This window comes from Uloborus diversus, chromosome 3, assembly GCF_026930045.1.
Source record: "Uloborus diversus isolate 005 chromosome 3, Udiv.v.3.1, whole genome shotgun sequence".
Taxonomy (NCBI): domain Eukaryota; kingdom Metazoa; phylum Arthropoda; class Arachnida; order Araneae; family Uloboridae; genus Uloborus; species Uloborus diversus.
This window is the reverse complement of record NC_072733.1, coordinates 194,105,004-194,177,092: the sequence shown is the minus strand read 5'-3', so window position 1 is coordinate 194,177,092 and position 72,089 is coordinate 194,105,004. Positions and strand designations below refer to the sequence as shown.

General features: G+C 33.7%; 1 protein-coding gene across 1 annotated transcript; it reads left to right on the top strand.

Moving 5' to 3' along the window:
* The first annotated feature begins 42,516 nt into the window (after positions 1–42,516).
* On the top strand, positions 42,517–52,858 carry LOC129218619 (sorting nexin-10B-like). The gene is made up of 6 exons (XM_054852936.1): positions 42,517–42,645; positions 46,587–46,670; positions 46,764–46,864; positions 47,939–48,034; positions 50,688–50,855; positions 52,147–52,858. The coding sequence occupies exons 1-6, from the start codon at positions 42,613–42,615 to the stop codon at positions 52,526–52,528; spliced, it is 864 nt and encodes a 287-aa protein (XP_054708911.1). The 5' UTR covers positions 42,517–42,612; the 3' UTR covers positions 52,529–52,858.
* The last annotated feature ends 19,231 nt before the right edge of the window (positions 52,859–72,089 follow it).

Genomic DNA, 72,089 nt, shown 5'->3' with positions numbered 1-72,089 from the left:
TTAACGCCCCCGCATTCAATCCTCTAATGAGGAGGGAAAATGTGTTCTTACTTGGAGTCGGAATTATAGAGGTTTGTGAGGGAAAGCATTCCTAGAAGCGTAACAATAACAGGGCATTACTTGCGGTTCGAATCATTTGACTTGATTTTTTTTTTAAATCTTATTTTCTAATGGGGATGTTATATACTTGACCTGACCTGAAAATAATTACTTGTTACTCGCTAGTTAGCGACTAAACGTCTTACTTTGGTGGCTAAATAGAATACTCAACCGGCCGCTTTTTAAAACCATCCGGTAGCAGATTATTGCAAAAAAATCTCTTTTTTTCTCAAAGTAAGTTATTTCTAGTTTACTCTTGTTGTAAAATCGATCGCAAGTTCTCAGGATAAGAAAAAAAAAACTTTTTTTTGAGCAACCACGATTGCTAACTGTTTTTATTTGACCGTTCTTGATGTTTGGTTCCATTTTCAACCCCATCGTCCTCTGCGTGCGCATGCGCGGCTCCTCTGGTCCTGAGCACTGTCCCCCGGAATCCGCTTCTGCTGGTTGGTGGCGTCCAAGTACTGCACACACGTACGCTCATACAGGTACACACTTACACACGCACCTTTGCACACATACACTCACGCCAACGTGCATAAACAAAGGTCTACGCACACACACACACACACAAGCCTACACATACACAACTACATACGTAACCGCACAAGAAGAGAGGCAGGTTTGGGGGGACAGGAACCGTTTCTAGAAACAATAACTCCAATGAGTAGGGTCCTGTCGCAACTCGTGATTACGAAAAACATAATTTGTATTCAAAATTCCAGAATTCAAATTATTATTTTTTATTTTGGTTGCATTTTTATGCATAAAATGGAAACGAAACTTTCGTAAAAACTTCGACTTAAAAAAGTACATTCGAGATAAAGTGACGACTTAGTATTAAAAATACTAAATTCTTTTGGGATCGAATGAAAACTTCGAGATAAAGTAACATTCGAGTCATAAGACTTCGAATTATCGAGAGTCGACTGTACTTAGCTTCCACTCGAACAGAATCATTCTTGTTTTACACTAATGTAAATTAAATTTGGAAATAATATCAGTTAAGTTTATCGTTAAACAAAAATACTAATTTTATAACTGCATCAGTCCCAAAAGCAATGGCGCAAACATCACAAAAGCTACGAAGTACCCCTTAGAATGAGAGGACCCCCCTCCCCCCGAAACAAATTCCCTTCAAGCAGCCCGCCTAAAAATTTCAATTGCACAGTCTGCACTATTGACCCCCCCCCCTTGTGAACACCCCTGACTAAGTGCTAAGATATTGTAAGTACACAAAATTATAATTACTTTGTACCTCTCCTCGATGAGCCATCCGACACAACAACAGAGGCTGCGTGCATTTGCGCCTAGCCTCTAAAAATTATTCGAAGTGTATACGATATTTCTAGAGTAAATATAAAACAAATTTAATTCATTCTAGTTTTTATTAGAGGAAAGCAATAATATCGATGTTTCACTAAAACCAAAGAATTGCTTCACACAAATTAAAAGTTCATCAAATACATTTCTAAGCATCTGAACAACTCAACATACGAATCCAAGGCTTGCCTACATTTTCAGCCTCCATGGCTCTGTGCTGGAAGCTTCGACTTCTAAGCCGGAGGTCGCGGGTTCGATTCCCGCTGGTTCCCTGGGTGTTATTTCTTTCTCGTGTGTGTTGGGAGGCAAGGCGCTTTGTACGCAGCCCTCTATGCATGTGAAGCTGTTTTGCTTCTATATAAATAAATAAATAACATTTTCAGGCAACCCACGTTGTACTATTTCAGACGTTGCTGGCAGTGGTTTCTGTGCGAATCTCTTTGACGATTGCTTGTTATTTGGCGTGTAATTAAAGCTTAAGATTGAAAATGGGTGAGTACATTTTACATTAAAGTGCAATGTTTTAAAATTACAACATTGCACTTTACATATGAGGTAGTAAGAAGCAAAGGGATGCAAGTGGCAAAATTAAAAATTTGGAGATAACCAGTATAAATGGGAGGTGAACCTCTCCTCTGTCTTGGAGCAAGAGATTGTACTAGTAGCCCTGGTAGGTACTGCTGTACAGCATGATTTAGAAAAAGATTTCATTGAAAGCCTACCTAGGATCTGATCATTAAACGTGTTTTACTCGAAACTTAAAATAGTCCGCTTGCATCCCTTTGCTTCTCACTGCCTCATATTTATCTTTCCTCTTTAGTTCCGGTTTTCATATATTTCTCAAAAAAAAAAAAGTTTGTTTTTCAGCTCTTACACGTTTTGGTTCATTTTCATTGTGAAAAGTTTAGTAACAATAGATTATTAAATATATGGGTAAAAGAGGAGATAGGCGTAAATGTTTTCATGAAACGTTACCAGTAAAAAAATACAGAGCTAGTTAAAGAATTAGATTTGTTTAACTGCTGGTTAATATATTTAAGGAACATGCTACCTAAATGTCGAAACATAAAAAAAGTTCGAATACAGTTATCTAGGAACTCGTGCTAGTCAGCAATCTATATTCGCACGTCTCGAGAGCTTTATACCTCGGGACAACCTTAAAGGGTGACTGAGTCATGCCGGTTAAATTTGCTCTACTTCAATTGTTTCAGACTTGAAAAATTAGGACACAGTGCTGTATTCCTTTTGACAAATTTACGAAATAATTTTCAATTTTCTATTCCCCAAAAGAAATTGGCGATATTGAACACGGCTTATTGCATCCTTCAATTATTATGCAGTTGTTGCTGGATTGATTGGGAGCTATTTTTAGTTGTTAAAAGTGTTCTTCTTTCGTTGTAAAATTTCATGTAAGATTATAAAAGATACAAATTTTGTGATGTTGTAAAGTCAAAAGGGGGAATTCATAAGCATTTAGAAATTTTGCTGTACTCAAATAGCAGGATAGCTTTGAGCCAGACTAATATTCATTTCAAATAGATTTAATTCTTAGTTTACCATTTTAGATAACTAAATAATAGTTTAGAGGCTTTATGAGCTTTATACCAAAAAAAAAAGCTATAAAACTATTTTTTAAAAGAAGGGACAGTTTAAAATAGGTTAATTGTGACTTCAAGCTGCATTGAATGACTAATTAAACCAGATAAATTGAAGAACTGTAGCAGCAGATCCAAGAAAATGTGAAAAAATTAATTGTACTATAAGCCTTGTTATTCTTTGTTTCCCTGTTATACTTTTGACATTTTTCATTAAATGCTTGTGCTTAGCTTTTGTCTTTTTGCTGCAGTCGATAGAAATCGAATCTTACTACAATGAATGTTCAATGAGGGTAATAAATGTCTCACACTTAAAAAGTGCTACTGACTTGGGGAAGGGGGAGGGGTCGAACAGTGAAAGCAGATTGAAGCAGTGCGAAACAATGGTATGAGTAGAAATTTTCATGTTTCGAGTAAAACGCATTTTATGTTCAGATCCTAGTTAGGCTGTTATTGATTTTAAGGATGTGTTTTTAAAAAAATGTACTGTATTGTACTGCCGTGGGCAGGTACACGGCAGTATCTGCAGAAATTAGTTTTCGAGATATTTGAAAAAAAAAGAGTTTTGGATTCTATACTATAAAAATAGGGAAATGTTCTAATTAGACGTCCCCCCCCCCTTTTTTTTTCATCTTAAACCAAATAAGCAAGCTTGTGATATAATAATAGCTAAAATACAATAGATGACAAAAATGCAAAAAATAAATAAATAAATAAATAAATAAAAAGGAAAAATATACAATTGCCCTTTACCTACCTGCCTTCGGCAGTATAACTCTTGTTCTCTGTTTTCATGTTTAATTTCCGACAAATGCTTGTGCTTAGTTTGTCTTATCGCGGTAGTAGATATAAATCGGGATATTTCGAAAATGAAAGTACAATAACAGTAATAAGAGCCATGAACTTAAAAAAGGCGCTACTATAACGTGGGCGAGTGGGGTTTCGAAAAGAAAAGCAGATTGAGGCAGTGAGAAAAGTAATTAAAGTGGACGTTTTAAAGTTTTGAATAAAATGTTTTAAGTACAGAATCTGGAAAGACTCTTATTGAATTTGAAAAAGAGTGAAAATGTACAGTGTGTTTAGGGTTTCCATTTCTCTCGCCAATCTCAATACCGCGGGACTTCGGGATTGTAAGGAGCCAATCCTGCGGGCATCCCGCTTCGTTTCTCTTAAAGACATTTGTAAAAGCCTTTTTACCCGACTGCGCGTGCGCGACGCAAAGGAGGGTAATGTGTTTATCAGTCTATGTATATATATCCGTTTCTATGTGGCGTTCTACAGGATAAACGCCTTGGCCAATTTTGGTAATTCTTACGTAATCGATTTGTCTTAACCTTGGGAGTGTCACTAAACACATGACAGTAATCAAAAGTACCATTTGAAAAACCAGTTTCCATTTTGTCAGTTTGGGATCGGCGCACGCTGGGTGTCGCACACTGTGTCGCACGCTTTCACTGCCTGAATTTTTTGTTTACTAAGTCTATTAATTGGGGTCTCCGTGGCCGAGTGGTCTAAGCGATTGCTTCTCCCACTTGATGCGGTGGGTCAAGGCACCCTCGCTCCGAATGTACTTCCCCTCTATGTGATGTAAATTCTTTCATGTGTTCTTTATATGTATTCTGTACTGTAATAAAAATATATCATGCGTAACGAAGGCAAGACACTCAGATTGTAGTCCTCATCAAAATAAACCCATGCAACAAGCACCAAAAAACAGAAACTCTACTAATTTCGAATTTCATCGCTAACAAATGTTGCCTTTGTTTTTGCCTCGATTCAAAGGATTGAGTGTCGCGACGTGTACTTTCTTGAGAGGCTTTTTTAGTTTTGCGAGAAAGATTTGACTGTCGGGACGTTTCCAATTTCGCGTCATCATGAGTTATACAGACTGTTTATATAGCTGTGCTGTGGTTGACTTAAGTTCGCGCATTTTTACCGAAGGTCAAGCACATGCAGCTTTAAGCCTAGTTAGGTCCCTAGAGGAACTAATTATCAGTAGTTTAGACCACCGCAAGTTACTTAATAAACCTCACGATACAAACTCTCAACGAAATGACAAGGTTGCGAAATGTACCGTCTTATAATCATAATAACTAAGTCAATGAAAATTAACTAAATAGTGTAAAATAAAAAATTATTAAATAAGAACAAAATACCCGACTGCGTAAAAACCAAAAAAATTAAAAAGAAAAATGTATAAGCCCAGTAGTTTAGAATGTAATAAGTACTACTGAATAACTACACCGTTGAAACAGTTTTACAACCGTACACAGATAAGACAAATCATAAATTCAAAAGCAGAATAGAAGGATCGACAGTTGGGGCCCATTCAAATTTTACGGGGTTCCTTGAATCAGAAAGGAATGGGACCCGATTGTTGATCCTTCTATTCTGCTTTTCAATTTATGGAATGGGACCCGATTGTTGATCCTTCTATTCTGCTTTTCAATTTATGATTTGTCCTATCTCTGTACGGTTATAAAACTCTTTCAACGTTGTAGTTATTCAGTAGTACTTATTACATTCTATCTACTGGGCTTATACATTTTTCTTTTTAGTTTTTTTGGTTTTTACGCAGTCGGATTTTTTGTTTTTATTTAATAATTTTTTTATTTGCCTTTTCTTTAACTTTTCCATCGTGTATCAAAACAAAATCTTTTATTCCAGGTAACCTTCTACTGATATCATCACGCTCAAAAAATGATGTAACATATGCAACTGTGCTTCCTGGAATTGCGTTAGCCCTTTTTTTTTTTTTTTTTTTTGTGAAGTGCATTCGATTTCCTTCTTGTACACTGCGCTATAAGCTCTAATTGTCGTTGTAGAAATAAACTTTTTACAATTTTTTCAAGTACTGATACCTTTTTTTGGATATTCTTTAGGTAAACTTTTATTTACTTTGCAAATTGCTCGCCCTAAAGCGGAAGGACTACTATAATTTGGGGATGTTTCTACAGTAATATTCTTCCCTTTTACTAGCTCTCCAACTGGCCTTCCTTTTCCTTTCTCCTTTTTTTTTTTTTTTTGAGCAATCACTACTGCTTATTGTTCTCATGTTGTTTTTGATGTTGTGGTTCCTTCTTGAGCTTGGACCAGGGGCCTCTGCAGCACCACCGCCCGCCGTCCTCCAGGCGCGGCTGTCCCCCGGTCCTGAGCTATCCGCTTCTCCTGGTCTTAGGCGTCCATGTCCTACAGACACGCACGCTCACACACATACACTACGCACAAGTGCATACACACAGGTATACGCACACACACACACACAACTATGCACACGTAACCGCCCAGAAGGAGGGGTAGGCTTGGGGGGACAGGACCCGTTTCTAGAAAGAATAACTCCAATGAGTAGAGTCCTGTCGTGATTGCGAAAAACATAATTAGAATTCAAAAGTTCAAAATTCAAATTATTATTTTTTTTTAGCAATCACATTGCTTATTGTTCTCATTTGACGGTTTTGAATTCTTATGATTTTATTTATCCCCGCCTCCCTCTGCAGCACCACCATCGACCGGCCCCTCCCGATGCTGCTCCTCTAGCGAAAACCGTCTCCAGGTTGCGTCCATACCCTACACACACACACGCATGCCTACACACACATACACACCAACACACCTACACACACATACATGAACACACCTACACACACACGCACACATACACACACCTATAGACACACACGTATGCATACACGCACCTACAACCACGCGCATACATACACACAACTACACACACTATCATACATACACACACCTACACACACACACATCCCATTCCTACACACACATACCCACAACACTCATGCCTGCACACAGACAGACACACACGCCTACATGCACATACTTGTGATTGCGAAAAACATAATTTGAATTCAAGTTGTCAAAATTCAAATTAATTTTTATTTTATTTATTTATTTATTTATTTATTTATTTTGAGCAATCATGATTGCTTATTGCTTTCATTTGACTGTTTTGATGTCCTATGATTTTATTTTCTCCCCGCCACCCTCTGCAGCATCACCGTCGACCGGCTCCTCACGATCAGGGCTGCGGAGTCGGAAGGAAAATAGCCGACTCCGACCCCGACTACGACTCCGGGGTTTCGAAACACCCGACTCCGACTCCAACTCCGACTCCGACTCCGGCTTTTTTATTTATTTATTTTTCAATTCAACCCCATCCCCCTTTATGAGAAGGGAGGAAAACCTCTATACAGAGATTGAAATATTAATTTGTTTCTTATGAAATTTAAGCGCTGTATTTTTTTTGTAAAATTAAGAAGCATACAACGTCAGAAATTGAATTTGAAAATCAAATTGTTCCAATAAATACGATTTTAAAATTGAAATCACATAATCATCCTATTGTTAAAAAAAATTGAAAAGGTTTAACTTGCTCCCCATTAATGTTTAACGAATAGATGTTGATCAAATCGTGTGATTTTCAAAAACGCTTTTTTTGCTAAGTCGAAAAACCTTTCTTGAGCGAGGGCGGTCCGCTCTGGCCGAGATCCATCTGGTGGGTGACACCTCAAGTATATTTCAGAGTTTATAAAAACAATACACATACTTTAATTCTGAAAAAAAAAATCCCCAATAAATTTGAAATTATATTTCATCTATAAAATTTCGACGAAAATAGGGCACTATACTTGTATTGAGGGAATATATGGGGTACATGTACGCTTGGAGAAAATTTTACAGAAAATGCGGCAATATACAGCTTTGTACAAATAGCTTTTCTTTTTCCTATAATTATTCCCTCAATTTTTAATTTTAATTTTACTGGCTGCTTTAGAATTAATCTTGAAATGAAGATTTTAAGATTAACTGCAATTATTTGAGTATTGTAACCAAGATATTTGTTCTATTTCATACTTTTGTTGAGAATCAAGCTTGTAGATGTTGTTCTTAGATTGAAAAGACAGATATATTTTATCATGTCTTTTAGATTTGCGCCTTTGCACGCCAACACTAAGTTGAATTACAGAACACCGTAAGATACCTCTCGAACTACGGGCTCCAACTTGCTCAAGGGGTACATTCCTTTTACAATTTTATAACTGAGGTCGAAGTAAAAAAAATGTTATTATTGTTGTTTTAAAGTGATTTTAAAAATTTTTATTATTGTTGTTTTAAAGTGATTAAAAAAATATAAAATGTTAGGTAAGAAAACCGTGCTCACAGTTGCTATTATTTCAAGAATGTTGAAAAACAAGCAAACTAGGGAACAGCGTAGGTGGCTATTACAGAAAATTCGATAAACAATCAAGCCAGCTGGTTATTAATGACAGTTGTTTTCTTATTAGTAGGCTTTTATACATGTAATCGAATCAACTGGTAGTCAGTTTTTCAAAAAATGCCAGGAGAGTCAGCGAAAATTAAAGAAAAAAAAGTAGACCGGAGTCGGAGTCGGCATATTTTCTACCGACTCCGACTCCAACTCCTTTACGCCAAAATCAGTCCGACTCCGACTCTTCGACTCCGACTCCGACTCCACAGCCCTGCTCACGATGCTTCTCCTTTAGCGAAAGCCGTCTCCAGGTTGCATCCATATCCTACTACACACACGCGCATACAAACACAACTACACACACACACACACACACACACAAACACACACGCACACACACATACACACCTACACACACAAACACATACATACAGACAGACACCTACACATACATACACACACACAAACACACACACATTCATACACACAACTACCCACACACTTATGTCTGGACACAGACACACATGCCTACATACACATATCTCTACACACACACATACCCCCCCACACACACAAACACACACGCCTACATACACACTCGTGATTGCGAAAAACATAATTTGAATTCAAGATGTCAAAATTGAATTTTTTTTTTCTTTTGAGCAATCACGATTGCTTATTGTTCTGACTTGACAGTTTTGAATTCCTATGATTTTAATTTCCCCCCGCCACCCTCTGCACACCACCATCGGCCAGCCGCCTCACGATGCTGCTACTCTAGCGAAAACAATCTCCAGGTTGCGTCCATATCCTACACACACACGCGCATATATACACACAACTATACACACACTTACACACATACGCAAACACACACATACACACACGCGCACATACACACATCTACACCTACACACACACATACACACTTACACAAATATATACACACACTCATAGGCACACACTCATGTCTGCACGCAGACACAAACACACACGTGATTGCGAAAAACAAAATTCAACTCCAGATGTCAAAGTTCAAATTTTTTTTGTTGCTGATCTCATTTTCCATCTTCTCTTTCCTTTCCCTTCTGTGCTGCATATAAAGTTGAATCTGAAAAGAGCAAATATACATAGTAGTGCTGCCCTCTAGTGCAAAAATTAACAGTCATTAATTCCTGTTGTGGATTATTGTTTTTGTTATACTTTAAATAATGAGTAAACTTAAATGAAAATCAAAAAGTTTCCCCTCCGCAACAAAATTGTCCTCTCCACAACATTTTTTATCATGCTATATTTACAGAGATACTGTATATTTTTATGTAAATTTGAAATTAATTTATCACTTTAAGTTAGTATTTGATAATTCTAAAGTCAAAACTTTTCTGCAATTCATTAAGAGGGTAAAAAAACTGAAAACTTCATCTGAAAATTTTTAGACATTACAAGTAAAATTTTCTACCTGCCAAAAATCATTAAATATTTTCATTAACTGAAGGCTTAAACACATTTATCATGTTGTAAGAAATTAAGGATTGAGATATTATTTAGGAAAGAAAATTATATGGCAAGTGCTTTCCATGTGAATAGGATTAGTTGCTGTGTCCCCTCCGCAACACATTTTTCTCAAAAATGCGAAATCCCCTCTAAATAACTTCAAAAATATATGTCGACCGTCGCCAGTTCAAAAAACTGGGGGGTGCGGGACGCATTTGGCGACCCCTTAACTGTCTCAAACTCATGTTCCAACATGCAGACAGAGAAAGAGATTTAACTTCTGGTTTAGCAGGGATAGTCATATTACTACACCTTAGAACAAGCAATATAAATTTAATTGTAAAAATATTATTCAATCAGAAATAGGGGGTGTCGGAGGGATAGCTCCTGGCATTTTTTTGAAATCAAAGATATAAAAACGCAGTTTTAGACAATATTTTAACTTGGGCAGGAAAGGTAGAGGCGATGCAGGGTAGCCTCTTCCGATAATTTTTACCCAAATTTAGGTTCCCAAAACACAAACCGGTAATACAGCTGAAATAAAGCAATAATCTGCATTTTGAGCCCCCTCTCTGCCCCCCCCCCATAACTCCCAAACCTGACACTCAAACTCTTGGGACTTTTTGGTACGGTATCTCCTTATGATACTGAACAACTTGGTATAGGTGCACTTTTTTTTTTTTTTTTTAAAGTCCGGGTTCGGCCCTTTTTCGACCTAAATATACACAGTAGTGCTGCCCTCTAGTGCAAAAATAAACAATCATTAATTTTTGTTGTGCATTATTGATTTTTCAATACTTTAAATAATGAGTAAACTTCAATGAAAATCAAAAAATTTCCCCTCCACAACAAAATAATTGTCCCCTCGACAAAAATTTGTATCATACTATATTTACAGAGATACTGTATATTTTTATGTAAATTTGAAATTATTTTATCATTTTAAGTTACCATTTGATACTTTTAAAGTCAAAACTTTTTTGCAGTTCAATAAAAGGGTAAAAAAAACTGAAAACTTCATCTAAAAATTTTTGAACAGGACAATTAAAATTATCTATTTGCAAAAAATCATTAAATATTGTTATTAACTGAAGGTTTAAAAACATTTATCATGTTGTAAAACATTGAGGACTGAGATATTATTTAGGAAAGAAAATTATATGGCAAGTGCTTTCCATGTGAATAGGATTAGTTGCTGTGTCCCCTCGGCAAAACATTTTTCTCAAAAATGCGAAATCCCCTCTAAATAACTTCAAAAATATGTGTCGACCGTCGCTAGTTCAAAAAACTGGAGCGGGAAACATTCTTAATTGTTTCAAACGCATGTTCCAACATGTAAAGACCTCGATCCGTCTCTTAAGTAGCGAAACGCTCCAGCATCCGCCATTTTGTGTCGTTCCGCAACTTTCTCCCTATCTCAACAGTGAAAAATACAAAGTTTCGCTCATTGTAAAATATATTTTTTATCAACGAATGTTTACAGATTTTTTTATCGTAACTTATGTAACTGACAATATACATACAAAAATATTGAATTTTACCTTAGTAAAATATTTTTTTATTATTAAACCGAATATGTATTAGTAAAACGGTGTTTTGGAGAAATTTTTGACCATTAGAAAGTTGGTGTAGTAGAACCAGGGGCGGATACAGAAAAATCTCTCGGAGGAGGCCCGGGAAATTGAATAGCACCTCCTCCTCCCCCCTGCCACATACGATGTTTCATAACAAAGTTTTCATTACTTTATTTTAAAATGTCTTTTTTTTTTTTTTTAGAATTCCTTAAAATAATGATCCACTTCTAAGTACATACATATTATGTACCAATATACTTTGAATGTGGACGTAAAACATCTTTAACGTTTCAAGCCAATTAAATACTAAACCAAATATAATGTTATCGAAATACTATAAAATAAGCGGTTTTAATTTTAGGAACAATGTCGTCATGATTATAACACGAGAGCAAGGTTATTCAATAAAAAAAATATACCCATACCTCATTTGAGTTTTTAAAATTATTTTATAGTATTTTAACTATAAAATATTATTTAATTAAGAAAATCATAGCTATTAAACATATAAGTTTTATTGAAAAATTCAGGATCATTTCTGTGTGGATTTCAAAGCAGTTGCTGCCTGTTCTAGAAGCCACGATACAGTTGAGATAACATATTCATATTACATGTCGCCTTCATTAATATCATGGTTTTCTCAAGAAACTACGATATGATTTCTTTCATTTTGCATTTTTTATTAGCTGAAAAAGCTATTATTTCGCAAATAGCTTCTTGGATCAAAATAATTCTTTTAGGCACGCCTACACATTTTTTTTTTTTGAGAATGTTAGTTATTAATTCCATCAAAGAAAAATTAATGGACGAATCGCGATATTACGTTCCCTTGAATTCAAAACCAGCGAGTTAAATATATAAATGCATTCTGCCACTCTAGGACTCCAGTATGACTTCTTTAGCAAACAAAAAGGCTATTATTCAAAATATGCTCTATGTGTGTTTTGTGTTCTGTTTAGTTGACTATATAAAAAAAATGTTATGGAGAAGTCAATTAAAAAATAGTGAATAAAATAGTTAAATAAATTCATCCTTTTGGGGGTGGGGCATGGGCCTCCTTCCTCCCCCCCCCCCTAAATCCACTAATCAGTAGAGCAGTAGTGAGTTAAATTAACTACGTCATAAATTGTTTGTAACTTGGGCAACAGTTTGAACTTATTCTTGCAAAGCAGTATCATTTATATTACTAATGTGTGTAGTTTTCTTATGGAAAATTATTCACTTCTAAAAAATTGCAAAATTTCTTTTTGTATTAACTAATTAGGTTTCGTTTTCAGCAGGACTATACCATGTGGTTTTTTTTTTTTTTTTTTTTTTACATTTTACCAACATTTTCTTGTTTCTCATGACGATTTTACATTAAAAAATGCCTTTCATTAATACTAGTTCTTAAAAATTCAATAAACTGATAATAAAATGTTTTAACCAGTTTTAAATTAATATTAAAAAATAACACTAATTGAATTATTTGATACCAATAGGAATTCAAATAAAAGAGTGCAGCTTACATATGTGACGAACTGTTATAAATAGCAATAATGAATTTATAAATTAACAGATACTGGGATAATTTATATATATATATATATATATATATATATATGTATATATATATATATATATATATATATATATATATATATTATTAAAAATGTTTTCACATCAAAGTAAAAATTAACCGAAAACATATTTTTTCTGGGCAAAAAAAAAAAAAAAAATCTTCACATAATTATATAATTTGACTTGAGTTATATGCTACTATAATCTTACAGAAGCTTAATTTTATTTAATGAATAGTTTCATACTTTTAATATCGTAATTTTTATGCGCAAAATAGATAAATAATTAACTTGGCAACACACTGAAACTCATGGCTATGACACAGTTAAAAGCAAAACGACATGTCTTAAAATAATTTAGCTACAGTTATTGAGACATTTTGAAACTAACTAAACAATAGAAAATTTACATTAAAAATAAATAAAATAATTAGTATATTTAAATTTTAAAGGCTTTGTTATCTTTAACTCAGAAAAATCAGTTTTAAAAACAGGGCAAATATTTTACTACTGCTAGCAATTTATTAGGTGCCGTTACATAGTTGAGCTTTACAGTATTTGAAGGAACTATTTATGATGATTTTAGTTAATATCCTTACTATCCAATGAAAATTAGCAAACCATCAGACAGTTTCATGAAATGTAAAAAATATTACAATTTCAACAAGAGTTCAAAAAGTATCTGAAATTGCACAACAGTATTGATGAAAACATTTAAAATATATAAATAATCTTTCAATGTATTTCGATATAGTAATTTTGAACTATTAGAACATCTCAATGCACTAAACCAAGGCATCTTTACATTAAAGATAGCGTTTAATGAAAAATACGAATAGCAAAGAGAAAATATCAGTATTCCGCACAGTGAAATCACACAAGCAACGACACAAAATGACGGACTGAACCCACGTGACTGCCCGCAACCAATCGCAGTCGAAAGCGGCGCGCAGATCATAACGAGTTATAACTGGAGAACCAACATTTATTCCAGATTGAAGGCTGTTCCCTAGCAAATATTCTCACACGTTTTAGAGCATCAGTCGAACTTAGGTTTAGCATGCGGAAAGAAAAATCTGTTTTCAACCAAGCTGAGTAAATTTTGTGTTGAAACTGGGATTTTGGGGAAGGAAATTTTAAAAATTCCCATGAATTTTCAAATAATTTAAAGAAAGGAAAACTTTTTCTATGTTTTAATCTTTTCCCTGCACGATTTAAAAAGTTTAATGCTTTTTACTGTTGTAAATGCAAATTACGTAAATTTTCTATAAAAAAGAACGGTGCCAAAACAGACTGTTAAGCTACCTTTAACTGACTTTTTTTTGCTCCACAATTAAATATTTAACACATTGATTTGAATGTTTAATATATTTTTCAACGGTGCAAATCAGTATTTAACCATTTAAGTGATTTATTTGCATATATTTCACATTTTAATAACAACACTAAGATAAGTCATATCATTGATAATACTTATCACGTCAGCAAGGGTTGTTTACGTAGTTATTTTTGAACATCAACCAATAATTTGAATTTATTTTTAAAAAATTAAAAAAAGAACTGTTCAACAGCATTCTATACTGAGAACATAGAAGATTTTTTAGCAATGATATCGTCTGAAAAAATCCTACATAATCATGTTTTAAGCCTAGAATCAACGTGGAAAAACAGAGTTTGTTTATTTCCAAATTTCCGGGTTTATTCCCCAAAATTCCCGGGTTCATTCCCGTAGCTCGAAAAACGATGGATTTTTTGCATCTCTATTTGTTTCTTTCTATGTAGACTACTACTTAGAAAAAATTAAAGAGCTTTGAATACTTAAGAAAATAAATATTTGATAAATTTCTAGCTCTTGAATTTAACGTTAGCTGGCAAGAAAGGATTAAAAGTTTGAAGGGTAAGGTCTTTCAAACTTCCGCTTTTGGATCCTTTCTTGCAGCGAATATTCGTAAAAAGAGAAAAATGATTTAAAATGATAATTTGGCTCAAAAAGAAAGAGGGAAATAACAGACAATTCTTTGTTATAGTACCTTTTCAAATAAGCTAATTTATTAATCTAAACTACTTTTCGATTTTTTTCTTCGAATCCTTAAACGGCTTGAATGTAAATGCTTTTTACTCATTTTTATTTATTTATTTTTTTAAGTAGCCAAGTGTCAACTACATTTTAAAAGTAGCGTGTAGTGGCTACATTTTAAAAAATAGTCTTAGCTGTAGTTAACTACATTTGTTATAATGTAGTTGTAGTTCTAGATCACTACCAAAAAAAAAAAAAAATTGTACTTTTTCCAACCACTGCTTCAGACCAACTTGCGAACGCGTGCCTAAATTTTCGTAGTCACGCATTCCTCTTACGCAATTTTCGTTTCCCATTCCACACCGAGATATCACACTTTAATCGGCAGTATTTTTTTTTTAAATAAAATAAGAAACACTTTCTTTTTAACAGCCACCCGTTCATCGCTGATACTGGCACGGACATTGATCTATATTTTCGGGAAATTCCGGATAAAACTGCACGAAACAGAACTGCGCCAGTAGCGTTCATGGTCGAGTTAGATCAAAAACAATGTCGCAGTTGCATAATGGCGTCTTTAATTGGAATGCTATCAGTTTCAGTGGAAACCCAGGGTTTGTTTATTACGCTTCCTCTTTGAAAAGGATAGCTTCGTTGTTTGCATTTTGGAGCGCTTTAACATTTGTGTGTACCAACGTCCTAGACTCCATTTTCAATACAAAAAACAACGCTGTATTTAAAATGTTCACAAGCGCAGAGTTAATTGGACAAAATTATGGACTTGCTTTTAGTCATAAATTAACTCGGTTTAACTTTTTTTTTCATTGAACTAAAGATGAATAACTGAAAAAATAGTTCTATATTCAGTATAACACATTAAATTGAAAAACTAACTTAACTAAAATTGGATAACTTTAATATGTTAGCATTACTTGACACCTTGACAAATTTATTTCGGTAAAATTTTGTTCGCATAAATTAATTTAAAGCCAAAACAAGCTCTACTGCTGCCATTAGTGATCGTTAGTTGCTTAATTTTTCAAAATTAATGACATTCATCGAAATACACCACTGGACAAAATTATAAACTCAAAAAATTTGAACTTTGTTTTGATCGTACCTTAACCCAGTTTGATATAACTTTGTTGAAGTGAAGATGAATGAAAAAATAGACCTAAATTCAGTATAACTCTTAAGATTTATAAAGCAATTAATGCAATTTAAAAAAAATAAAGGTTACTTTGATATCTTATTATTGCTTGAAACCTGGACAAAGGTACAAAATCAAAGGTAAAAACATACTTGGATTAGGGGAAGTTCGGGTAATGACGCTCAGATGGTAACCCCGCTCACCCAAATACCTTTAACAAGAGGACAATTAAAAACTTGCTATTAGTATCTCCATCGTTGATTTATAGTAAGGATATAGTCATTGCCGGCAGAAAGGTGTTTTTGTTAGCTCACGTTATTAGTTTGCTTTTGTTTTCTTTTAAAATTCTACTACAGCTTTTAACATGCAGGAAAGTAAACATTCTTATTTTAAAATATTAATTTGTTCATTACAGCGATTAAATTATCGGTGGTTCTAAAATAAGTATCTCTTTTGGGAGCTGTCTGTAGTAGCTTGAAGGAATAATACGAGCGAAACAAAAATTGGTATATTTACCAATCAGGAAGGAGGAAGAAGAATGGAATAAGAAAAAAAAAAAAGTTGCTACAATTGCTAACAGGTGGCTCTGCGGTGTCCAAAAGATAGTGCTGCAAGTCCAAACACTTTGGCCATTATTCTTTTAAGAAATTACGAATAAAAATACCTGTAACAATTTCGGTTACTGCACAACGATATTGTCCGTTTTCATGAGAAGGCACTTCGCCACGCTCCCTTGAACGCAGAGTTTCATTTTATGCGGGGTGATCGGTACGCAATCCATGCCCTTCTAAGGGAGACTACCAGACAGCCTTAACTTGGGCATGCATTTTAATGTGCAAAAAAAGTCTTAGTGTCCTTTACATCACTTGCCTGTTGTCATTTTAGTTATTCTTATATTTTAAAAACAGCTGCTTATACATCAAAATGCTATGATTCGAATATACCTTCTGTCGAAAACAGCGAAATAGAATCATCGGATACCATGTGACAAGGGAGGAGTCAAGTGCCTTCTTGTGAAAAAACGGACAATGCCTGCATTTGTTGCAAACATTTGTAGTTTCTCAACAGCAGACTGCAGCAAAGACTGCCTTTCTGTGACTTTTCGTGCAAGATAGAGCCTTTATTACTTACTGAGAGAGCCGTTTAATAGTTGTTTCGGCAATATTTTACTAATAATACAATAAGCAATTATTTTCATATGACGTGACCACCTCGATCCCCTGATCTGATTGTATGCGGGTTTTGACTTCGGAGATACTTAAATCTTCTAATGTATACCATGGAGGTCTTGCAAACCTCAATAAACTAAAAGATCACACACACACGTAACACAGCATGCGCAAAATATCACTCCTAATGCATTACCTTTAGGGCTTAATTACCCAAGAGGCTCCGGAAGCTTTAGTTTCCCCTCAGAATTAACAGGGGGTCCAAAAATGACTTTAAAAAATTCAGTTCCTGCTTTTGAATATATTTTTAACAGTATTCTAATAATTTAAATCACTAAATAAAAATTCTGGAAGAATTTTAAAAAGTGAGGACGCAGTTTATAAAATGTGATCGCAAGCTATTTTCATCTGTGGAACTTGCCCCAATGTGCTACACTATACTTTTATCACACGTGATAAATTTTATGAAGGGATAAATCTGAAACAACTAACCTCCCTTATCTGCTGCGAAATGTACAAAATGGGAGTACAAAAATATGTAATGTACAAAAATTCAATATGTCTAGGGGCATAAACTTTAATTGGAAGTCTGCTTGGTCGTTTTTGGAAACAATACATATAGCGCCAGCTCAATCAATTCCAGCTGAGGACTGCAGTTTCGTGCTAATTAGCATTCATCAGCCCGGCATAGGAGTGACTGAGCCAGAGGTGGAAAACCTCTTTAGGAAGCCAAGACTACCAAACAAACTGGTAGCTAATACAGAATTAGCATTGACTGGACGAAACTGCAGTCCTCGGCTGGAATTGACTGAGCTGGCAGTGTTTCATGTATTTCTGCTTTAGCCCTGGCTATAGGGCGGTAATTTACTGAAAATACATATAGCATTAGTGAGTTTTGTTTCAATATGCGTAGAATTCTTAGAAAATATATAATGAAAACAAAAAGTGGGGGGGGGGCTGAAATGAGACTTAGCTTCCCCTAACTTCAGAGGTTAATCGGGCCCTGATTACATTGCGCAGTTGAGCACGTCGCGCACTGCCTCGATTGTGTCCTCTTCAGCTCAATGAACATGTAGGACATGAGCTTGATTGGCATCGTCATGCGCAAGTGCAATCCATGTGTAACATTTTTCAATAAATTAGGTATTCCGTCTAGTTTCACATAAAAATTTTTGGTTCTTGTATTGCTCATTATTCGCTGAAAAGTGCCACATGTCTGTGATGGCTGCGACGGTTTTTTTATTGTTATTATTCAACTCGTCTTCCCCCTTCCCAATTAGTAAGTGTACCAATTTTTGTTTCATTAGAATTATTCCTTCAAGCTGCAGGAAGCTTAAAATATAGTATATTTTATAACCACTCGGTATATGCGTTTAGCTGTACGTTCATGCTCTCATTTATTGTTGTTGTGGTTTTTAAATCCATTTTTTGCTCATTTAAGTCCAACATGGCGATGACGGGCAGTGGCGCTCACGTGAGCTGTGAGCAAATGACACCAGTTCAGTGTTTCTAACTAGCTCACATCGATGAGTCTCAGGATCGCGATCCAAATGATTAGCTTCCGATCTAATAGGATATGTAGACAGAAATCTGCTGCTTTTGTGGAGACTCAGGATTGATAACGAAACCTGATTTCGCAGTACTCAATATGTGGTTGACTATAAAAAGAAAGTGGTTGCATAAAGCCTCATGTACTAATCAAACATATCTGTAGCGGTGCGGTGTAAACAGATCACATATATGAGACTTTTGTCGTACTTAAAAGGCGCATTCAAATTTTGAGCTCATTCACCACTATGTCGGGCCTTAGCGCCCAATGAATGGTGTTCTAAAATGAATGATTTAGAAAACTCCTGAACCTTTTATGCAAAATGAGTTCAATGCCAACTGTTCTTAAGGCTTTGTAGTAATCCTTCGGGAAAAAAAGGAAGAAAAAAAAAAGCAACTAACGATTATTAATTGAAACATTTTTTTCATGTTATGGCTTTTAATAGAGGAACAAAATTTTGCTGTAGGGTCAAGTAGCTAAATTTTGCTGTAGGGAATGCCTTTTACTTAAGGGAAAACATGATTAGCTTATAGTCAAATTTACACTAAAAATAATTTTTTTTCTTCGCACCAGGGTTGCCCCGAACTAAAATCGTTGGGAGAGGGGAAAATTCTCAATTTGCTGAATGAAATTTCAGTTTTACCGAACGATAAAGTACGATCATGCACACATATCATAAATACATAATAACTAAAGAAATGGTTCCATATATCTAACATACTCGTGGACAGGACACCCCCCTTTTGAAATGAGGCGTCACGTGCAGGACAGAGTATCTGCTTTTCCGTGGAATGGCCCACAGAAGATAGAGTCGTACTTTTCGAGAATGCGCAGCAACCCAAACATCATACGCCAAAAAGACAGCACATAGCAAATAATAATAATTAAAAAAAAATGTTTTTCCACTTTCCAAGTAAATTTGCATGAATGATTAATCCTGAATTCAGTCACTGATACTTAATCACATGGTTAGCTGGACATTACTAAAAAAAACGGAAGTTATGCAAAACTGATAGCGGCTTATGTACTTATTAATAGCTCTTTAAACAGTTGACAGATAAGACTAGGAAGCTATATGACTATTTAAACGAGATAGGAGCTTTTTATCTTTAAAAACGTTTCAGGAAAAATATATAGGAAACACCCTAGATTTATAATTTGGTAGAAGGAATTGCGTCTCTTCGTGACCTTTTTTTAAACTATGATTGTCCGTTTCTATTTCAATTTAACTGCGTTGAAAGGGATTTACATATTGAAACATGAGAGTGAAAACATGTTTTTCCTCCTTATGAATCAGTCCTTCTCAAATGTAAACAGATTGATTTCAAAATGTCAATTTGTTTCCAATGCTCGGGATAACAAATATTCTTTTTCCGTTTTTATGAATTACCGATCGAGTTCAGGCTCGATTTTACGGGCTCCTTGGGACCGCGAAACAGCTCATAAATTTGGATAGCATTGAAAATTGATGCTACGTATAATATACGCATTTGTATGGTAATTTCTTTCAACGCTAATAGTGATTTTATTTTCTGTTTTGAACAAAAAAAAAAAAGTCTGAAAACCTACATCCAGAAATTCAGATCTTAAGATCTTAATCCACTGACCACTTTTAAACTAATTTATTTCTTGATATAGTTGTTTAGAAATGGTAACCATAATGAGGAAGAAGATGAAATTAGGATTTAACTAAATTATCTTCTTCCCAGACATTTCTATCCTTGGTGCTGGAACTCTTAGGAAAGAGCTACTTTTGATCTTACGGTGAATTTGTGAAGAGATTTTTGCCATTCCCAGTTCGTAAAAAAATTAAAAATTACATTGTTTCAATCGAAAGTTGTTAGGGAGTACCGAATATTTTGTAAAATCGTGATTGTCCGTAAATTAGAGGTTCGTAAAACAGAGCACCAACGCGTTTGAAAACATTATTATGATTTCAACAGTACTGCACCATCGTCTGATGCAGGTTCCGATTAATCTTGAGTGGAGTCTAGAGAGTGGTAATAAAATGGGTGCCTCGTAGTAGCAACTGCAATGTATGAAACTGAAGGTAAATATTACATGTGGGTAATTTAACAAAAAATACAAGTTGAAAACAAATTCGTAACTATATTTAACAAAATATAACAATAAAATTAGAAACTGATAACGTTCAGCAAATACTACACACATGCGTCGTTGCATCAATATTTCAATATCTGGTTTTTTTTAGTATCATTATAGAGAAGCCTGAAATGTAGGGGAAGTTTGAAAATATTTCTTTCTGCTTCCCTGATTTAATAACTATAAGGATATAAAAAACTATAAAAGTAGACGATATTTTCGCAGACATACAGTGGTGGTCTGAATATGACAGCAAAACTATACTTTACTAGGTGATAGAAAACATCTAAACAAGCGAGAGTTACGCAGAACATATTGGTTGCAAACGCAATGCTGTCGTGCTATAGGCACACAAAGCTAGAAACTGGCGGAGGCGAAACAGGTCACAACTTTATACACATAAACGCTTTTACCCAACATTATAGTGAAAAAAAAGGTTTAAAGGTGTTGTTTAAAGTTGCGGACAGTAGCTCTACAGTGGACGCTTCGCAACTACTACAGTGGTGGCCAAAATTATAAGGACAAAAGAAAAATCCCCAAAATCTTGACTGAATTTGATTGGAAAGTTATGCAAATTTTCAGACTGGAAGTTAATGGTAAAAGAAATATTTTGACTAATTTTATTGGAAATATTTAGAAATTTCGCATTCATAGAATGAATCTTAAATTTAGACACCCCTCTAATATGGACAAAATCGTAATAGTCTAAGATCCCATTAGGGTTGACCTATCCTCATCGAGTTTTCTAAAATTGTTATCATAGATGAAGAGTAAAAGTTGTAAATAAAACATAAAAGAATTTCTATCTCTTGCCAGGGGTTGAAAAGTACCTAAAAATGAGTAATTTACCCTCGTCGAGTTTCCGAAAATTGTTATCATAAATGAAGAGTAAAAGATGGAAATAAAACGCTAAATTGAGGATGCCTACCTTTTTCGGCTCCCTGATCAGGGTTGTCAGGGGATAAAAGGTTTTCACTGAGGGAGATAGTTTACCCCTCATCAAGTTTCCGGAAATTGTTGTCATAAATGAAGAGTAAAGGCTGTAAATAAAACGCTAAAGTAAGGTTGCCCACGTTTTTCAGGTCCCTAAGCAGGGTTGCCAGAGGCTAAAAAGTGCCCAAAACTGAATAATTTACATTCATCGAGTTTCCAAAAATTGTTGTCATAAATGAAGAGTAAAAGCTGTAAAGAAAATGTTAAAGTAAGGTTGCCTACCTGTTGCGCGTGAACTAATTAGGGTTGCCAGGGGCTAAAGGTGCCCAAAAATGAGTAATTTACCCTCATCAAGTTTCCAAAAACTGTGGTCATAAATGAAGATTAAAAGCTGTAAAGAAAACGTTAAAGTAAGGTTGCCTACCTTTTCCCGGTCCCTAACCAGGGTTGTCAGAGGCTAAAAGGTGCTCAAAAAATTAGTAATTCACCCTCATCGAGTTTCCACATAAGTTATATAAAAAAATGTGGGTAAAAATATTACGAAACCGATGGTATAGGGTTGCCTAAGCAAAAGTGCTCCAATCGTAGGGTTGCAGCTATTCACAGTAGAATATGTTACTCAATCTTTTACGCATTCATAATGAATATTTTAAATGTCCAGCTGTAATTAAATTAAAATAACACATCATTGCACTTTCTGATTGTTCTCCGTGCAAGCTCAGCATGTCTTGCTTAGAGAACGGTAGAACATAAATTGTCCAAAATCGGTCAATATATGAAGTTAATTGGCCTGAATTCATTTTTACAGCAGCACATTTTTCCTATCTTGTCTGAAATTTTTACGAATTAGACGGAAATCTGGCTATTTACGCATATGAATTCGCAATAAAATACATGAAAGTTCTGAACACCTGAGTGTTCTTGCATTTTCTAAGTCAAATCTGGTGTGACGGGCGAGTAAGTAATTAATAAAGAACAAGGTCACGAGGGCAAAGAAATCGTGGAATCGTCGGCAGTCAAATAGGAAAACCCACAAACAGCTAAGTTCCAATTGGTAATAAGATGGCACACCATTATAAGGTGTAGAATGAAATCACCAGATTCTTCTAGGAACTGTGGTAATAACAAAGCTGTAACATATTTAAAAAAAAAAAAGATCCAGAATCTTCTAATGGAAAAGGAATAAACAGATAATTCTCACCTGTTATATTTTATTTGTGTTCTCCCCCAATTTAACAGCCCTTTCAAAATAGATAAGGTATGCACATGAAAATATTCTGCAATAATATGTTCTGAAAATTTTCAGAAGTCTTTTAGTGCTCGAAAAATATTTCTTGAGAGTACCCTCTTAAAATTAATAACACCGAAAAAGCTTTTCACAGTTACACATATTTTTGTTAAAGATATAAACGTTTTCATCCGGACTTTACACAATTCTCGAATTTTTTTTTTACTCCTTGGAATTCCTATAATTCCATACATTTCTCAGATAAACATATCTTTAATATCGATGAGTACGGAAGTTTGTATATATGAGATAGAAACAAAGAACTTGAGAGATAAAAGAGGCTTGTTTTGTGATTTGGAAATCAATCGTTTCCACATGCTGTATTTATTCACGTGTATTAATGACGTCATCAGACTCGATTTCTTTCATGGAACCTGTGACATCGTAATCTGTTACAATTGTATCGATCTTGTGACAACATTTCTTGGCTATCGATGACTATAACTAATCAAAAGTAACTAAGCCAATAATGAAATCTACTTCAAAATACAATTATTTTAATACACTTATCTTGCGAAGCATTAAGGGACGCCCCGATGGGAGGTGGCGGTAGGTCACTGTGACCTTTCAAACGTTTCCTTATTCGAATGGGGCTCCAAAATTTTGGAGGACTATTCGAAAAAATATCATCATTCAGCAACCTTTGGAGTTCTATTCGGCAAAATTATCATCATTCGGCGAAATTTGGAGCTCCATTCGGCAAAATTATCATCATTCGGTAAAATTTGGAGCTCCATTCGGCAAAATTATCATCATTCGGTAAAATTTGGAGCTCCATTCGGCAAAATTATCATCATTCGGCGAAATTTGGAGCTCCATTCGGCAAAATTATCATCATTCGGTAAAATTTAGAGTTCCAGTCGGCAAATTGAGAATTTCCGCCCTTCCAAAAATTTTAGTTCGAGGCGCTCCTGGAAGCAATAAAATCCTTCATAGCTCTGTAACGACGACACACGTCTTAACTAAAGCAGCATGGGGGACTATGAGATAAATTGAAATCGCGGGACATAATTAAATGATGAAATATTTTATTCTGGTTACGTGTCACCTATCTAGCAATGTTTTAACTGCGTTCTTAAATATGTTGTTAATTCTAGTTAAAAAATAAAAGATAAATAAATAGAAGAAAATAAACCTCTGATGATCAAGATACTTGATAATACAAACCATTTTACAAATTTGATACTGACATTGTAAGACTGTGGCATATCACAAATATTTTTTGTTTTTATAAAATGAGAAAGTTCTTCTAGTTACTACTTCAAATATTCATGAAGACCTACTGATATGGAGTGTAATACTTATTTTATGAATATTAAGCATGTATTGATTTTAACTATGTAGTGCAATTTGGCAAGTCCATGCGGCGCAAAGTGGACTAGTTTATTTCATTTATTTATTCATTCATATAGAAATTCATTTACATGGTTATTTATTTATTCATTTATTAATAAATTCTTCGACATTCATTCGCTTATTTAGTTATCGATTCACTGTTTTTCTTAATTTTTTTCAAAGAACATTTTAACTAAATCTATAGGAAATATTTCGTTAAAAAAATAGTCTAATTGTCACTTTCGCCCATGATATGGAGCAAAGGGGAGGTTTTCCAGTTTTATTTGAATATACAAATTTACTGCCAAAAATGAAAAACAACGTTTTAATACAAATTGTCTTAGAAAATACTCTATAACAAAAAAATCCATGGACTTGGAAGGAGTTATCAAAATGAAACGAAATGTTACATGATTAGGGACAACATTAATAAAAGAAAGTTATTACTAAATGAAAACATAATAATAACGTAATACTGAAAAATGGAAAAATCTCAAATGAATGTAGGTTTTAGTAACTTGTTGAGCCACCTCGAGGGTAAATGAAAGAGGTGATACAGGCGAGCAGTGAGGCATAAGTCTTGTACGATGTCATCCATCATCTTGTGCCACGGTCACTGTATACGCGCCTTTAATTTGATCAAACTCGGTGACTGTCTAACTTAACCGCCCCAGTGATCTCAGATATTCCCGATTTGAGCTGATCCAGCGGGTCAGAAAAAACGATAATGTCGAAGGGGAAGTCCTCTTAAATACTTGTTGTGAGTGTTCGAGCCTTGTCCCGGTAAAAATTGGCTCCTGCGAGTTATGCCATAAGTGCCACTACACGTGACTGAAGAATAGCACCAAGCGTACTCTTAGACTGTCATGGTGTTGTGGATTAACATTAAGAGTGACCATGTATCCTATGCCAAAGCACTTGATGGTACCACAGCAATTGCTGTTGCGGTGTGCCGTTGAAAACATAGGCAGTCATAGGGTTTTCCCACTGCAGCCTCCATTTGGAGTAGTGTCGCGTTCGACAGGATAGGAATACAACGGATTGTATTCAGGTCGTCTTTACAGACAAATCCAGATTCAATTTGAGCAATGATGACAATCACGTTCACTTGTAGAGACTCCGTTGTGTACGCACTAATAGTGCCTTTGCTTTCCCGCAACACCCCACAGCCATCGCTGGGGTGAAGTTATGGAACGGTATCATATGTGAAACATGTTTACCCCTAATATTGATCCACAGCCAAACGGTACGTTTGAGCCATGCTTCAGTCACACGAGCTGGCACTCCTGATGGGAATAGTTTTCAACAGGACAGTGCTAGGTCACACACAGCAACGGCATCCGAGGACTTTTCTACATCATCGACTGCTCTGGCCTGTTGGTTCGCCTGATTTCTCACAAATCGAGCATATCTTGGATCACTCGGGACGGGAAGTTGAACAGCCATCGGGTTTGATCAAATTAGAGCTTCGTAAATAGTGACTGTGTTACGAGATGACAAATGACATTGCACGAGACTGTTATGCCTCAATGTTTCGCTGTATTACCTCGTACATTAACGCTATAGATGACACAACAGGGTACTAAATCCTCATTCAGTTGGGATTTTTTCCTAAACATCATTTTGCTTTTATTTTGTTATCACTTTCTTTTTCAATGTTGTCCTTCTGACGTCGTTCTGATTTCGTTCCATTCTGAAAAAAATTTCTTGGTGCTTAGATTTTTTTGTGAAAGAGTGTATATTGTTATCTCTTTACAAAGTAACATTTTTCAAATTACATTTCTAGTTTGAATAGTTTGAAAAAAATAATTTATCTTAAAAATCTCACTTTGTCATACCGCTCCTCTATCTGTCAATAAATAGACTAGAAAAATTTGTCAAATGTATTTATCAATTTGTGCATTGAAAATTCATAACTATAATTAGAATAATTTGGCTTTTTATTCTACCATTTCATAGTTAAGCCTGATCACTTATATAATAACAGTATCCTTTTAATAATAATGTTTTTTTTTAATAATATTACCTTTTCAAAAATATTATTTTTAATAATAATTTTAATAATAATATCTTAATGAATCAATTAGTATTGCAACCAAAATTTTTATCTGTACCCTTCCACCTATTCAATTACTTATTTGGCTATCGATATAATTACTTATCTTTGAATTAGAGAGGCTAAATATAAATTTGCCTATAAATAACTGCAAGGAAGGAATAATTTTATGTTCTCCTTTTGTTTCCATTTGTTTCATGAATTAATAAATGTTAGGGTATATTTGTAAGATATATATTTGCACATTACATTTCAAACTAGAAATTCGGTCATCAAGATTTGTTTCATGAATTAATAAATGTTAGGGTATATTTGTAAGATATATATTTGCACATTACATTTCAAACTAGAAATTCGGTCATCAAGCTTGTTTCTGCTTTTCAGCAACTAGGCAAGGCCTAGTACATTTCATGGTCATTTCAAATTCTTAATGTTCTCAGGTGACTTACTTTTGTTTGACTAAATAATGTCGAAAAGATTTTTTTTTAAATACACATTATTCAGGGGCACTGCGTACATCAACAGAAAGGATTTGAAAATCAATTGAGAAGAGCCTTATAGACGTAGTCTATGGTTTTCTCTGTTCAGGCAAATGTTGTGTAAGAAATCACAATGCTTGTATGGCAGCAGCGTTTGTCTGTCTGCACCTCTTTAGAAAGCAGTTCATTTGTGTTTGTTAGTGGGAAAGTTTAATGGGTCCTATTTTGAATAAATATTAGCATTTATTTAGTACTAGTTGAGTTACTCGGTTTCCACGGTCTACCTCGAAAATAAAAGTGATATCAAGTGACGCGTGTTCAACGATTAGGTTTCAATTGGAGAAAAAAAGAAAAAAAATACTGTATAATTTCCAGTCAAAATAATGATTCTTAAATAAAATTAACGGTAAATCTGAAAGTCCTAAATAAATTTAATGCACCTCTCCATTAATACAACTAAAATGCTTGATTATTTTCGTCTGGCAGTACAAAAAAAAAAGTAAAAGAAAGATAAATGGCCAAAATATGATCAAAAGGGGAAATTTTTATCTAAAAGCAAAGGCAAGAATTTTATTTGTACACAGTCGAGAAAAAAATGGCAACAGATGTTTCTTTCCAATGATTTTATTCACGCTAATTTAGACTGAGCTCTTGGCAAACGATAAATTTCCGATTTGATATGGATTTTCCATTCGGCTTTAAAATGCTTACTTTTTTCCTGGTGATTTTACAGCTTTGGTTTTTTTTAAATTCGAAGAAAGTAAATCAACATTTACTTTATTGGGTATTTTTCACGGGCTATCGAATGAAATAAAAATTAAGAAAATCGGATAATTATTTTGGGTAAAAAAAAGCCATTTGATGACATTTTCGGGTCCTAAAATTAAAATTCGAGCGGTTTGGGTCTTTTTTTGCTTTTGAAAATCCCCTACGTCCCTGGTGCTCAAGTACCTACCTGCCAGATTTGGTCGAGATCCAACGTAAACTGTGGATTGGTATAGGGAACACATAAACATACATACACACACACACATACTGTCCAACTCCGACAAGTTGAGCTATGGCATTGAGCAAGTCCATTCCTTTCAATGGAGAGCAATCAGTAAGAAGAGGCATTGTTAGGCGCGGTTGAGCTACCATTGTAACCCTTTTATTGGCGAGAAAATCCTACACCACTTGCTAATTCTTACCTGAATAGTAATATTGTTCGCCAAATGGGCAATACACTGCCAACTAAATCCGCAAGTTCTTAGGCCGTCTGCTAATTCTATATTAGCTACCAGTTTGTTTCGCACTCTTGACTTCCTTAAGAGGTTTTCCATCTCCAGCTCAGTCACTTTCCTATGCCGGGCTGATGAGTGCTAATAAGCACGAAACTGCAGTCCTCGGCTGGAAATGACTGAGCTGGCGGTGTATTTCATGTATTTCTGCTTTTCCCTGGCTAATGGCGGTAATTTACTGAACAGTACACATTGCTTGATTTGCATAATTACCAAAGACTCGTATAACACAGATTCGATCTAACACGAAAAAGAGTTTCGATACAACACGATATATATTGACTTCATTTATGTTATGTACATAATTATTTTAAAAAATAAGCAAAAAAAATTATAAGAAAGTCTCTTGTAACATGATTTCGATACTGTGTAGTACAAATTAACCGTGTTATACGAGGGACACGTATATATATATATATATATATATATATATATATATATATATATATATATATATATATATATATATATATATATATATATATATTAGGGTGTGTCTTATAATGCACTTTTTAAAAAAGTTTTGAATTTCTTATATGGCACCCCTTTAATTGCTTCCTTTTGATGAAAAAATACACACATAAAAGTTTTATAGAATTTGAACATAATTTTGGGGGTGCTACCAGTGATTAAAATTACATTCATTGTGAAAAATATGATGTAAAAATCAACTCTTGACATATTTTTAATCAGCATGAAATTAGGTTGGTTGGGTTTAACATAACACAAATACCTATTTCTTACATATACTAGAAAATAATAAGCATTTCATGGTTGTCATTTTATGTAATAATGTCAAAAAAGCATTTGAAAGTTCGGTAATGCCATTCATATTACAGGTTTACACTTTCGGTCTTTTACATTCAGCAATATTGTAATTTTTCTCTTGGTTACTTCCATGTGACAATACAAACTTTTCACTGATTGCTACTTATTATCCAGACTAAATAAATAAATTTAAAAAAAATAAAAAGAGAGAGAGTTGACAAATTTTGCAGCAGTGGTAGCACCCTCTAAATATTATTCAATTTTTATTTTTCATACATGAGAATTTTTTTTTTCACCCAAAGGAACAAAATGAGAGGGTGCCTCATGAAAAAATAACACCTTTAAAAATAAGACGCACCCTAATATATATATATATATACATATATGTATATATAATATAAAGTTACAAAATTCACTGATCAGTTATTCTGTTCCGCTTTCACATTTGCCTAGTGACCCTGATATATAGAGGAGGGACATTTTTCTATTATCAACAAATTATCACCAATATTACAAACGTTAAATAAATGAGTTTATCTAGTATTCGTTCAATCAGTCACAGAGCTTCTCTTTTACTTTGTTTTAATAATTTATCGATAATAGTTTGGGTGATAATCTTACATTAGATACACTTAGTGATAAGTTAATTAGATGCATAAAAGATTGGAAAAGGATGCCGCATGTTTATTTAAACTCACACACGAAATATCATAGCGCCGTATGAAATAAAACGAAATGCAACAGTACATACCAACATGCAGTGTGTACGATGATCAGAAAAGGAATAAATTATTACAGCGGAACGCGAGTTCACAGTACAATAGAACTCGCCAGTAACGAGAACGAAAGGAACGCGATATTTGTTCGTTATAATCGAGTACTAAACGGGTTCATGAGAAAATCATTAAAATTTTAACCCACTTGCTTTTTTAGTTTTTTATTTCAGTACAGTTCGAAGGAATGTCTAATTTTCTTTTCTCGTTGGTTTTGTTTTTCAAGAAATACTAATGTCCTGGAAAATAGTTCCCTTCTTTGAACCCCTCCCTCCCTCCAAAAAAGGAAGACGTTTTTCTGCACGTCAAAAGCTAGGTTAGCTCTCAGCTTGAAATTTTACACATTTGCCGTTATCGTCACAGCTTTTATTATTTTTGTCATCTGCTTCAACTTGAATTTCAGCTACGATATATTCGGAAATATTTATCTCGGAAGTGGTAACATTGGCGTCAAAAAATTAGTATTTTTTCAATTGCTTCTCTATTTCACAAATTTTAGAGGGGAAAAAAGAGCTCATCTTGTGTTTTCAGGATTTATGGCTCATCACTTAATTTCACTGAACTTCGGAATGCTAAAGGAATATTCCCAAGATAAGATAAGCTGAGCTGAAAGTCAATGGAAATTCTACGAATTACATAAATATTGTTCGTCTTAAGCGGGGTTGGCTCGTTAAAAGCTATTTATACTCCAATAGACTTAAAATTGTTTGAGTCAAGTTTTCCGGATTTCCTCGTTCAAACCAGGTTCTCGCTAAATTAGGCTCGTTATAAGAGAGTTCGATTGCATTTTTTTTCTCCAATTATAGTGCATTCAAGTACAGCATAGCATAAGGGTAATGGCGCTTACATAAGCAGCTGTGTATATGACACAAACTTTTTAATGATTGAAACCAGCCCAAATTGATGAGTGTCAGCTGTCTAATGATGATGCTGATACAGATGATTTGCTTCCAATGCAATGGGATATGTCGACAAATCTGCTGTTTTTGCGGAGAATTCGAGCTAAATAACGAAACGTGATTTCGCTGTAGGTTACATGTGGTTACATGTAGGTTTAACAAGTGGTTACATGTAGGTTACATGTAGGTTTAACAAGTGGTTACATGTAGGTTTAACAAGTGGTTACATGTAGGTTACATGTAGGTTTAACATGTGGTTACATGTAGGTTTAACATGTGGTTACATGTAGGTTTAACATGTGGTTACATGTAGGTTTAACATGTGGTTACAATATCGCACCCCGGCAAGGAAAGTGACGCACCTCAAAAAACAGCATCGGAGAATATCAAGGTTTTACGCAATAGTAGTTATAAGTGGTTTAGTCTCAAAGATTATAATACGCGCAAAAAAAATCATAATGAGATGTTTACTGGTTAGTTTTTGTAGTCTAATTAATAATGCATTATTAAAGTTCGGAAATATTTCTCATTATATTATGAAAATTCAATGATGTACCATAACTGATTCTATCATTTTTACACACCAGTAGTTATGTAAGCTAACTATGTGCGAGCTTCGTGGCAAGAAAGGGCGTTACGATTTAAAATTAAAAGCTGGTACGTTTTCCTCAGTTTTTGACTAGCTTCACTTTCCTAGCCGAGGGGGGGGGGGGGTTATATGTGAAAAGGGACCACATAAAGACTCATGTAGTGGTCAAACATATACGTAGGGGTGTGAATTGCCCACACAACCACATAAGTGACTTTTGTTGTTCTTAAATGCTGTATGCAAACTTTGAGCGCAATTACCCTACCATGTCGGGCATTATCGCTCATTTAGTGGTGTGGTTAAATAAACGATTGAAAAAAAAAAATTAATTTGAATTTTGACATCTTGAATTCAAATTATGTTTTTCGCAATCACGAGTGTGTGTATGTAGGCGTGTGTGTTTGTGTGTAGGGGGTATGTGTATGTGTGTGTAGGCATGTGTGTTTGTGTCTGTGTGCAGGCATGAATGTGTGGATAGTTGTGTGTATGTTTTTGTGTGTATGTGTGTAGGTGTATGTGTGTGTGTGTATGTGTGCGTGTGTGTGTGTGTGTGTAGGACATGGACGCAACCTGGAGACGGCTTTCGCTATAGGAGCAGCATCGTCAGAGACTGCAGTTTCATTCTTTTAGAACTCATCAGTCTGGATTACTGAATAACAGAGCGGGAAGCAGATGTCATCTCATTGAAGCTCACACCGCCAACAAACTGGCAGATAAAGTCTGGTGGCAGATAAAGTCTGGTCTGGTAAATCTGCAGTTCTGGGGGGGGGGGGGGGCCTTAGCCCTGGCTTAGGGGCGGTAACTTACTGCAAAATACCCAAGCTTTGCCTTCAATTCACTAGCCGAACCCGGACACTTGCTGGTGAGATGAGTTTTCTTTATTTGCCAATTTGTTGGCAGTCTCAGTTTCAATGAGATGACACCTGCCTCCCGCATTGTTATTATCTAATCCAGACTGATGAGTTCAAAAAGAATAAAACTGCAGTCTCTGGATGTAATAACTGGGCTGTCTGGTATATTGCATCTAGTTCTGTCGAAGGTGCGGTAACTTACTACTAAATTAAAACTGGTGTTTTGTGTTTTGAACCCTCATGTTAAACTTCAAGAATGTTTTTAGAAATAAATGACACTAAAATTATCCGGTTTTAGTTAATAGGTAAGGTACCAAAATGAAAGTGATTGCCCGTTTTGGGACCACTTCCCCTATGCATAGCATTTGTTTATGTGAATGCATGCGGATGATGTATTACTGTCAGTCTCTTTCAATTGCATTTGCCATTGATGCGTTTAGTATCAAACACAGTTCAATCCTTTTTTTATTAATTTTACACAGAAGAGATTTAAAAAAAAACATTTTACGCTCTGCCCACTTCATTTTCTCAAAAGATTTTTTCATTCACTCGAAAAACATTCGAAACACGATTTCAGTACTGTTTTCCTTTGGCAGTATTGTCTCGGTATTTACAAATAAAATTTATGTGAATTGAGCTGGTTTTGAATCAAATCGGCCTTATTTTCTTGTCATTTTTTAAGTTTCCATTTAAATTTGGATAAAACTCATGTGGTGTCTCACTTTTATGCCATGAATTTCTCGTAGAATCAAAAATGCGAGTTTATTAAGTAATTTATTATATGGTAAAACACCAGTAGTGACCAGTGCTTCAGTAGTAGCCACTTCAAGGTTTATATTTGAAAAAATAGGAGTCCAGGTCTAACAATGGATTCAAAACTGCACCACACGTGCAGGAGATATTAAACCTCCTGAGATACTGGAGAGGACACATGTTGAACCCGCCATTAGAGATGAGTTCGGGCTCATTTTTGAGAGCCCGGGCCCGCCCGAGCCCGAGTGATATTGTCTCGGAACAAAATCCGAGCCCGCCCGAGCCCGAAGGAAACTTTCTTGTATCAAAAACTGAGCCTTCTACAGTCTGACATGATCTCTCTGTTAATGAAAAATGTTACGTCAAATGTTCTTCATTAACAGAAGTTTCTGAATTTTCCTAAAATGCTCCACTTCAAATGCATTACTGTATGACATATTGCAATAGTAATCGCAAAGAAGCACTATAAATAAGCGTTAATTAATTAATTTATTTTTTGGGAGAGGGGGGGGGGATAAATTTGACATTGATTGAACGTATTTAAATGTTCCTTTTATTTTCTCACAGTAGGAAAATGTTTATTTACTTTGAACTTGTATGGAGTTTGGCGATTGAATATCTGTGCTTGAGCCCGAGACCGCAACTTATTTTCCGTTCTAGAGCCCGAGCCCGTTTCGGGCCCGGGCTCGGGCTATCGGGCCCGGGCTGAACCCGTCTCATCTCTACCCGCCATCCGATTTTTCGCGACAATACCCGGAATTTCCCGACCAATGTCAATAGGTACAACCGTCCGTGAGTACAGCAACTTCCCCTAGTGTTTACTTTATTCATTTAATAAAAGTAGGATGACGATGATGATACAATAATGCCGTGAAAATTATACTACACAGTTAACGAAAAATGTACGACAAAATTGCACTGATTTCTAAGTTAAAACAATTTTGCTGAAAATATTGAAAATGAGTTATGACAAAGCTTTAAATAATAATGATAAGATATTTATAACTGTCTTTTTAATGTGCACTAAAATAGAAACAATGCAACTTAGTGTAATGCAAAGCCAAAATCAGTCTTTATCTTGCAAAAAATATCATTGTATAGCGAAATTCATTTTTTCATTTGAAATTCAGTATTTCACTCAAGGTTAACTAGTGTTCCCTTCCTCCTCCCTCAGCGTAAACCGACATGTAAGCAAGAAACAATACACAAGTGATTTGCCATTTTTTAATGAATTTATTCAGCGGAGATAACATTTTGTCGGAAATGAAAGAGGAAGCAATCAAACTGCAGTGTTTTTTTAGAAGCGAAGATAAAGGGGAAATATCATATACGTCACACTCACACGAAAAATATGGAGTCACGGGAAACATTCCATTTTTACTTAGTGAGAAGTAAGAGCAAGTTAGTTTTTTTTTTTTTTTTTTTTTTTTTTTTTTGAGCCTTTAAGTTATGCAAGTAGGCCTGTCACCAGAAAGGTTGCTGGTCCTCCCCCTCCCAGTTTTTTTTTTTTTTTTTTTGAAAATGGCGCCGACAATTTAATTTTAGTGTTGGAAAAAAAAAAACATTTTCTGTTACTTACACTGAAGGAAAAAAAGTATTTGCTTAAAATTGATACCAAATTCAGCTTAATTGGTTGAGAAAAAAAAAATTAGAGAGTTTTTTTTTTTTTTAATTCATGCCAATACGGTGTCTCCGAAAAATGATCAAAAAATCGAATTTTTGAAAAAAATTCCCCGTAGCAACTCCTTCAAAGCTTAGTTTTCATTCAAAAAATTTTTAAAAAATAGTTTGGGATTATCTCATAGATATCTACAGGTAAAAAAAATAATGAACAAAATCGGAGACATGACGGCACATGTCATCAGGCGATTTCACGTGAAATGACCACTAGTCTGAAGTATTGTGGAAATGCAGTGGAGATTTTCGTTTCCGTGATGTTTTCTCCATGTTTCGCAACTTATTACTGGTGAGGGGGGCAAGAGAGGGCAGCTGCCCCTCTTTAAAAAAGTTAAAAATAAAAAAACAAAATACAAAAAGAAAAAAAAGATCTATTGACGGTTGCTTCAATTTCTAAACATACCAATGAGTTCGGCTCTAGTATTTTTACGCCTGATTTTGAAAGTATTTCTTCTTCTGGAGCTCACTGAATAGGGAAAGTTATTGGTGTTAAGTTGGGTTACAGGGGGGGGGGGGGCGCAATACCGTTATAAAAATAACGCAATGTAATAAAAATAAAAAAAATAAATTACAAACTAGTACCCATAATTTTTTTTTCCTTCTTTTCAAAACGTATGTTATTACACTCGACCCCCTCTCCATACTCCGCGAAAAAGTTTGATTTAAAAAAAGTACCACCCACAGGCCAGTTATTTCATAATTTTTCAAGCTAGGAGGAGGGGGGGGGGCAAAGGGGTATACAATGCATTTTGCAAGAAAAACAAAAAAAATCAAACACAAATAAATAATTACATTGCACCCAAAATCGCCCAATTAAGCTCCCCCCCCCCCCCCCATCGCCCAAATGACGGACCTGCCCCACCTTTCATTTTGAGCTGGACACCGCCCTTGATAAGAGCAATAGAGTTTGTTTACATTTACCCCGAAAAGAGCCGGATCTACGTGGGGGGGGGGAGCCGGGGTTCTTGCCCCGGGCGGCAACTTCAGGGGGGCGGCAAACTCGAGAGGTGCCTCAGGCAGGAAAACAAGGTTTATTCTAAGAAATTCTGAAAACTACTCCAAGTATTCGATATTTAAAATATGAATTTAAAAAAAAGGAAAAGAAGGTTATGCAAAAGTAAACTAAGAAAATTTAACTCAACAGATGCGATAAAAATTGTGTAGGTGGGATTTTTATGCTTTCTCGTTTATTTTGCTGACAATTGAAATTGACTTATAGTCATTTATTTCCAAACACAGCTGCATATTTTACAAAAGAAGTCAGTAAAACGGGGCGGCGAGCAGCAAGCGACTCTCTATGCAGGCGTTTTTAGGTGTTATGGAGGGGGATTAGTAAGCACTTTTGGTGGAGCTGAACTGGAACACATGCACTAGGGGTCACTTAGTAAAATTAAATAAAAATCTACAAAATATTGATTTTTTCTTCATTGACCAAATGGCTTCTGGTGTAGGCATAGTGCTACCACCTATGGCGACATATTTTTGGGGACGGCACATTTTAAGATGTCAAGGACTCGTGCATCTGTCAGCAGGTTTTTATGAGCTCCCCTGCACGTTAGTCAATCCTAACCAATAAAATTAGTACAGGAAGTATTTAGTTTTTTTTTCCTGCATTTATAGTTTTGTAGATCATTATCATGACATCTTGATTAACCAGCACCTTAAAGAAACCAAGTAAGCTAAGACGCCCACGCCCCCTTCATCATATGAAATCAGATAAAACTTTTTTTACAATTGTTTTGACATAAAAGGGAAAATATAAGAGGGTGTGCGACTTGAAAAATCGACTTTCATTCTTTTGGGGTTACCCAAATACTCACACCAGAAGTTCTAAATGTTTGAATTTAGCCTGTAAGTGAGTTTTGAAACTTAGGTTTTAAAAGAATTCCGGGGAAATATTCTCGAACCCCATACTTCGCACTAATATTACTAAAGATGGCCTACACATGAAGATCTAGGACTGCAATTTAGAATAATTCAATTTCGAATAACTCCGAAGAGAGTGCTCACATCGTAACCCCTGAGAAATGCCCTCCCATCCCATCATTCAAGATCGAATCAATTTTGTCTTTTGGACTCTGATTTTAAAAAACTTCTGGAGGGCCCCCGAACCTGTCCTCCTCCTAATATCATCGAAGATCCTCTAAAACTTCACTGTTAATTCTTCAATTCCAAAAACCTTACGAGGGAGGTTACCCAAACCCCCTCCCTCTAAAACATTATTGAAGATCACGTACAATTGCGTTAATGAAATTTCAATTCTGTTTCCAGAAGACTCTGAACTCAACTAACATTAACGTTTCCAAAAATCTTCTAAAACAGCGTTTCCTACAACATCGAAATTTTTTTAGGGACATCATCAAAAAGCGTCTTTAATCTCGTTTTCAGTACTTGAATTACGAAACATTTCTGAGCGCGAGCCCCTTAAAAACTCATCCCCTTGTCATCGAAGGTTGGCTTAAATTACGTTTTCGGAGCATTTACTTCAAGAAACTGACGCTGCACTAACGTTTAACAATGAAAGTCTACAATCGCGTTTTTAAGACTTCAATTTCAAAAAAAATCTAGCCTCCAAATCTCTTTTTCCCTTAACGTCACTATAGATCGTTTAAAACTGTATTTTTCGAACAAAAATTTTAAAAAAATTCTGAGGGACAGTCCCCGGATCCCCCTCTTCCTTGTCACAATCGGGAATACTTCAAAATTGCGTACTTGAATTTGAAATTTCGAAAATTTATCTGAGAATGACCCTCGAATCACTTCCTCCATTAACATTACAATAGATCACCTAAAACTGTTCTCCGAATTACAATCTTGAAAAATTTCCCCGGCCGACCATTTCTGGACATAATTGAATATAACGTACAGTTGTGTTTGTACTATAGCCGAGTAATATGACTCCCTCCTAAACCAGAAGCTAAATCTTTTCTCTCACCCTGCATATTGAAACAATCGATTGAAAGCATTATAGGGTCGAAAAATGTGTACCCCTCCGAGAAAATTTTAACCTAGCGACGGCCGGTGAAGGGTGCACCCATTCATATGCTACGGAGCAACCATCAAGTACAAGTCCCCAGAATAAAATGAAAACCCAGTAGAATTAACTCCCCTGAAAGTTTCAAGTTTCATGGATGTTCACCTCTTTTAATTCTAGCATTTCCCTTTTAGTAACTACATGTATTCCTTATTCAATACACGCTGTGATTTTGAGGTTGGCCTTTTTCCCTTGAAAAATTGTTCAGAATAACATTTTTTTAAAAAAAATAATTTTTAATTAAACTATATCGCACTTTACAGTTTGTTAAAAATAGAAAATGAAACTTGACAGAAAAATTTAAAGCAAGTTGGATGTGTGTGTTGGGGGGGGGGGGCGGCATTTTGAAATTTTGCCCCACCTCGGAAAATTCCTATATCCAGCGCTGACCCCAAATGGTCCTATAATACTAATGAAATTCATCACAAAAGCTGTATTCGGATGAGATCCTCATGATCTTCGATGAAAAGCAAAATTTTACTAATCAGCTGAATTGCTCAACCTTTCCTACTCTTGATCTTTAAAAAGAATTAGAAAAAACCCTTCTCAAATGCAAATAATTGATTTTTTACATTTTTGTATTTTTTCGGAATGTCGTTAATGGGTTGCATGTCTGTGTGAACACAATCCACTTCACACTAAAAGCAAAGACAGCAAAATCAATATTAAAGACCAAATTTGAAGTGGTTTGACGTGAATACCGGATTGCAGGAGATACAACTCGATGCTTCAATAGCTCGTCGATATGCGACACAGATAACGCAGTTATAACATTTCTCCACTTTGGCACGTGTTAAATACTGTGACGTCATTTTACGTAATTTTTTTTTTCCTGTACACATTTTTATAGAAAATTTTTAAATTAATAATTGATAATTTGAACCGTTAATTCCACTTCCGTTTTCATATTCCTTTTTTCTTAATCAAAGTTCATTTTCTTATTTGCAGTGCTATAGTTCAAAAAAATATTTCGGAGAGCCCGCCTTCTTTAATGTAAATGAGCCAAATAAAGCCAACCTAAGGCTCAGGGTCTAATATCACATTAATTTACAAAATTGGAACCAATTGAATCGTACATTCATCAAATAACTCATTAAAAAAAAAAAAAAAAAGACTGAAAAAAGAGAAATTCTGAGAGACTGAGAAATTCCATGTGAAAATTTAAGCTAAAATTATGTTTGTCAGCAATTTTCCAAAAAATGGTGAATAGGCCTCATTAGGAACACGAGACCCCAAAAAGGGCGACTTTGAAAAAAGGTCAAAAAGGACTACCTTACTTTTAAAATATTGAAAAAAATTTTATTGTCAATATAAAAACAAATTAAATCCCATTTCACAAACTCAAAAACGTTATCAAAAAAAAACATATTTACTTCAATAGAAAGGAGCAAGATCAATTCTCACATTAAGGGCACTGATAATTCGTTATTTTTATTTTTTGGTTACTCCTGCGCACAGTTCGTGTGCAGCGCAGAATCATATCCTCTACAAGATTATTCGGTGTCAAAGATTACCAATCATGGCATCAATGGACTAAAGTCTACTTTGTTTGAGTATCAATTCACAGAAAAAAACGACGCAGCACAGTGACATTTTTCTTTATGAATTTGTCAACTAAGTAAATTAGGCTTTCTAGAACAGTTAACGACTTTTTTATACAAGTAAACTACAGTGAACCATAGTTCCTTTTATAATAACTCTTGTTACAATTTTCTTGTTGACAACAAACTGTTTGTTGAAAACGCTTTATCATCAGTTAAGCTTTCTAATGACGATAAACTCACGATCTAGCGAAGTTTTGCTATCTTACATGGAGAAATGGAGGATTGATCGAATTCGCCTACATGCCCTTATTTGGCCACTCACCTTACGGTAGATATCATAGTTGATGAATATGTGTTAGGTCAAAAAAGGTCAGTTTAGATTACTTCTGCCAGTTTCCATTCAAAAAGCAGGCATTCATTTATTAAAGATGGTTCGAAACGAATTTACATTAAATTGTACATTATTTTTACGATAATAAACCGAATATTTCAGAAAATGGCGCCCCCCTTCCCACACTACAGCACTGCTTATTTGTTTTTAGCTTTATGATTTGTTGAAAAAGCTATTGATTTTGCGCAAGGACAGAATGCGCGATTGCGTAGAGGGGGACTTTCTGTTTCGAAAGTCCTTGTCGCATAGACAGTAAAAAAGAAAAAAGATAGAGGGGGGGGGGAGATAAACATAAAGAAGTAAAAAATAATTTTTGAGGCTAAATGTATATATATATATATGTGTGTGTGTGTGTGTGTGTACCCCTATTCAGTTTCCTGTTTCCGAAATATAGTCTAAACAATATTTTTAGATTAAGCTTTCTTCCGAGAACTATAACATAATTTTTGGCAGGTATGAAATATGCTTCCGCAGAAATCTTGGCTTGCGAATTCGGATTTCAGAATGTGTACAACAATGTGTTCGGTTTACCACAGTGAATGGACTATTTTATGAAGTTGAGTATTATTGTCCATTAAAAACTAGCCTTTGTCACTGTTTTATTTATTATTCTACTTAAGGGGTCGTCGTCAAATGATGAAAACGCTTTGTGGGGGAGGGAGTTTTATGAAATTGTGACAGTATGCGATAAAAGAGGAAGAGATTAATAAAAAATTGTGACATCACATATTTTGGTTGAAATAAAAGCACTTTTTTTAACAGTATATTTGAGTAATATGGTGTGACGAAGGGAAGGACAATGTGAAGTGTGACACTTTGTAACAAGGGGAAGGGGGGAGTGTGACATCATTTATGGGCAGTCCCTAACCAGAAAAATACGTTAAACAGAATAAGACACAAACAAGACAGCAATCAACATTACTCAGAAGACGTAAACAATGTAATCAACACATCGAACCCGTATCACAAATAACATTTTCCTTTCATTCACAAACTAGAAACGACTTCTGTGGCTCTAAGATACATCGTTTCTCATACTCTCTCTTTCAATTACAGTAGTACATTTTAAACTACACACTGCGTACTAGTAGGGTAGACAGCGGCACGTTTGCGCAGTGCCCTTTTTTGAAAACGAATTATAACTGGAGAGCCAACAGTCATAACATATTAATGCTGCTCCCTAGCAAATATCCTCACAAGTTTTTGAGCATCAGTCGAGCTTCGGTCTAGCATCCAGAAAGAATAATCTGTTTTCTAACCAAGTAAAGTAAATTTTGAGTTTAACGTTTTGAAGCTTATTGTAAATAAATAATACTTAGTTAAGAAAGAACAAATGTATAAAAATTAGCAGATTTTTATCCTTTTTTGAGAATTGTATTTGTATGAACTGAAGTATTTTTTTTTCCACATTGAAAAAAAAAATTTCCAAATCCCAAAAATTTCCAATTTTTTCCAAATCCAAACTTGGCGACGGGACAAGTTTACATGTTGACGTCTGAGCACCTTTACGGACGTTCTTACTGTATCTTACTTCTAAACGTGCCCTGTCGCTTTTTTCGCTCCGAACTGTTTCAAAACTGGTTACTATTTTCAGGCTATTTAGTTTTGAAAATCACCATTTAATTTCTAATTGAGTTACAAATTCGTATCTTATAGCTTACAATCATGAAGTGCAGTCTTCATGCCCGTTCGGCTTTTACTTTATACACTATACAGTCTGTAATAAATTTGCTTTATTTTAACGATGGTAAGACATTATGTTCAAAACACTAACAGAACCACGTTAAGTCTGAAAATAAATATGCGTAAATGTGCCCCGTGTCCGGGGCAAGTTTACGCAATTGACTTGGGCTCAAAAATAATTTTTTTAGCGGTTAAAAACACAAACTGAGCAACATTTGAATACAGTCGAGTCCCGACTTACGCGAGGGATGCGTTCGAAGACCCCTCGCGGAAGTTCAAATTTCGCGTTGAGGAAAAGGGTATGCGTAAAAACTTTTATAATCTTGCCCAATTATTTTAGGCACTTAATAGACCTAAAACTTAAGACCTGAAACTGTTTTAAACCATTCCTTAACTATGGAAATGTTATTTTACTTTGTAAAAATAAATAGGAATTGAAAAAAATAGTTCTAAATTCAGTATAGCTAGTACATGAAATAAAACAATTAGTGTAATTTCAAAAATGTCTAAGCGTAGTTGGCGGCATTTGAAGGCTACGCGTATCCTAATCACACCATTACGTACGCTGCCAACTTTTCGATAGTTTTTTAGGAGCCTAAGGGTGATCTGTGAGCAGAAAAAAAAAAAAACCACTTTTCTCGCATAGTAGTGTCCATTGCATTTCTTTTTTTTTTTTTTTTTTTTTTAAATCATTGGAAAGAAATTAAAAAAAAAAAAAACGGGGAATTTTTTTTTCTTTTTAATTTTCTGGTTTTTGCGGGATTAAAAGATATTATCTCATTTTAATATACGTATGAAAAATATAACTATATGTGATTGTGCGTGTATATATGTTTTGAGTCTTCATTAATTGCAAATTTTCCGTTTTTGTTGCATTAAAAAAAACACGCTGAAACAAAATAAAAAAAAAGAAAAAAATCGTACAGAAACGGTAAAATTCTATTTTTGGAAATTTAAGGCTTGTCACGCGATCGGAAGAAATTATCCGATGAATTTTGTTTTCCCGCGCTATACGACTCAAAAACAAAAAATTACTTCGCCCCACCCCATTGGTCATCCCCAAAATGCCTTTAAACTGCGCCACATGTACGTTCTAAGCGCCAATATCTCACTTTCCAAATTTGTGTCAAACATATTGGGTGACGACGTTACACAATAAAAAAAGAGGCGGCGCGGGGAAAAACATAATGACAACTCATACTCATGGATAGTGTTTTCCTTCGTCTCGTCTATGACGTTCATTCATGGTCACGAGGTGCAATGGTATCTTATCGCAGCTGTGTTTCAGAGTTCAACCTCTACTATCATACATAACAGAGAAGCGCGGCAACTTGAATTCATTATTTATGCTTTTAGAGTCAGAGTAGTTTCATTTTACACGTAACAGTAGACGGCTATTTCTATAGGAATACGAGTAATGGAGTCTTCAGATATGGATATCAAACCATTTGTAAGTAAAAAATTCTGATTAAGGTGATTATTTATTGATTTTCCTCAAAACGGGAAGCTTAAGAAATTTATGTAATTACACGTTATTTAAAAATAAGTATTTATTACAGAAAAGCAGCAGAAATTAACTCCTAAATAAAGGAAAAGTGCAGCAGTATGTTTTTTAAAGCACCAATTTGCTGGATAATATTTGATTCTGATTTTAAATAAGAATGAAATTCTTCGCAGGATTTCAAACAATTTACTTTTTTAAACAACTGCGATTTAAAATTATGCTAATTCACCTATTATTCAAAAGCGAAAGTACGCTTCTAGCTATGCAGTAGGCTCGGGAAAGCATAAAATATATTCACACTATTATTATGTTTTAACTTAAAAAAACTTCCCCCGACGACTTTCAACTGTTACATTCTCAGTGTTTCATTCTGTTGGTTCAGAAAACGGGGCATTTCAGCGTTCTGCTAGTCCGTCATTTTGAGGGTGTCAATTGCCCTCCTTCCCCGGCTTTGAAAAACTAATGATCTCTTAATAAATGAGCCTAGTTTGGTTGTTTTCATACAAAATTTGCATTGAGTATGCAATCTTTGCTCCCCCCTAACGGAAGTGTTCGAAATGACGGGCCTGGTGTCCTGCAGCTGTGTGCTGGTTAACGGGGCTGTTCCGTTCAAAAGTGGACACAAGGTCGCCTCAGAGCAACAGTAGGATATCTTATTACTTCCTTTTACAAAAAGGAAGTATTGTATTCGCGAAAAAATTTTCACTCAAAAATCGACCTTAATCTCCATTTTGTTCACCCCCGAATGAATGTCGAGTTTTTTTTTCGGCTCGACCACATGTAGATAAGTGCCTAAAAACGTAAAGACACGCAATTTTGACGATTCCCGAGTTAATTACAACGAGTTTTCTCGTGACGTCTGTATGTACGTACGTATGTATGTCGCATAACTCAAGAATGGTATGTTCTAGAAAGTTGAAATTTGGTTCGTAGACTCATAGTGGGGTCTTAGTTGTGCACCTCCCCTTTAGATTGCATTCGGGTGTTTCTAACAGGGTCTTTTGCACTTTTTTGGGGGAAAATCATCGCCAAGTTTTGTCGCTTCCTTGGTGACAAATTTGGTGATTTTTTTTTTTTTAAATCTGGTTTTAATTTAGCCACTGTTGGTGATATTTAGAGAGTTAACTATTGAATCTATTGAATCACATTAAAATTGCAATAATGGGGAAATAACATTAAGTTGGTGTAAAAGGAAGCTCGTCATCAGCTCGTTATTATTAAAGGGATTAGATGTCTTACTGTTGCTCTGAGGCGACGACATGGTCACTATGCATAACAGCAAAGAATTGGTTACATGTTTCTACGCAAAACTGAAATTGGGAGACAATGGAATTGTTTTAAGGGAACACACAATAATATAAATAAAAAGTGGAATGAATCTTAACTTTTATGTACTATACTACTGTTAATGTGTTTTAACTTTTTCTAAACGCTAACTTAAAATTGGTGTTGTGTATTTTGCTACTGTACTTTATTTAGAGATTTTTCATAACGTTTTATAAGTTTATCGCGAAATTCAAGATTTTCTCGATGATAATTACTGACATGTTTTGTAAATTTTGTTATAAGTTATCTTGTACTAAACGAGAGAAAAACAAGATGGGGAAAATGAAATACTTGAGTCTCAAGAATATTCCGGTATAAAGATCGAATTTGTTAAAATATACTCCAAAAAAATAATTATGGCTTGTAAAATAGGATTCAAATTTTGTTTGTACCGGATTCGTTTAATATATATGAGTTATATTCCACAGTATTCAGTGTTACGTATGGAACCTTTCCCAGCTGAATTTCAAACTATTTGTGTGTTTTTTCCACTGTGAAAATACAAATAACAAAGCTTTCAATAATTTTTAACACTTACCGCACTTGGAAAAAGAAAAAAAAAATTAAAAATTTGATTGTGAAAGATCCCGTACGTAACACTGAATACCACGATGAATATAATCATTAAATTAGATTATAGAGTGAAAGAAAAAAGACATTACTGAAAAATAAGTGTTAAATAAAAGGAAACATAAAGGTGAAATCTCATCTGTTTATTCTGTTTTCATTTGTGTATTCTCATGAGATTTATTTCTGCCATATTCTTGGTTACAAATGGATCGCAAAAATAGAACAAAAAAAAAAAAAAAAAAACGCATCACTGAAATAATAGTTCCCCTGCATTCTCAAAGGTTGACCTTTTCGCCCGTTCGTGAGTTTTTATGGTCCTGCTAAGATGCAATCTGAAACACTCAACCATTACTATGACGTAAATACTTTTTCCATCACTGAATCAACATTTCCAGAACTCTAGGTAAACAAAGACATCATTGGGGAGGATTGCTGAATATATTTCTGATAGTAACAAATCTCCATCATCACTTTTAAAAAATCCGGTTTAGTTGTCAACATTCACAATAGAAATATTAAATGCTAGACGTAGCTTTCAACAGTAAAACATCTCAGTGCTCAGAAAATGAAGGTTACGCAACGCGAGAGGCACCCAGTACGGGAGTTACCGAGATTCGTGGGAAAACAATTATTTTTCGAAGTTTACTTACTTTTTCGAATGTTTGCATAGTGAAAAACACATCATTTGTTCACCATCCCCTCTTAATGAAATACTGAATGAGACTTTTAGTATCAAAACGAGCTCAATCTATCTTTCACTATTTTACCAGGAAAGACAAAAAACATTTCAAGCTTAGCCCACTTCCTTTTTGTTTCATTTTTTAAAAAAAGCAATACTGTCTAATTATTAAGATAAAAATTATTTTGATTGAGTTACTTTGCAAATAAATCGGCCTTTAAAAAACTCGACGTAAAAAAAATTAAATTAATGTGAAATCTCACTTTTATGCCATGTGCAATAAAAAAAGTGAGTTGATTAGGCAATTTTCTAATAATGTTATTGATGTTATCCGAACGGTATGGTTAAAATTTGGATTGAGATGGTTTTGGTACTAATCGCCTCAAACATTATACCGTTGGTTTTCAGTTAGTATAACGATTTTTCTCTTTTTAAAATGTAATGGATTAATTAAAATATAATTTTTTCACGAAATTGAATAGTAAATAAATAGGATTAAAAGGAGAAACCAGTTATCCGCATCCTCCTCCCTTATCTTCAGATTTGATAACTCGACCATTATAAACGCTGGTTCATGTTAAAAGATTAAGATGAAGCAAGAAAATTATTAGTAGCTCTCTTGTTTTCTACTTATATGACTGTTCAAAATTTATTTTACATCTTTAACTGACTTTCTTCTCCATAGATAAAATTAGGAGAAAATATAATGATTGTAATAAAATTCGAAACAAATGGGAGCAGCATATTTAATAAGTAATAATAATAATTTAAAAAATCCGCATGAGTAATAAGAATAATTCTTTGTTTTAATTTATTCACTACAAAGATGTCAAAATTTTAACACTTACATCAGAAAAGCCTTATAAATCTAAAAATGTATGTTAAAAACTGTTCTGTGACAGGAAGCAGGTATCTATATTCTCCTTACATTGCAAAAAAAAACTTGCAGAAACAAACTCACCAAGATTCTTAAACGAAAGTTTTAAATATTTTGAATATATTTAACAAAATTTAAGATTAAAAATAATCCCATTCACTTATTTTTTTTTTTTTTATCAGTGTCATATGATTCCATTTGCTGGCATCTTTGACTGTTAATTCCATCATTCTACTTACATCAAACAAATGAAATAACTTAAGAATTTTAAGTTTTGTTTTTCACTTACAAAATTACTTTCAAGTCGAGGAAAGAGTTAATCGTATTTGTTTTATTTATTTATTATTATTTTCATTTTTTTTTTTTTTTTTGGTTCTACATCGATTTTGTTAAACATCAATTTCTGAGTTTGAATTTTATTCTTATCTTTTATAGGAAACAAATGTGTATGTGCATAGCCCATTGACTGAATCTTCTACGACAGCCAACTATTACGTTTCTTATGCGATTCGCTTGATGGTACTTATTTGAATTTTATTATCTTTTTACAGTACTCGACTTTTTCTTTAAAAATATAACCATAATCTTATAATTTATATCATGTAATTTCAGACAGACCATCCGAGTTTTACGTACGGATCATCTCACATTCGCAGAAGATATTCAGAATTTGTGCATTTAAAAAACCATTTGGCAGCTTACTATCCACTGGTGTAAGTACATCATTTTTGTTATTTTTCTCTCGAACTATTGCTACCCCTTTATTTGTATTCCAAATTACTTCTGGATTCAAAATTTTACATCAGTTAATTTCCGTACAGAAAAACGATTAAATTTCCTTGACGTCTTTGCGTCATTTAAATGACGTAAAGACGGAAAGGTTTTGACTCGTTTACGGCTTTTTAAATTCAAAAACATGATCTGTGAGGTAAATCTGTAGACAATTGGTTGTTTCGACTTTTAAGCTTCGTGCTTACGTAAACAAATTGCCGTTCTCATACAAGAGCTATATCAATTTTAATTTTCATGAACTATTATCCGATAAAAATCTATCTTAAAAAATAAACGGATCCGAATACCATAAAACAGTCTGAATTGTCAAACAATGCTTGAATTTTATAGTATTATAGAATTTGAAAAATTGGGGACAACAGTAGCACTTAATTGACGATAGTTTTTTTTTTTGCTGTGCAATGTCTCAAAAGAACTTTTTTTTTCCCTTTTTAAGAAAAGGTAGATTACAACCACTAAAGATTGTAATTTTTTTTATTTTTTTTTTTAAAGTGAGAAGCAAAAACGTATGAGCCATGAATTTAGTAATGTTTATTTTTAAAAAAATGTGCGTTTTTCCTACGTAGAATTTTCTAACTCATAAATAATCGGAGAGAAATTTCAGTGTTTATGCATTTTCTTCTTTTCGCTTTTATTCCGTTGTATAATAAGGTTGAGTCTTGAACAGTGACGTATAAAAACACTCTCCAGAGGCATTGGGTTTAACATTATTGCCAATCCTAGTACAGTAGACTCTACACATGTACGAACTGTTTTGATCAAAAAAAAATAATAAAAAATAAATAAATAAATAAAATAAAACCTCCCGCAGGTAGCTTTCTCGTGAATAAAACTTTAAATTAACAATGTAAGATTTAAAGCTTTCATTTTTATAGAACATTTTTAATAAACTTCTACGCAAGTGTATTAAAAAGAATGAAAAAAATTTGAAAATGAAATTAGAAAAAAGAAAACAACAGACTGGGCGAATTCTTACGTTTTTTTTGTTTATGCAGGAAGTGCCCAACTTTACCTCCCAAGAACTTCTTCAAAAGATTCAATACTGATTTCATTGAAGAAAGGCGACAAGGGCTTCAGAAATTTCTTGAACAGTAAGTATCATTAAACTCTTTTATATCACGAACACTTGAACAAGTTTTATTTCATACATTGGAATGCTCAAATTCAGAACTGTTGCGTAAAGCAATCTCCCTTTTATAAAGATTTTCCACTTAAGAATGACACAAATTCAATATTAGACGGCTTAAAAACAGTCAAGTAAAATATATTGCCTACTGTATGAAATTTGAAGGGAAAAAATACTCCTCTACTAGAAGGATTGTAAATTTCAATAAATGTGGGAGTTGAAATATTGGAAACTTAAGCTCGAGATTAAACCAACAATCCTCGCGAAAATTCACAATTAAATTTGAATTCAAAAATCGGGAATTCATGATCGTTTATCAACATTAAAATGAATCATTAATTTAATTTGGATTGCAGGAATTATAGAGAACTTTACAAGACAAACTAATACTACAGTTTACACTTAAAGTTCATAATTTATAATGTGTAACTTAAAAATTCTTTTCACAATGCCGTTTTTTCTTAAAAAAATATACTAAATGTTTTGGCTTCAGTGGTGAAGATTAAAACGAAAGTTACATAAAATGGAACGTAAACAGACGAGCAAAAGCATTTATAAATGACAGCACTAAACTAAGGATTTTTAATTTTAATTTCCACCAAACCGAAACGAACCGAAATAAATATTCATTAATCAATATATCTTTAAGTCAAATTTACATTGCAAGCTAAGCAATACATTACTTTACCCACCATATCATTTAAACACATTAAAAATATTTATCGCAGGTACTAAACCGACGTGATCAACATTCGGCGCTGTATCAGAGAAAAAAATATCTTTTACATTCTTAGCAATCTGGAATCACATATTTATTTCCGACATCAAAAGTAAATTATTTCCTAAATGAGGAAAACTAAATAAGTAAAAGAAGAAGCAAACATAAAAAATAAAACAAATAATTGTTGCATACTTTACAAGCATAGAATATTCCTATACTGTGTCATACTTCCATCATAAGTAGACACTTGTCATAAGACTAGTTTTAAAAAAAATTTAACAGTCACAAAATCTCACCAGAAAGAAAGCATCAGGACAGCTTCCAAACGGTCTAATTTCTTTTCTGAATCCCATACGAGTCTTTCTTTGTTGTGTGTTAGTAAAATGTTTGAGACGTTTAGTATCAAAATCAGCTCAACCAATGAATCTTTAGAAGCATTTTTTATTTAATTTTTTTTCTCTATACTATACTATGCAACAAAGCAATTTTTAGCTAACTCCTCTCAATCAGTTATAAAGCCAAAATAAACTGTTTTACTTGGAAACCGGCTCAATCGACGCGTTTACCGTACAGCCTTGCAACAACAACATCAACGATGTTAATACAATGTTTGCAATGTAATAAATAGTTTTAAATAGTTTAATCAACTCGTATTTTATTGTGCACGTCAGTACATGACATAAAAGTGAGAAACGACACGGATTTTATTGTAATTTGAATGAACAAAATAAATACAAAATAAGGCTGATTTACTTCAAAACCAGCTCAAACCAAATATTTTAACCCATAAATAATGAGCAATAGGGGAGACTGGGGTAATGGCAGTCACATAAGGAAAGATGAATATAAAACTTAAACTTTTTTTAAAATTTGAAACGCAATCATGTAAAAATGCTTACATATAGTATATTTTACCTATTGCAGACTCAAATTCAGCCTCAATTCATCTTACCTATTGGAAAAATAAAAAATATTGCAAAATCAGCTTCAACCGGTATTACCCCTACTCTGGGGTAATAGCAGTCAGTAATGCCATTTACTACTTAATGATTGTAAAATAAGAAATATGAGAATTTTCAATGACATAAGTACGTTAAACTGAAACTTTTATGTTAAACTTATTACATAACTCCGCTTTTTAGATATTACAAAAAGGAATTGAAAGTATAGACTGATTTAAAAAACATCTTTCCATGATAAAAAAAAAAGGATTACAAATTTAAGGGCACTGCCAATATGTTGCTCAAGTTACTTTTACTTTCCAGAGCGCATGTCACATAAATACCTCTCAGAAGGGGGTCGCCATTACCCCGAGGGTGGTGACCACCATTACCCCAACCGCATGTTTTCCTTTAACGGCTAAAAAAACAAATACCAATGCTTTAAAACTTAATAAAACACTATGTAATACAACAATATGGCTTACTTTGTATTGTGAGAGCAGTCTCGTTCCAGGAAAGGTAAACAGTAAGAGCTGATAGTGGATTAAACTATTCTCTTTCTTATAAGGCGAAACGTCAAAATAGTCTTTAACAGGCAAACGACGACTGCCAAGATGGAGAGCGCTTGAGTAGTATATCCATAAACTTCCGTGAAACGGCAGCACCAATCAGTTTAAGTCTGCGTCATTCACTTTACGAGAAATCATAGTGACCGCCATTACCCCAGTCTCCCCTACTGCTGCGTGAGAGGAAAAAAAAAAGGCCAAAAAAATCTGTTGGGAAAAGTGAGCAAAGCGTGAAATGTTTTTTGTCTATCATGAAAAAGTTAAAAAAAAAAAAAAAAAAGATTCAGCTGGATTGGATACTAAACGCTTCATTTGTTCTTGTAAGAAAACTTGTCACCTTTAATTATCAACCCAATTCTAGTACTTAAGAAACCGGAATTTCTTTTGCAGAGTGTTATCAATTTCCATGTACCTCTCCGACAAGAGCTTACATCTGTTCCTACAAAGTTCTTACAGCATGTCTGAAATCGATGGACAATGTATTGGCGATATTCCAGCTCCAGAACTAATTGAGCCCTCTTCAGATATTGTTTCAGGAACGCATCATTCAGATACAAGGTGAGAAGAGTTTTTTATTTCCTTTAATAGTCAACCAGCGACAAATATGTCCCTCCTTCCTTTTTCTTTCGACTATGAGGGCTAACCTTTTTCCTTTAAATTTTATCTTCTACTTTATTTGATCACATACTAAATATATCTATTGATTCTAAATAGCTTAACTCATCACATGAGACAATTCAACAGCCTCGTGTTCTAAAAAAATTATTTTCATGAGAGAACTTTTGTTCATTTTTAGTGTACTTTAACTTCGTGTCATTAAATGCGATACAGGGTTACAAATTTTAGAAAAGGAACCTAAATAATGGGGAAAAAGGACCAAAGAAAAAGAGATCTTTATCTTAACTTTTAAACGTTAAAACTTGGGATGCACCGATTAATTGGCAGTTATTAATAATCAGAATAGGTTGAACATCTTTTTTAATCAAAATTACTTTTACGTAGACCATGAAGCTATGCTGGATGAATTGATTATATTCAACCAATAGCTTCAAACTCTAGCAGCCGCATTTGATTCAATTTACAAATCATCATTGCGGGGATATAACCGCGTTCATATTAAAAAAAAAAAAAAAAAAAACTGCAGATAAACGAAAGAGGTTACAGGAAAAATTCAAAATGAAACTGAAACATCAAAGGAAAAAGGGAGAAAAGGGACCAGATTAAAAAAAAAAAATCAGGACTTTTAGGAACTTGAGATTAAAAAGGGACTTTAAGGACAAAAAAAATATTGAGAGCCCTGGTGTGATATGAAGAACATGAAGTGCAAAATTGCAATTTTCAAGAATAAAAACACATCATCCTTTTCAATACCCCTCCCCCCCCACAAAAAAATATTTAAATAAAATGAAAAACTCATTAGCGATAAAACATATAAAATATTAATCCATAAAAAAATTTTACATTAAAGAACGGGTTCCCTGCAGCGCCAAAACACTTACTGCGTTTTTCTTTTTTTTTTCTTTTTTACTTTGTTTTGCGATCTTAACTTATCGCACAAAGGTAAACAGTTTATTTGCATGGCAAATACATTTTGACAAGTGTGTCCCAACTCTGCAGTATTCATAAAATACAACTGCACGTTATTTTGAGCAACATTGTCACGTGAATATATCAATATTACTAATACTTTTGGAGGTGCGCGCACAGACACACAATTTTTGTTAAAGTCAACCAAAAAAGCGTTGTTTTTTAGTAAGGCTTGTACTTATATCTTTTCTATGTTTCTGCAATAAATATATGTAAAACATAATGCTAATAAATAATAAATCGAAAAATTGTTTCGTTTCAGTTCTAACAGATCATCAGAATACTTAGAAGCAATGCAGTGTGTCAGAGCGCTTCAAAATCTGGTTATCGACGTAGCTCAAAACAGTCCATCAGATTCTCCAACAGAAGGCAAAAAATCTATTGAGACAACAGACTCGTCATCGAAATTCTTAAAACCACCTTTAAGCTCTGCTCTGCGCAAGTTCAACAGCTCCGCTAAACCATATCCAATTCCCAGGAAATGTGGAAGCTTGGAGTCGACTCCATCTTCATCGCCTCCATCAAGCCTTGAAGCAAGTTATAGCTCTTCAATGGATTCAATGAGAACTCGTCGCGTGTCATTTAATGATAAAGTGAAAATTGCAGTTGTGACTAATTACGGAATTTCCGTATTGAGAACTTGAACTGAGTCTGAAATATAGTAGCTTCAACAATACCAGTAAACCACGTAAAATTCTCAAAAAGGGAGGAAGTTTTGAATCTACTCCATCCTCATCACCTCTATCAAGCCTGGAAGCTAGTCACATCTCATCCACAAGATTTCGATTTTGGGAGTTTGAATAGAGCTATGTATATAAAGCAACAACATTATTTATTAATATGTACATTATCCATGTTTCATTTGCAAGTTCTTTGCATGTCCCTGCTTTCATTCCGGTTGCTCTTAAATGTCATTCGTCACTTAAAAATGACTTTCTGCTCATTTTACTTATATTATTCAATGACCCCCCCCCCCCCAAAAAAGATATTACTGCCATCAACAACTACACATTCAAACAATTTAGCTGTCAACCCGTTCACATCATACATATACACAATCTATGTATAATATATTTCATATCTCATTTCACCTATATTTATTTCAAGATTTTAAACAAGCTAAATAACTTTATTACCACACATTTATTTATTAAGTTCGTTAGATCATGCGCAAGTTCAAATTTGTTGCTACAAATTTGATCAATGAAAAACCATGATTTTCTCCTCATTTTATTTTTGTAAATATCAGAAGATTAGCACTAAATTTAATTTCAGTAAAAGCAGTTCTATTATGAAATTAAATTATAGTTATAATTTTATTAAAAAAAGAAAAATATAATTTTTTTTATTTTCCTAAATCTGAATGCGATTGATGCTTAAAGCATAGATTTTATAGATAAGTAATTTCTAGTTCCAGTTAGTTTAAAATAAGTAGAAACTAGTAATTCATATAACTTATGCTATGATTCAATAATTTTCAAATATAAATAAACTCAACCCAGTCCATTTACATTTTATGTTACATCATTGTAATATATATGAATGTATATACTTATTTATAATATTCTGACGTGTTCAATGTTCTAACTGGTCTCTCTGTAATTATTGTTCGGAATCGAGCTGGTTTTTTTCCTACATAAATTGTAATTTTGTGTTAAACAAAAAATAATATAATAAAAAGAATTTAAACTCTGAATAATAATGAAGAATTTTTGCTGCATTTTTCCGACCTGGCACGTACACACACACATACACAAATAGTTTTTCTTTTGGTTCGTAGATACCTTTAATTGAATATTCATTTCAAAAACATATACATTAATGAAAAACGATATATTTTGCTTTCGCTTTCAGCATCACTCAAAACACTACTTTTCTTTCTTTAAAACATTTCACTTAAAAAAAAATCTTTTTAATTGTTTCTGATATTTTTGCTTCTATTACTAGAAATTCAGGCTGTTTAAGAAAGGGGATTATTTTAAAGACATTACTTCAAAAACAGTATTAAAAAAACAAAAAAAAGCAAGGTTTTTAATAGTATTGAGATTTTGTTGTTGAAATCAATATTTTTATTGGAATTCATATTTAGCGGACACTGCGCTTAACAAAATAAATAAATGAATAATAACTCGAAAAAAGAATGCTGATTTGAAGAACAAACTGCGGTATAACACTAGGCAACGGGAGAATGTAGGGTTCTAAATAAAATGAGTAGTATACATATGTACTATTTATTACTTCGGTCAGTTTTACGTAAATATGAAATTTGACTTAGTTTTCATAAAAAGTTTTTAGATAATAATCTTATTTCTCAATGTTTCATATTAAAAGCGGTTTTGCTACATTGAAACGATTTTTTTGTGTGTGTGTGGGGGGGGGGATATTCGTAACGTGACCTGGCGGACCGTTTAGTACTAGCAGTTTTTTTTTTAATTTTCTAAAAAGCTTTATGGTACCCTGAGATAATCCATCCATTAAAAAGTAAAATTGAAAAAATATAAAAAAATTGGGTTCTGCCCCACAGAGCTAATGCATAACTTGAGTACCTGCTTCTTTACCCGGCAGGCAGAAATTGGCTGTCAACATGATGAGTAAGTAGTGGTCAAATAAGAGGGGCAATTCTTTATTAGGCATCTTTCACACCACATCATGATGAAGTTCATGTACGTGTTTAACTAAAATCACGCGGTTTCTATAGCAGTTTTGAAAACAAATTACAAAAAAAGAAATAAAAGAATGAAATAAGCTTGAATTCGAAGTCATATCTTTTTCAAGCAATAGTGTCAGCTTAATCGTCTTGGCACCTCTTGGCTGGGGGATATGCACCCCCTGGTAACAAGATCAACAAATTTGTTTCTTTATGTGTTTTTTATTTTTACTAGTGAGACCGACACATCATGACAAATATATGAAAACGATAACATTTCGTATTTATCGGGGACGTTTTATCTTCTAATTCAAAATACATAGGTTAAATATTCAATCACTTTAAAAAGTTTTAGAGAAGCAAAACAAAATTTAACTTCAAAATACAAAAAATGTACACCTAAAACCGTACATAAAATACACACCTTATTAGGAGATATTTCAGGAAAAAAAAAGAATCGAGACAGACATGTTTACTCTCCAGATTACAAAATTAATTTTGTATGTCGTGCTTCGTTTCTTCTGCTGAGATCATTTTCGCAATACATTATTTCCCTCATAATGAAATAAATTGCTACACGTGTCTCATTACGAATTCAGTTAGGATTATAAAACTTTAGTCATAGAGTAATAGAGCACGTGCTTGACTCTAATAATCTCGATAAGTAACCGATTAGCTTCTGTATATACAGCTTGAGTAAAAACTTTAAGGCCAGTATAATTTTCTTTGGAAAAAGGAAAATGAAATTAAAGGGATTTTAATATTATTGTATTATTAATTATTAATGTTCATTGGTAAGAAATAACGCAATAGACAGGATTTGTAAAGCATGTAATAAACAGAAAAGCAGTGGTTTATCCAACGTTAGCATTTCAGCTTGAGTAAAAACTTTGAGGCCACTAGTATTTTTTAAAAAATGCAAGTTCTTATACTGTAAAAAATGTCACCTCAGTTGACAAGATTGTGGAAACCCTTCAACTAGCAGTTTTGTGATTAATTTCTTCAAAATTTTTATTCCACTTGTGACGATATCGTAAGGTAAACAGTTAACTGTTCAAGAAAGAGGGCAGATTGAAGCTTTTTCTTCAACAAGGATTAGTAGGCATACTATTGCGAAAAAATAGGAAGGTCGAAGACTGAAGTCAACATTTCTGTTTGATTTAAACACAATTAGGGAAAAAAGAAAACCCGGGAAAAATTAAAGCTTTGTCCTCGCGTCATGGAAGAAGAGTTAGAAACTTACATTACCTGAAACGTACTCAACTAGGAAACTTGTTCTGACGATAGGTTTAAATGTTAGTCAAAAATGATATATAACACAATTAGAAGGTGTGGAAGTTTTATTAATGCTGCAAAATTGCTTAAACCCCAGTTATTGAAAATGCACAATATAGAGCGTTTCAACTTTAGCTGGGAAATCATGACCTGGGATAACCAATGCATACAAATAATTTTTTCTAACGGAAAGAAGTGGAGTTTGGATGGACCAAACGGAGGGAAGTACTATTGGCATGATTTAAGAAAAGAAAAAAAATATTCTACTATCGCCAATTAGATGGAGGCTCTGTCAGAACTTGTGAGCGCTTTGCTTACAATGGTGTGTGCTCAGTTGCGTTTGTTTCAGGTAAAATGAACTCACAGGCATATCAAAATGTCCTCCCAAGTCATCTTTTCCCAAATGCCGAATTTATTGCTGGGGAAAATTTAAAATATCAGCAAAACAATGCATCTATCCATCCGAGTAACAGTGCAAAAAATAGGCTCCATGTAAACAATGTTGAAACTTTGAAATACCAACTCAGTCTCCAGATCTTAACCCAATAGAGAACTTATTGGGTGACTTAGCAAGAGGAGTTTATGCAAAGGAGAGACATTTTACTTCATCAATAGAGCTGAAATCTACTATCGAAGATGAATGGTAAAAAATACATCCCGAATTTTGTCAAAAACTAGTTTCATTAATGAAAACAAGAATATTTGAACTAATCTGAAGGAATGGCTCCCACACAAGCTTATAAATATTTGAATTTTTGTCCTCATATGCTTTTTTCTATGTTGGCCTTAAAGATTTTACTCACGTTCAAATATTGATCTCTAATATTTTCTGATAATGAAACTCTTACAGTTATTTTTTTTTTTTTTGTCTTTTTTACTTGTATTTAAGGTTAATAATTATCACTCATATGACTTTTCGATTCTAAGATTAAGGTGTGTCGAATTTCTCAAAAAAGTGCACTGGACTTAAAGTCTTTACTCAGACTGTACACGAGTGTCATTGTTAGAGCTGTTAGTTCTTGCTTATAGGAAAAACATCGAAGTACAGTAAAACCTCGGTAATCCGGAACTCTTTTAACCGAAGTCGCGTTAGTGAATTTTTATTTATTTAATTTTAGTAAGTAAATTTCACTTCAAAGTGGTCATTTCTAGAGCAGACAAATTATCCATGCATTTCTATTGTTTTGAACCTATATCATTTTGAGGGCGCTGCGCATGCGCGACACTTATGAACAGTGTGATAGAAAAATGCATGTGAGCTATGTGTACTAACCACCGAGATATTGTTTATTTGTTATTAAAATATGAGCTACAGCCGAAATTTATAACATAATTCCATCAAGAAAAAGCCGTAAAAATAAATTTCCAAAAATCCGGTAAACAATCAATACTGTCACACATTATTTCTTCCAATAAATCCACCAGTAAATTTTTGGAACACTAAATAATTCCATTTTTAAAAATCATTAAATTAAAAGCGATCAAACGTGGAAGTTAAGTATTGTTTTTTTTAAGCAACTTGTGTTTTTAACTACTACTTTTTATGTTTTGAATTATAGAACAAAAAATACAGGTGCCTGTATTCTTAACAACACTATAAAGATATATGTTTTACAAAACTTTACATTGCATTTTCTGACTTGCGTGCCATTAACTAAATAAATTTGCGCATAAATTTGTGCATCTGAGTTGACATCTTCAGTTCGCGCATAAGGCTCAAAATATGAAAAAATAAGTTAAAAATTCAATTTTTCAAAAATTAAAAAAAAAAATCTAATTTTTATAGTGTAACAACCATAAATTATCCGTATTTTGCGTAAGTTGAACCTAAAAAAAATGTTTCATAGCTTTCACACAAGATCTTTAGTTCGCACATACGCTTTAAATTGGGCTAATATCGCCTAAAATTTGAAATGTACGTATGCAGAACTAAAGATATTATGTAAAAGCTATGAAAAAAAAATTAGGTTCAAATTACGCTGTATACTGATAATTTATGGTTGTGTTGCACTACAAAAATTATTAAAAGAAATAATTTTCAATTTTTTGAAAAATACATTTTTTAACATATGTTTTCAAATTTTTAGCCTCATGCGCGCATTGAAGATGTTAACTCAGTTTTTTTTCCCCCCAATTAAGGATATAAAACTACAACTTTTGAGAGGTAACGCGATTTTTTTTTAACCTCCCTATTGTACACGGCATAAAGTGAGAAACCATATGAATTTAATTGGAGTCTGAAAGAAAATTTAAAAAATAAATAAGTAAATAAAATAAGGCCGTTTACTTCAAAACCAGATTGATCAACATCACTTTTATCTGCAAATAACGAGAAAATACTGCTGCTTTATAAAAGGAAAACAAAAATTAAGCGGACCAGAGCGTGAAACAATTTTTATCTTGTTTTGTAAATAATAAAACAATACTGCTCTTTAAAAAAATAAATTAAATAAAAATGAAGTCGCGCGTCGAATGTTTCTTCAAACAGAAAACATTTTCTTTGGAAAAATGAAATAGGCTGAGAGTGAACTTTTTTTTTCCCTTTGTCTCTCCTGTAAAATTTAAAAAATGGATTGAGCTGGTTTTGATATAAGCGCACTTCTGCATAAGTGTCTATTTTTCTTTTTCACTAAATAAAGTGAAAAAAAAGTAACTTTCATAAACATGTTAATCTCTAAAACAAGAGCGCATTTCTTTCGCTATTGATAAGAAAGAGAAAGAAAGTGCGTCTCTTTTAACTTGCTAATGTAACATCGTAACTCAATGGCGTTACGTTTGGAATGAAATTTAGACTTGAGACCTAAATGTTTTATCTTTAACGGGTGTATTTGGAAGCAATAACTAAACTATCAAAGGTCATTTTACATTGTTTATATAATGTGAGTCAAGGAAAATTGAAGCCAGATGATTTTTTCCCCGTACTTCAACGCAATAAAAATAGTGACCGGAACAAAAGTAGTGTTTCAGTGAGCAAAATTTAACTTTAACCCTTAATTAGTGAGGCTATTTTTTTTTGTAGTGTAAGTAGTGGGGTGGGGTGTGTGTAACCCGAAAAGGTTTCTATTACGAATGACATGGTAAATACATATAAACCATCACAAAATTTCTCAAATTAAAGTGGGAAAAATTCGAATGATTTTTGCATTACTTATTTACATAAATGCAACTGAAACAGCAGCGCACGTAACATACACGGGGGGGGGAGGGGGCGCCCCCTCTCAAGAAAAGCTTTCTATCTCAGCAAAAAAGTTTTTTTCTCTCACTCTTCCCGGTGCTTTCAAAAATTGAAAACACAGGATTTGATCAGCATCTATTTGTGAAACATTTAAGGGGAGAAAATTAGTCCTTTTCAATTTTTTTAAAAATGGGACATTTTAGTAATCTCACTTTAAAAATCGCACCTATTGGATAATTTGATTTTCAAATTGAATTTCTAACGTTGTATGCGTCTTAGGTTTACAATAAAATACAATGCGAAAATTTCATAAAAAGGAATTAATATTTCATTCTCTGTTTAGGGGTTCCCCCCCCCCTTCTCGTAAAGGAGGTGATTTGAAAAAAATAAATTAAAGAAATAAAAAGCCGGAGTCGGAGGTTTCAAAATCCTGGAGTCGGAGTCGACCATTCTCTTTCCGACTCCGCAGCCCTGCTGTACAGTAGGGTGAACCAAAAAAAAAAAACTTTTTTTTCCAATTTCGATGTGTGGTACGGAAAAGGTGCCATTGGTGGAACAAAGTGCACATAAAATTCTTAGACAATTTCTTGATCTGTCGCAACTGCATTGAAGTATCAACCATATGCTTCTTCTTGATGTTTTTTACCAAAATTAATTTTAAAAAAAAGTATTTTACGACTTTCGATGACGAGTAGTGCTGAAAAGGTGCCATTGGCGGCAGCAGATTCCCACAAAAATTTGAGATGTACAGTATTATTCCTTCCTTTGCCGCAAATGAGAAAAAGTTTTGGCAATTTTCAGTTTTCTTTTTTCAACGTTTTAAATTAATTTTGTCAAAACTTTAAAATTCTGTTTTCGCCATGCTTACCTGAAATAATTATATCGTTTGCCACATATAATGCATTTTTATAAGGTTGGTGTGTTATAAATTAACTACTTATTGCTTATAAATTTTAAAATTTGATATGTGTTAATAGAAAAATTTACGCAGCTCTCTGTTTGCTTTGCGTTCGAAACCCATCGGGCACAACATAAAACTCACTCCTATTAATAATCACTGGGTAGATCTTCTTAAATAAGAACCTAGTCACTATGTATTTCTTTACTAATAGCAGTCGGGTGTAATGGCAGTCCTCCTGTAAGAACCCGGGGGAAAAAATGGTTGCGTAGCAGGGGACCGGTGATGAAAAAAAAAAGAAGAAAACCCACTAAGAACTGCAACATTTTTGGTGTGCTATCGCATGAACGAACTCCCCATCTGACTAACAGGATAGAGATACTGGACCTACGTACTTTCTAACCCGATCGAAGTCAAGCTGATGGGAAGCGAAAACCTACTTGAGGAGTTTACTTTCAAAACGGAATACATCTACTTTTGGGAAAAATTGTTCTTTTTTTTCCTTTTCAGAATCTCTAATATAAGCCCTATCGACCCATGAATTTCTTTCTTCTCGAAGTGGTTTATATCTACAGTTAAAAAATGCGTAAACATTGGTTTTACCACCTAAACGGTGTATATCCATCCCCTTATTTCTCGTCAGGTCTTTTACAGCAAACTAGAACCTATCCCTTATTTGCCGGTACCCGCTCATTCACTTTCATATCAAAAGGGCACATATCCAAATTTGAATTTTCAACTTGTAACTCAAAAGTAGTTCACAAACAGTGGCGAGCGCATGGGGGTAACCAAGGGTACCGCGGTACCCTCATTAGCTGGAAAAAAAAAATTAAAAGTTCACAGAGCATTAAAATGCTTTGCTGTAATGAGCAGGCTGTTGAAATGAGACTGAGGTGGCTGTGGTTGACTGGTAAAGAAGCTCCTCCCAACAGTTTCTATATCACACACACCTAGTCTTTATCATTTCTTCTTCAAATTTACGCATTTCAGATATGTTACATTAGTTTTTTGAAAAAAATGTTTTCATGAAACAGGACTACAGAGAGAAAGAACTTACGTTTCGCGAAATCAAGTCAGGTTCAAAATTAGAATTTGAGCTCTTTTTCGCACCCTTCAAATAGATTTTTACCACCTTTTACACGAATGAAGTTCATAAGTAAAACATATCAAAGAATATCATGCTTTTCATGACAAAAAAAAAAAATGAAGAGTCTCGTGAGAAAATTTATTGTGCTCTGTGGCGTACCATTGGGTCCAGCGTCACTGGTGAACTTTAAGGATGGTGCCCTCCCCCCACATCGTTTCATATAAATTCATTAATGAAAACAGCAGTATCAATCTATTATGAAACATTAGAACCTAATCGTAAGTAAAATGTTCCTGCAGAAGTAGGAGTTCCGCGGATTTCTTCCATAGAAAACCCGCGAAATTGTAGTTTTAAAAACGCAGTTTTTGATAATGGGAGAAGAGTTAACAACATAGGTTAGGGGAGTTCCCTTCCTCCGCAAATTTTGCAATTGAATATCTAAAACCGTAATTGTAGATAACCTTCGACTATTTTTGTGAGAGGGAGCTACGGTTGGTTCTCTCCCAATAATATTCAAAATTATCGTTCGAAAAACGCCGATTTTATTCGATTTCAGGTGATGTTAGAGGGAGGAGAGATTCAAGGCTCTCTCTGAAAATTTTCGAAATTGAAGCTCAAAAGACGTTATTTTGACCGACCTTTGTTAGGGTAGGAGTCTTCGGGGACTGTCACGCGGAACACTTACGAAATGGAAACCAAAGTTTAAGACGACCTTGAATGGTTTTGGCGAGAGAGGAGAGACGCTTATTGGAAAATTTTGAAGTTGTCGCTTTAAAAACGCAGGTTTAGTCGATCTTTTGTAATACTTCTGGGAGGAGTTTGCTCCCCTTTTAATTTGTAACATATATTGCACTTTGTTTAAATAATGTTTCAAAATAGTTCTTTTCCATTTGAGGGTTAAAATGCCAAACAGTCCCTCACCCATCCCAGATACCCCACCGCAGTGTAGAAGTATTGAAAAGACTCAGGAAATGCACCATATATACTGTGTCTTTATTTTTTGATGGGGTGGGGGCATTATGGATTGGCTCTTTTTTCCCTTCAGTTCTTTGTTTCCAATCTTCTTCGAAAAAATCATTAACATAATCAACTTTAAACTCATATTTTTTTGAAATAATCATGGTAAATTACGGCCCCTCTTCCTTTTGCAACCTTGGCGAGAGCTATTCATGTATCACGGTGCCATATCCACCTAAAACGTTGACAAAAAAAATGTAATGAGACCACGAACGCTCGAATTTCAAACAAACTAAAATGTCAGGTCGGAAATTGAAAATTTAACTGTTAAAATCCAAAGCACAAAAATAGTTTTGGAAAAGAAAAACTCGGAGAGAGGTCTCCACAATATTTGTATCAATAATTAAAAAACAAAAAAATAAAGGGACATAACAAAGAACGGGAAGGGAGGGAAGTTCCTAAAACTTATCCCTTCACCTTACTTTACCAAAGGTAGCCTAGAAAAGCTTTTTTAATACTTTAATTTTGAAAGAAATCTGTGTGAGAGATCAAGCTCCATCCGTCCACCGTCTTCATCAGAAACGGCTTACAATTACATATTTAGGAAACGTCAATTCCTAAAAGCTTCAAGACAAGGACGGATCCAGAAATTTCCCAAGAAGGGGGCGATTGATTTTTTTACTTGCCTCTGAACCTCTTACTACGTATATGATTTACACATGCTTGGGAGGGGGGTTGAAACCTAATTTTTATATGAAAGAAGAAAAATTTAGAGATTTAGCCTGGGAGGAGGAGAAGAGGTTCCCGCATCCATTTTCCGTGTCCAAAGGTTATTCTAAAAATGCGTCTTTGTAACTTCAATATCGTAATAACTCCTAGAGAATGTTTAGAAACCTCCTTCCTTAACATCATCGAATATGGTCTAAATTTGCAGGGGGGGGGGTTGAAAAATTATCTGAACTCATCCCTTCCCCTACTAAGTCAAATGGTCTACAATCGCTACTTTATGACTTAAATTTTGAAAAATGTCTGGAGGAGAATGCCTCAAAATCTCTCCCCCTCAAAACATCACCAAAGATCTTCTAAAATTATCTATTTGAAACTTCAATTTCGAAAGTCTCCGGGAGAAAGTTTCGAACGTCATACGTTCCGTAACATCATCAAAGCTAGCCTTCACTTGCGTTTTTAGCGCTTCAATTCCGAAACATTGACGGTGCAGAGTCCCTCAAGGGAGGGGCGATCGCCCCCATCTGTACTCGTCCTTGCTTCAAGGATAGCGCTCAAACTATATTTCCCGAGAAAAGCATCCTCTTTATCATTAATGATTGTCTAAAATTTAACTTTTAGGACCTCAATTTGTAAACTTTTCTGGAAATCCCTAAACTACTTCTCAACTTAATTTCATCAAAAAATTCTAAAATTTCTATTTTAGAGCTTTAATTTCGAAAAATTCTCCGAGGGAGCGCCCCCAAACTAATTGGATAACATCATTGGATAAGATCATTTACAACTGCATTTCTAAAATTTAAATTTCGGAAAATACCGAACGTTTCCGCCCACTAACATTACCAAAGATCCTCTTAAAACTGCATTTTAAAAGCTAGCTTCGGAAATTTTCCGGGAGAGCGTCCCTCTCTCTCCAACATTGTTGAAGATAACCTTAAACATAGTTTTGAGATCTTCAATCAATTTCGAAAAGTTTCCGAAGGAGGGCCCCTGAATTTCTCTTCACCACGTCATCAGTTTATCTGAAATTGTATTGTTATAGCTACAATTTCAAGCGCTAAAATACATTTTTAAAACTTCAATTTCGAAAATTTCTCGGGGAAGAAACCCCCGCCTCCCCTTCCCATTTTGAGTGAATCTTATTCTTACAATTAGGTTCATATTTCTAATATTTAGATCTAGTTTTAACTCCCTGTCTCCATTTTAAAATAGAAGCTAAAACCTCTCTCTATTTTTAAGATGCTTTTTTAAAAAATTCAGATGCCACCGATTTCATACACTCAATTTTTTTACCTCGCCACGACCCTGCACCCCTTTCCCGATAATTATCTAAACACCCAGGCTCCTTGGTATAGTGGTACCCTTATTACTAAAGCTCCGCGCATGCCCCTGTTCACAAATAAAATAGCGGAGTGAAGCACTGGCTGAGCATTTCCAATCAAGCCTGATACCCGACCGTATTAAGAGATCGCAGCACCTTGCGCTTTGTGCAAGTTTGTTATCAGTTAGGCGAACGTGATCTCAAATCCTGATTACTAAAATAATATTAAATAATTAATTTTACTATTAAATTGTGATTAATTAACGATTAACTTGTGATTAGTTGCGACAAAAATTGTGATAAAAATTGTGATCTATTGATACTAACGTTGTTATTTGAATCGGCTTGGGCGGTTTCATTGTTCATACTTAAGTGGATCAAAAGTCCTTTTTATTTTTTGAAATGTTCAGTGAAAAGAATAAAGTAAGTAGTACGGAATAAAAAAAAAAGAGTAAAAAAAGGAATATATTAAAAAATGTTGAATATTTTGTTTCAATCTAATAGTTTATTTGTGAAGAAAATGCGTGTTTTTTTTTTTTTTCAAAAGGGATTATATTTACTGTTTTACACCAAATATATATATATCCAAAAAGTTATAATAAAATTTAAATATATATATCCAAAAGTAGTTATATCCAAAATAAAATTGGCAATTTAGGTCTGGTAAAATTGAGGAAAAATTCCTAGACTTATGCCAGTAGTCACTTGTTATTCTACGAAAACAATGAAAAATTAGAAATTCTAACAGTCAGTGTTTGGGCGTAAAACATTTTTTTCGTTTTGCAAAAAAAATATAAAATTGAATATAATCCGTTGTGAAAGTAAACTCCTCACTTATTCTAACATAATATGATACTATTACTCCTGTCACGTAACACAGGCAAGATAAAGGGAAAAAAAACTAAAAATTTGAACATAGATTAAGAACAATATTTTGAAGAGGACATTCTAAGAGGAAATCTTTTCCTCCTTGGAGCTAAAACTAATCAACATTTAGTTGATTTTAGTACTTTAAATGTATACTTCAGCAATGCAACCAGACTACAATGAGCATCCTCATGCATATTTTAAGTGGGCTGAGAGTTACTTAACTCACCACACAAATGATGATATGGAGACGCCATTTCTAGTTCTATTCTTAACTCTATGATACAGTAGATCAGAACCGCTTAAAGAACAACCCCCTTCTTGAAGAATAAAAAGTAATTTCATACCTTCAGAATAAAGATTCAAATAGTTTTTTACAGCTACAATCCTATTTCTTTGAAACTGAGGCAACAAAAGCAGATATTTTATTTAGCTGTGAAAATATTTCAATTAATTTACCTAATCCTTGCCATTTTCATGGAATGCTTTTCTTCTTAACATCAGTGAGATTTTTATTTAGTTTCATTAGAAACAATTATACAGTTATTGCAGGGGCACCCCCCCCCCCCCAAAAAAAGAAAAATACCCCTAAAAACAACCCCCTAAAAAGTTCAATGGCACAGCCTGCGCCATGATTCCCCCCCCCCCCAGGTGGTCACCTCTGGTTATTGAATTATTTCACTTATTTAAGTTTCCATACCAGCTATTTCATACATAGGCTTAAAGGAGTCACAAAATTTAAAATGCTACCAAAATTGATTCATTCACTCATACAGGAAATTGCAACTATACGGATCTAAAACTAAAATGGAACAATTTGAAAGCTTAAAATTTGAACTCCCCTGACAACTAATGTCTATGTATGGAGAAACCTGCATGCCAAATTAGCTTTGTATAGTGAACAAAGATACATGAGTAAAAAATGACGTACTAAGAAGAGAGTCAGTCAGAAGGAAACAAAAACATTTGAGCTATGTTCCAGTAACGTGCATTGCCAGCGATGGTGGGTGGTGGCAATGCATGTGACTGACCAGAAACCATCTTTTGACAGTACAATGCTCAGTCACACATAGCAAGGATGCTAGAGGACTTTCCAACCCTCATTATCACATTCTCTTGCTAACTTGATTCCCTGATTTGTCAAAGATCAAGCATAACTGGGATTGCTTGGGATTGTAAGCTGGAACACGGCGTAGGAGCTTGATCAAATTACTGGAATGTTTACAGTATCTGTGGTATGAGATGAAGTAGGACATCTCATAAGACTCTTAATCCTCGACGATTGCCTGTATTGCCTTGTAAAATCACACTAGAAGCATCTCAACAGGGCACTGCAACCTTCATTTGTGATTCTTTTTGTAATAAATGATCAATTTCCTTTCATTTGGCAATCTCTTTCTGATGTCAGTGATGCTATTACCTACATAAAATTTTGTTTCATTCAGGCAACTTTTTGGTGCATCAATTTTTTTGCTTCTTGATACAAATGTATAAATATTAAGTTGCAAATGACGCCAGAATTTGATTTACTTTAGTGTGAAAGTAAACATGTGAAACAGGATAAAGGTGGGTAGTAAGTCATTTATTGCATAAAATTGAGAGAAGTAAACAAGTACAACAGTTGAAAAATAGAAAATACAAACATTTTTAAGAAATGGAAGCATTGAGTTAAGACAGTGATATGTTTAGTACCAACAAATGTTTAGTTTTAAAACTTGTACTAAAACTCGAGTGTTTCACTTTATAAATTAATACTTTAATTGAAAAAAAAAACAGTAAATACCTTTCTAGTCTTGAATCATTTAAAATTACTGATGTAGAACTCTTCATACAATCCTTAGAATATTTATTCTGAACAGCAAGTTCAATAATTCTGTATTCAGTGATGTGCTTCTGAATTGTCAATAGGAATTAAATCTTATGAATATTCCCAAACCAAACATAACCTATAAACCGTTTTCAAATAGTTTTAGATGGTAAAAAAGAAATTCAGAAAGCATAAAACTAAACCAAAATTTTGTGAACTAAATACAAAATATTACAACAAAATTAAGAATGGATTATATTTTACTGATGAAATATGCATTGCAACATCTTGTATACACACTAATTTAAATTTTAAAAAAATTATATTTGCAAGAAAAGTATATATCTCACACACATGCATTAATTTAAATGTGTATGTGCTTATGTATAATATATATGCAAGGGAAAATCAATCTTAAAAGTCTAAATGAAGCATAAAAACCTTTAATTAAATGTTTTACAAGCTGATTTTAAGCAATACTATACATGCATTATTTAATGCATTCCTCAATACGTTTGCTTTACACATGAAGTCCTGCTCTGTGCTTATGTAAAATGAATATATAGTAGCAAAATATTAGAAAAGCAAATAAATTCCTATAAGCAAAATGTTATAATAAAACTAATATACTCAAAAGGCAATGCACTACATGTTTATTTATTTCCAATCACATAAACATGTTAAAATTTGGAGGAAAAGTATACGAGAGAAAATGATACTATAACTATTTTATAGTTTGAGAATTATACCCAATATTTTCAAAAAAAAAAAAAAAAAAAGACACTAAACATTTGTAAATGACTCTTATGCTTTTTACCTATCTGTTTTTTATGCTATCTGTAAATCAAAAGGATATTTAACCTACAAGTCTACTTTAAAAAAATGAGCTGTCTTGCTTTATTATCTAAACATAATATTTTTGTACTCAATTTTGAACAGTGCTCGATTTCTCATCAGAATATGAACTTGAAAATATCCAGGGGTGAGACTGTGACTCAAGTTCAAAAATCCAGAAAATTGCAATTATAAAATCTCAACGTAAAATTTATTTTTTCCCCTTTCTTCAAAGATAAGAAAGTAGAAAATACACAACTAATCCATCTACATTTCTCTTTAAAAAACATTGATTGCTTTAAAAAATGAAATTACACTCTTCCTCCATTTAGTTTAATTTTCTCCGAGAGGAAACACAAATTTTTAAATTTAGTGTATGCTTAATTGATGAGAAGTGTCCTCAGTTTAAATTTATAGTTTATAAAACTCACAGCTGTAAAAAGTCACCAAGTGAGACATAAAAGGGCTAATGTAAAACTTATATTAACAATTATTTTTAACTTTCTTTATTTAATCTATATTCACTATTCCTAGAATGAGCACACAAGACAACTAGCTCTCAGGTATAACTTCTCTTTTAATTATATTCATGGACTACACAATATTAAATATGAGTGATAATTACCTACTCATGATAGATCCTGGATATTGAGTCTTTTGGATCAGAAGTCACAAAACTCGGGAAATAGATCCCCCCCCCCTAAGCACTATTACCCTAAAAGCATCTATAAAGAATGAGATTATCAAAGCCTATATAGCACATTGTACAGTTCCAGAATTAGTGGCCACACTACATCAGTGCCATTTCTAAGTTTATAGAAAAAAGTACGCATTTTCCTTTTTGTCCTCACTAAAGCTAACTTAAGGTTTCAATAACAAAAACAGACACTGCCACCTGTCAACATCAAGTTGACTTTTTTCGTATTTTGTAGTAGAATAGCTACTTGGAAAAGACTTCTTGAGTTTACAGCTGCATTTATTAAAATCTTGAACAAAATATTCCTTGTTTTATGTAATTTCAAGTGAATAAAAAGAAAGTTTTCCAATTATATTTTGCACATATACACTACTTTGCAGAAGAATTAATTAACAACTTCCTAAGAGTAAAAAGATTGCTTATTTATTTTGTACTACATCTATCAGATAATCTACACATGGTTTTGAAATGTATTTCTCCTACATTTACAAATACAAATTTGAAGCATGGCATAGCTTTTGGTCATTTTAATTTTGAAAATTAAAACTATATTTCTATATTTTTAATAGGAATTTAAGTAATTTTGTTGTTACATTTTGGTTCATAGTTAGCAGAAAGATGAAAATCATTTCACACCACAAATTAAAAAATTTTGTTGCAAAAGAAACATATTAGAAAAATTAAGTTAAATATTTAACCAACGGAAAAATTATTTTTTGTGATAAACAGTTAGCAAAATATCTTCAAAGAGACATTTGGAGAGAGAAACTTGAAAAAAATTCTTTAAAAATGCTGAATCTTATACTTCCACTTATTTATTTAAAACCTTCTTTTATAATAAAGAATGACATGAAGTTTTACACCAGAAAGAATAATTTATATCTGATAAGTTCTAACTACAGTCCTAGCAAGTTTAAAGTTACAGCAAAACATTTTCAGATTTTAAAATATACTATAAAATTACTATGTTCTAATCATATAGCTCTCTGTTGTATACTGCTGTCTCCTAAAGAAATAAATGTATCTATGTGATCTGCAGCACACCTTGAAATATAATTCTTTAAAAATGGAACGTTTTAAAAGCTCATTTTTGGTAAGTTTTGCCATTCAAAATCATAAATTATGTACAAGTTTCATTTTAATAAAGGGATTAAGAAAAAATATAGATTTCTAAGTACAGTATACTCCCGATTATCCGTGTGCGGATTATCCGGTTTTCGGATTATCCATGCATCATTTTTGAATCACACTTTTCTAAAGCTTCGATGATGTTATCTATAATATCAATAACATCATTGAGGAAGTTAAAGAAATCGAAGGTTTCGAATCAGTTGACGCTGAAAACGCCGAAGAGTGGTTCAAAAGCGACGAATGTGAATCAGGATTTCAATGCCTAACTGACGAAAATATCATTGAACTTGTTACTGAATCAAACGCAAGTGATGATACCGAAAATGAAGATGAAGAATGTGAAAAAAGTACAATTTCACATTCTACTGCTCTACAATCTGTAGAACATTTATTGGATTACATGAGTGAAAGAAGTTACGATTACGGAGAAATAATTGTAGTAAGAAAAATTCGTACGGACATAAGCAACAATTTAAACAAACAAAGAAAACAAATATGTATCACCGATTTTTTTTAAGCAATAAATTTCGAAGAAAAGTTCCTGGTTTGTGTGAGTATATATATATATATATATATATATATATATATATATATATATATATATATTATTTAGTTTTTTCTAATTAGCCCTTGACTAGTTACCCTGCATATTCCTTAAATGATTTTTCGGATTATCCGTGTTTTTCGATTATCCGTGCTACACGCCCAGTGATTAGCACCGATAATCGGGAGTATACTGTACTAGAAAAAAGAATATTCAGTGACATACGATGAAGAATATGGCAATTGAACTACCACATATAACACTTTTAACAGGAAATGTGCCTAATACTTAATGGATAATTTCAGATATGCTTTTTAATGTGACAGAAATGGCAGCAAAATTTTACATTCAACATATTTAGCTACTGTTAAACTGTATTGAGTACAGATGTGGTCAGCAAACTTTGAAAATAAAAGATTAAAAACAAAAAATTGAAAAAAAAAGGAACTTTTATTTTGAAAGTTGTGAATTTTAAAACAAAGCAGCTGCTCTCTACCTGAAATTTTAAGATATACTAAAAGGTAAAATGAGCTAGAACATTAAAAAAATTGAACAGTTAACTGCTTTAATTTTAATATATAGAATATTCTAACAAAAAATATTTAAAACATGAACTAAACAGTAAAATATTTTCTGTTTTAGACTTGCTTTTAGACATTTCTCCATTGAAAAAATTAATCTGTTTTCATGCCGCAAATATTAAAGGAAATAAGGAACTGCTTGAAATTTTAATTTTCAACAGCAGTTTCTGTTATTCTGTATTTCTGATTTGAAGAAGTTAGAAAAGCATAGAATCTTCTAACAAAAAAAAAAAACATGCCCTCATTTAATTAGGCTGGTAAAATCACTTTGGTGGTTAAAGCTCATGATTAATAAAATGTATATTTTAATTTTTGAAATAATGACTTTTTATTTGTGTCGAACCTATGAAATACACAGGGAGATCTGGTTTAACTTGCAAAAAAACCTCTATTTTCGCAACCGTTAGTCCTCGATGCATACTTTCAATTGCAAAATTGCTCAAAATCAGAGGCAGAGTTAAGATATTGAAAGTGTGAAGCAAAAATGAAAAACAGTCAAAAATACAAAATTTAACTTTTATTTGAGCTCTAAGTCCCCTAACTTATACTTAAGAAAATAATCTCCATTGAAAAATAATTCCAATACAAAAAGTTTGAAATCAGTACGATCAATATTCACTGAGATATGAAACGCAGCATTTTGTGACTTACACCACTTTACACTCGTAGTCAATAACACCTTTCGGAGGAAAATATAGGGGTTAACAAGGGTTTAAAATTTCTTATTTGTTAATTTTGAAAAAAACTCAGTCATCTTAACCATTTTACTTTGCTCCACATTCCCCGCTTTGTTTTTTTACTTCGACAAACTGTCATTCTTTTGAAAGGGTGATAAGTTCCAATCTCATCTTCTGTACGGCCCTTTAAAACCTTGAACTCGATCTCTTTCAGTTTTGGTTGCACAACTGTAAAGTTTTTTGTGTTAGTAATATTTCTCAGTGGAGATTATTTCCCTAAATACAGGTTAGGGGACCTAGGGTCTGTATAAAAAGTAAAATGCTGTATTTTTTTTTTTACTCATTTTTATTTTTGCTGCAAACTTTCAATAACTTAACTCTGCATCTGATTTTGAACATTTTTCAATTGCAAGTATGCTTCTAGGTTTAAGAGCTGCCAAAATAGAGGTCTTGCAGGTTAAGCCAGAACTCCCTATATACTGCCGTGCTTAGCACAAAAGTGGTATCTGCAGTGGAGCTCAAAATGAGAAACTCACGGTTAAAGTTTTACAACTTGTTTCTTTGATTTGTGACCAATTAAATGTTCAACTCACGGTAGTTCTTTTGTAAGTAACTCACCTAACCTACATAAGAGTGTATTTTTGTAAAAATCTTAATTTAAAATTAATGAATGCAGTTACGCTAAATTTTCTCTTCAGGACCTTTTTATATGCTAGGTTCACCGTAAGTGACTATTACTAGGCATTTTTAGGGGTATCTGCACAGATACGACAAAAATAGCTTAGTGAAACGCGCTTAATGTAACATTAAAAAATACTCTGCTTTATTTGAACTTGGCTGCCGCTTTATTTTGTTAATACAAATATAACAGAATCTACCTTCAGAAAAATATCATTTTCAAAATTTTGAACATTTAAAACTGTATATAAACTAGAATAATTTTCTGTTCTTTATATTCAAAGAATGTGTTGATGCTATCAT

Coding starts and splice junctions, on each gene's coding strand:
- LOC129218619 (XM_054852936.1), top strand. CDS start 42,613: ATGGAGTCTTCAGATATGGATATCAAACCATTT. Junction 46,671..46,763: donor CTTATGCGATTCGCTTGATG/GTACTTATTTGA, acceptor ATGTAATTTCAG/ACAGACCATCCGAGTTTTAC. Junction 46,865..47,938: donor GCAGCTTACTATCCACTGGT/GTAAGTACATCA, acceptor TTGTTTATGCAG/GAAGTGCCCAACTTTACCTC.